This window comes from Takifugu flavidus, chromosome 7, assembly GCF_003711565.1.
Source record: "Takifugu flavidus isolate HTHZ2018 chromosome 7, ASM371156v2, whole genome shotgun sequence".
NCBI classification, from domain to species: Eukaryota; Metazoa; Chordata; class Actinopteri; order Tetraodontiformes; family Tetraodontidae; genus Takifugu; species Takifugu flavidus.
Genome location: NC_079526.1, coordinates 4,131,515 through 4,203,413, shown reverse-complemented (window position 1 = coordinate 4,203,413; position 71,899 = coordinate 4,131,515). Strand labels below are relative to the sequence as shown.

The following is a 71,899-nucleotide window of genomic DNA, read 5'->3' as shown; positions in this document are numbered from 1 at the left end:
CTGTGCCTGTATTTCTATACTACTATAAATAATAGAACATGTGCTATTTATCCCAGTTTATGTTGCAGCTCGGTATAAAAACTGAAGATTAGTAATTGACAGCAAACATTGATGCAACTAAAGGTGACTGGGAGTCTGTCAGTGCAGGTGCGGTGAATTTAAACGGCTCCCCCCACGTAAATATAGGCTTTGACTCTCAAACGACCAGGTGTTATTCTACAATCTAAAAAAAATGGGACTTAAAGAATTGTGGCGGACTAAAACACTAATTGCTTTTCTGCATAATAATGCTTTGGATCCGTTTGGTCACTTGCAGCAATTAAAGCATTATGAACTCACGTCGAGTCTGGGCTGCAGTTATTTGATGGCGATTAGGATTCAATTAGAAAGTGTTTATAATGGCCGGTCTGTGCGGGGGTAAACAGGCAGCTATTTCAGAAATGCGTTAATCCCTCATCTTGTGACGATAATTAGCGAGTTTGATCCGCAGGCGGGTCACCGGTAGGTTTAGCTTCCACTTTCATCTGCAAAGCAGCGCCTCGGACCTTCAGACAGAGGCGAGCTGTGAGCAGGTCCAGGCCCATTAACACAACAACGTGTTAGTTTGTCTACTGACCTCAGCCAGAAAAAAAAGAAGAAAAATACACCACCTGCATCGCAAAAACACACGAGTGGAAGGTTTATATCACGCATCTTTGAGTCTGAGTCAAGAGCAAAGTGGAGCGCACTTGGTAAACTGCGCGTAAAAATGCGAATTTGGCAAGAATTAGAAAGTCTTTATAATCCAACCGCGGCGACGATGGAAGTAAACATAAGATCAGTCGGGCAGACAGTGATTGCTATAACAAAGTGTTTGACAAGTACACTCTCGCACTTGTTATGGAGGAGGGAGAGAGGCAGAGAGGACGGATGGATGGATGGATGGACAGAGAGGAGAGAGAGAACAAACCAAGCGGAATGATGCGTGGCGCGCGCCCTCGTCACACCATGCGAGCTCTAATATTATTTTTCCATAATTCTGCACGATAAAATTTCATTGTCTATTAAGTAATCCCACAAATGAGATCCTTTATGAGGCTATAATGAGGCCTAATTGCCAGGACTAGTGGAGCCACGTGGAAGGGTTTAGGAGGCATTAAGTCGGCTGGGTACTGAGCACAGACTGTTACCTCGCCATTACTTTCATAATTCAAGGAGAAAATTAGTCCATTTAAGGGAAAAATCCTTTGATTCCCTTTATTCTGCTTGGGGTGACAGGGCTGCTGTGTTTTTTTTGTCTGCCTGGGTTAAGAAGCCATTCAACAAATGGGACTATAGCGCAACACTGCTGCACTGTTTACATGGATAGATTTAAAAAAAGAACAAGGAGAATTTTGGAAACCTGTGAAGCGCTCAGGGCCCCAACACTTCCTCGCCTCTCCTTTCTCCCCCTGTGTTGTGTGTGTGTGCCTCTCTACTTTATAGTTCAGCCTTACCCTCCACTATTCACCCCTTTTCAAATCACGCTGATGGGCAATTAATCACTGGTCTATTCAGAAACATGAAAATTCGGTTTAAACAGGACTTAAAACACAAGTCGAGTCTCTTCAAAGGTGGTTTAAGTTTCCTCCTCAGTGAAATACAACATTTGTGTTGGAGTGTGTGCAAGTCTACTGAAGTAGACGTGTGTGTGTGTGTGTGTGGGTGTCTGTGTGTGTCTCTGTGTGTGTGCGTGCATCCCACTCCTCCCAGTAGTAAAAAAACGCCACAAACTTGTTAAAGTGCAGTGCTGAAGCCCCCCCTTCACAGTGCATCCCATGCCATATTATACCGTGAAGAAGTCCATTAATGTTCTGTTGAACAAGCGTCATTAACTTGTATCAACGCCTTTTTACAAACCCCGCATTGTTGCGCAGGGCCAGTCTGCGGCCCATCTTGGCCAATACAGTGGATGATTTGGGCCTTTATTAGTTACCAGGCAACAGTTCCTGAATACCAAAACTCAAAGAAAACCCTCGGCTCCTCCATGTAGATCGCAGTGCCGATGGGGGGAGCGGGAACAATGATCCCGTGGACAACATAATGCCACGCAATGACTTTTCATTAACAATTATCTTCTCTATGTGAATAGCAGCTGCGGTGGCTTCCCTCCATCCCCAAGGCTCCCGGGAGCAAAGGAAGCGGGGCGGCGGAGAGGCTTGACAGGGCGTCCAACGATAGAATTGGGTTTGAAATTTGGTGAATAATACGATTTTTGTGTAAAGTTCATTGGAGATACGTGTATTTGGCTTAGCAAGCGATGCTGCTCGTGAGGCCAAATGCTTCTTGGATCACTCTTCCCAACTTTCAATCTAAATTTTTCAATATTTCTCTTTATTTGAGATGCACAAACAGGAACTCGTGCTGGCACATATATCCACTGTCGGCTAATGTATTGATTTGTCAGTTCAATTTGTGTGGACGCCTTTTATTCTTGTTGCTTTCCTCTCCGATTCCTTCCGTCCATCTCACTCGTCCCTGCTTCATTTGTTCAGAAACAAAACAACACTTCCTTTCCTCCTGCTTACCAACCTTTTCCCAGACCAACACAGTTTCTTTTAACCTTTTGGGAGGTTTTCCCAGATCAATAATCCGCCATTCTGCGGAGGAGCGCCGGGCTCTGGGCGCCACGGCTGTTGTGTTGTCCTCAGACTGTGATCGGGGGACAGACAGCTCAGTTAGGGAGCGCGGCCCTCGCTGCTATAGAAAAGTAAAGTGACAGGCTCGGGGTATGAAGAGGCTGCTGAACAAAGCCCGTGGATGGCCTATAGAGATGTCCTGCACCGGGCTCCCTCTAATTAGAGAATCGCTTCTCAGTCTCACAGAACCGCTCGGACCAGACACTCCAGACTGAAGTGTGGCCCCTGCGCCAACCAGAGCGTCTGTCTGTGTGTCCACACTCGGCCAGCATGCGTGTGTGCGCCGGCGTTCAATTAACGAGCCTCGGAAATGAGATAAACGCCGAGTGATAGCGACGCCGATCACGGTTAAGCTCCCAGAGAAAGGTCTTTATTAACGCTTATTGTCAGAGCTCGGATTCGTTCCAGTTCTTCCTCTGTTGTTTCCGAAAGACTAAGCAAATACCATTAGTGAGGCGGCACAGAGCACACCCTTATTTCAATCTTTTCCTGCTTGAGTTGTCAAATAGTCCTGAGATTTTATCCCCCTTTTATTTTTTTAATAGGAAGCCACTGTGGGCGTCTTCAACCCGAAGGAGTCATCCTCATTGTTCTCCTCCACGCCGGCGAAGAGTTCTGCTAATGACCAGCCTTTTAGCACCGCTGTTTGTGCGTTCTCTGTTGCAAAAACACACTCGTGCGGGCACAAAATGAAATGTTTGAGCAATAAAGCCTCATATTGGAAACAGCTGCCATCGAAGATGCAAGGCCGCGGGCTCCTCCCAGAACCTGACGGGCTTCCAGCCCTCGGCGGCCAACACGCTCGTCCTGACTTCCCATCAAAACCTAAATCAGGCAACGTTTGAAAGAGTCCCTCCAGCCGGGCGCCTCCCTCACTCCAAAGGAGGTGATATTGTAGCCCTTTTCCACCCTGTGAAAGGGGAAATCCCTGGGATTGAGCGTGTGTGCTGGAGCGGAAGCAGGCTGGAATGTCTGTCCGGGCCGCATCTTTTGTGAGTCAATTCGGGCTCCGATGGCTGTTTATCAGACGCAGACAGATCAAAATGTTTCCCGGGCATGGAAGCGGCACGTCGGAGCCGTCAGTCAGGGGGGATCTTTCTGCTGGACCAAAAGCTTCCGTGTACACCAGGAAGTAGCGGCACCGGAGACGCCAACTTCCAGACTGACTCTAGGCGGCTCCGGTTCTGTTCTACCAGAAATGGGCAACAAATATTCTTATCCAACCATATATAAAGCCTCTTTCAAGTAAAGCTTTTTTATTTTTAGCATTATAAAAAAATCTGGAAAGTTTAAAATTTTCTGTTTATAAGACATTATAAAAACTAAAAATAGATGAATAATTTACTTAAATATTTATTAAATATTTACTCAAATATTTTCTAACTAGAGTCTTTCTCATCATCCTGGCTGAATTTTCAAGTGTTTAAAGAATCTTCAGTCTCTTCAGTCTTTGCTGAAATTTGCAGGGAAATGTGCTTCAATCATATATTTATGCCAGAATTCAATAAGAAATAAGCACATTTCAAACTAATCCTTTCTGCTATGACAAGATTTTTCATCAGAGTGAATGAAACTGAATCCTGGTACGATTCATTCCTCCAGATTTTACAATCACAGCTTTTGCTTCAAATATTAGTTGGAAAAAGTATTTTTTAATTAGTAATCCTGAGATGTTCCTAACCCAGGACATGTGGTCAGTTTTTCAACACATCCAAATTTGCTCATTTCATTTCTTTTTATTGGAACATTTTATGAGCTATGAGCTCGTCTCAGCAGGGCGGGGTCTGACCTCTGACCTCTGACCTCTGACTCCCTACTACAGTGTTTTGAGTCAGACGAAGACGGTTATGGAAAAGTGAAGGATGACAGAGCCGTGTAGATGTGGCGCCATCAGGAAGGTGCCGTGTTGCCGTTTTACTCCTGCAAATTTCGACATATTTAAAATAAAATTACAGATCCGTTTAATATTAAATATATTTAGAGAGTTTTAAAAGTTTTATGGAGGTGAAAAGAACCCACTCACTTGTCGGCAATTATGTAACTATGCTAAAATGATTTGTCACAATATTGCAAAATATTCAATATTAAAACAGATGAATATTTCACTAAAGAAAGTGTGTCATAACAACACGCTCATCATCGTTTTATAACTTATTCTTCAGATGAATTTTGAAAGAAAAGCTCTGAGCTACAATTGTTCTGTCACTCCGCCCAGATTTATTATTGATTAGAAAAGAGTCAGACTGAACCCAGAGAGTCATTATGTTGATTTGCGCTGCTGCCTGTGAATTTCAGTCAGGCAGCTCTGTTGGCGCTCCGTCCTCATCCTCATTTCCCCGTGTCTCTGAGACCCATGAGCAGCTTTCCAACACACAGGACAGCTTGCCCGACACTTAATTGAGATGATGGGAACATTTTGCCATCTATTATTACGGCTGCAGTTTCCCTAACAGGAGCTAGAGAGAGCGAGCTGTCAGAACCCAGACTGGACATTCACACACACGCTCATTTGGACCATGAGGAGGTCCCCGGTCTGAGAGTCACCGTCTCTGTCCTCAATGGATGACAAGAGCAGAACAGAAGGAAAGCTTAGCAGAGAACACGAGTGTGTGATCAGACTGAGGGTGTTTTAAAGGTGGAAGGCGATAAGAAGAAGCCCGACACCTGTGGGGTCAGCAGCGCGGTCGGATCAAATTTCCACACTTTATTCCTTTCTTGCCTTTTTCTGTCCCGGTTCTGTGTTTGGACAAATTGTAGCGCGTTGACTCAGAGCAGAGCTCCTCTTTCTACACGCATCACTCACAGTAGACACTGTGAATCACACAACTGTGGCAGCTTTTGAGTGATGGAGAGAACAATCAGCAGATGAGTGTGATCAAAAACAGCCCCGTGGGTTCACTGAGTCATCTGCATTAGAAAAGGTGCTTTATTGTTGCCTGAGTTACAAAAATACATCATATGTAGGGTTACGAGTCGGAGCAGACAGGACGTGGAACGCCTCGTCATTCTGCAGCACACAGGATACTAGATCTGAATATTTATTCTTTTTTTGAAGAATAAATATGAATGAGAAGAATGAGAGTGAAATATGGTGCGACTGCACACCATCAAGAATATGGTAATATATATGGTAATATAGATCTATACTAAACCCCCCTCCCTGTCCTGCAGGTTCAAAATATCTATAAATGTATGAAGACCTTTTAATTTGGTTTATATGTGCATTTCTACTTCCTGCATACTATAAATGCATCTGTTGAGATGTGACTGATGTGATTTATTTGAATTTTTAGAACAAGTTAATTCAAACTCAGATTTATTGTAGAGCCTGGTGGAAAAATATGTGAAGATCTGCTTACTTAGACATGATTGAATAATAAATTATGAATAAATGGACCCTGCTGTTGTTTATATTGCTGTGAAATGTTCAATTTCATTAAAAATATGTATTAAATTACTGTTAAAAAAATGCTTTTGGGGACTTTTTCTGCAATTCTCCAAAAAGAGAAAAGAATTATACATTTATTTTATTCTTTAAGAAAACATTTGAACTTGAATTATTTTTAAATGGTTGTACCATGCATACTAGAGCTTCTGTTTGATGAATATTTGTACAACTGTGGCCATAATTTCTATAAAGTGTAGTTTTTGGATGGGGAACCTGCAACAGTGGATCCATAAATCGCTCCTAAATGTGCAGCACTCACATGACTGTCAGCCTTTCACTGCAGGATGGAACAGGTGTTTTGTTTCACACCGTTTGCACAAGTTAAGCTTCTTTTTCAGTGCATCCACAGACGGTGTGTGTTTGTGTGTGTGTGTGTGTGTGTGTGTTGGGAGGGTCCTCCTGTCTGCATCGTCCCAGCTCTGCACCGGTCACACAAACGGACGGTGCCGAGCTTTGTGTGTGCACGTGGAGTAACAACTTTTGTGTGGCGCTTTCGGGAGGGGGGACAAACCGGGGCAGTCGTGGAGATTTGTATGCAGACTACATCACACAGACGCCCCCCACACCCCCATCGCCGACCCCCGACCCCCCCGGGGTCCTCTCACCTGCCTGTTGCAGTGAATCACAGAGCCATCAAATGAAGCGTGTTGATGGGCCTGCACGTGCAAGAGCTCTGCTGCACCTGTCGGAGCTGTGCTCGCGCGCGCAAGCGTGTGTGTGGGTGGCTGTGTGTGTGTGTGTGTGTGTGTGTGTGTGTGTGTGTGTGGTGTGTGTGTGTGTGTGTGTGTGTGTGTGTGTGTGTGTGTGTAAAAAAGGCACTTTCTATGGTTGCTTACTCCATCTTTTCACAGTAGTAGGATTCTTCACACAAGCCTGGGGGTCAACGATAAGAGGTTTGGCGATCTGCCTGAGTCTGTGTGTGTGTGTGTGTGTGTGTGTGTGTGTGTGTGTGTGTGTGTGTGTGTGTGTGTGTGTGTAATACAGTTGGAAATGAAGGTAGCTGGGTGTCAAACAGGAGGCCTGCAGATGCCTGTCCGGCTGAGAGCTGTAAGGTCCCTCCCTTTGACAGAGTATCCATTCAGAGTCAATGAGCTGGGTCAAAGCCTGCACGTCAGGCTGCAGCTCTGCCGAGCACTGGGGCGGTCCAAGAGGTCAGTCGTATTCACATGGCGCTGTCATGCAAATGAACCCACCCACGCTTAAACAACTCTTGGAATTTTTATGTCTGCTCCCTGGCCTTTTCTCTCCCCTATGTTTTTCCCTCTTTTCCCTCAATCCCTCGCTCCCTCTGCTCCTCTCCAAATCTCTCTCCCCTGTATTCAAAAAAGTCATTGACGAGACATCCAAAGCCTTTTAAATTAGCCGGCCTCATTGTGCGAGGGGGATGGAGAGAGGAAGAGTGTAAAGAGGAGTGGGCCTAAATATACTCCGCTCTGAAAGTAGTTAGATCATGTTCTTTTCATGGTCCGATTAGAATCAAATCGATCCCCCCGCCCCTCCTGACACTCCAAGGTTTAAAGAGGAGTAGCCAAACAAAGATTTCTTGGCAAAGACGGAGAATGAATGACCAAACCTGAATCCTAAACACACTCTTAACAGGCTCATTCTGGAGCGTGACAATGCCAATAGGAGCAAATTTGTTTTAAGAGGGAGCGGGGGGGGGGGGGGATATTTGCGGTGATGGAGGGACGATATCGCTACAGTGGACGTACAGTAGGAGCATCTTTGAAGGAGGCCTGATCTGCATTTAAGTCAGAAAACACTCGGCGACCCCGAAGAAGAAGGTCTGCCCCAGAATCGCCTCATGACAGCAAAGGAAGCAGAGGAAAGTTGTCTCCCTATAGAGAGTTAAAGGCTGGTTAGCATCTCCTCTCAAGGACGGGGACGGCTTCCAGTCAGCATGGGGGGGGGGGGCACGAGCTGCAGCTGTAATAATTAGTTATAACAATAACTCCTCTATTACTGACTTTATTTTCGATGGCAGTAATGTCAGTTAGGTAAAAACAATCCGTTTAGTATGAAAACCTGCTATTTTCACCATTAAATTACGTAGGGAGGTGCCATGTGTGTGTGGGTGTGTGTGTGTGTGTGTGTGGACCAGTCCCCGAAAAATGGACGGCTCTTCATCAAACCCTCAGATCTAACTTACTTGCCTCTGTTTTCCTCGCAGTTCTTCACTTGACTGTATTAGTTTAGTGTGAGGTGAGGGAACTAACATCTTAAATCAGCACTTTAGGCCTGTCTGTCGCCGGGGGTGACGGTTTACGTGTAGGACAACGACTCTGCACCAGCGGCGCTGCAGAAAAGTCCACTCTGACTCCGCGCAGTTGTTTGTGTTGGGAATCCTGAGAGAAGGCAAACAACACTGTGGAGGTGGACCGACGGAGGGGTGGGACCACCCTGCAGCTGCCTCTTCTCCCTCTATCTCTCTCACTCCCACCTCATCCCTTCGTTCCCTCTCCTATTCATCCTGCAGCTGCAGTCTTGTGCCTCTCTCTCTCTCTCCCTCTCTCAGCCGTTCAGTCTCTCTCTCTCTTCTGTTTGTCCCTGAGACACAAAGATGGATGGAGACGCTCCTGGAATGGGCTGCACAAAAGGTTTGCAGCACAAGGTGAGCAGCCTCAGCTGCATACGGCCCAGCGCTGCCTTCCTCTTCGCCCGGCATCAGTATGCATGTGTGTTGGGGGGGGGTCTGAGCGGCACAGTATGGCAACAGATGCTTTTGTTCAGCCAAAAGTCTGAAAGGGGCCTTGGCTGGGGGGGGCTTAGCAGTGTCAGAGCACAGAGTCATTTTTCTCTCCTTTTTCTCTCACTCCGGCCCTCTTTCTCTCTGTCTCCAACTCCCCAGCTGTGCCTGCCGCGGCAGCTAAGCGAGAGGAAATGCGAGGGCAACGGCGTGATGGAATACGTAAGTGGGGCGCGCGGTTTTGGCCTGTTTTGTGGGCGACTTCATTAAAGGGTCGTTTATCTGGCCTGTGATCCCATTGTCCCGGGCCGTCTTTATCAGCCCCGGTGTGTCAGGGGGGCGTAATTGGCCGATTGGCCATGGTCTGCCCATGCTGAGGTGATTTATAAAGCTGTGAATGGAGCTGACTCCTCTCCGGGCAGCGCTCCCTCTCCCATATAGAGGACGCCGCGCTGCAGAATAACGCTGACTAAATGCAGAAGAAATGTGAAAAGGATGAAACGTCCCCAAAGCTCTTTGTGCCAGTGTGAAATCAGAGGCCTGAATAAAAGGGCTTTGGAGTGACTTTTTCTCATGTCATCTATTTTCTCTCACCTTTATACTCGATCTGACTTTGTTTTCCCTCGGCGGACTCGGCCGCGCTCTCGGCGGATCTCCCGCCTCTCAGGCTTTTTGTTTTTGTATTAAAATTAATTTCCTCTGCGTTTCATCACGAACCGTGCAGAGTTTAACTCGAGTGATGTGTTCACGCGCCTCACTAAGGCAAATAAATATATATATTTAATAAACAGATGTTTTGAAATTCCCAGTCTCGGAGTAAAATCGGAATATCGAAACGTACGCACATCACAAAGGTTTGAATTTCCAGGTGAAATCGAGTGGAGCCAACGGAGTTTGAACCGAAGGTTTTGTGACGGCAGGTGCGGTTCTGGGGCGGGTTTTTCGGTGTTCCCATGGTGTGTGGAGGCTGGCTCTTAATGACCTCCTAATTAAAGCAGGCCCTCCTCTCAGTGGGTTGATCATGTTGTGGGGGTCAGAGGTCAGTTACAGGGCTGCTGGTGGCCAGGGTTCCTGCTCCATGCTAATTGTCCCCTAATGTGCAACAAATGAACAGCCCAGCCGTCTGGCAGCTTCTCATGCGTGTAGGTATGATTCCGTTGTGTTATTTTCCTTTCCGCATCAGTTCAGTCGGAAGTCCCCGCCCGGCTTTGGTTTTCGCGTAGGAGAGTCGCAGCCACTTTTCGGGGGCCGTCTGCATTGTTCTGCCAGCAGACGTGGAGCCCGAGTTCATTAAGCCAGACTGAGTGTTTGTCTAAAGGCTAGACGAGACAACTTAAATCCCCAACAAGTGTTTGTGGACACGCAGATAAGGTCTGCAAACACACACACACACCTTCAGGATCCTCCAGAGAAAGATGTTCACTTCACGAGAGCGACACGGTTGTTTGATCAAGACCACTTTAGCTGGATGATGGGGACATTTAGAAATATAGGGTTTGTTTTTTGCCCTCGTCAACTGCTGCGGAGCGCCCGGTGTGTCCCGTGATTCTACCCGTAGCGTGGTCAGGGATCCAGCCACAGGCGAGGAGGCGGGGCCCAGCTCTGGTTTAATGTAGCCGATTGTGTCCCAGTGATAAAAAGGAACAGTTTCTTCTGTGTTAATTTTCAATTTTGTTTCTGTCTGTGTGTCCAGCCTTTGTGTCCAATTCTTCCTCCCTCCCTAAACAGCACCTCCACCCCACTCTTTTTCCTTTCACTCTCGTCAGGCCGTCTAGATTATGTTGCTAAGGGGATTTTTCTCTTTCTCTCTCTCCCTTTTTTTGCTTTTTTCACCGTTTCCCCATTGATTTGGTGTTAATGCGTTTTGAATGCCTCTTGGTGTGCGCCGAGCGCTGGGGGAGGAGGGCGCACGGGGTCTTGCCGAGTGGAGGAATTTCAATCTGAAGCGGTTAGGTGGGGGTCCGTGTGGGTTAAGGCCCAAAGAGAGGCACTCAAGTGAGAACTGAAGTGGTTTGCAGAGCCAAGGAACCTCTGAGACCGCCCCCCTCCCCTCTCTCCCCCATCTCTTTTTCAGGGTCACTCCTCCATTGGCAGCCCACAGGTGCACTGTCAATCTCTTCTTTTCATATCCTAAAACTAACCCATGAGTAAAACAAACATATTTTTCCCCCATGGTGAGAAAAAAGGGAGAAAATCCCGAGATCCTGCAGAATATTGCAGTTGCGCTTTGGGTCTCACGGATCTGTTCACTTTTGGCACAACGAGGCAACTCAGATTAGATCTTTTTTAGATAATAGATTTTAAAGCAAAATTCAGACGGTGGGTTGGGCATCCACGTTCTCTCCACAGTGCTCTTCATTAACTGGCAGCCAGTGAGACGGCAGCTCGAGCCTTCTGGAAGACGCCAGCCAACACTCCTGTTCCATTGTTTGGAAAAGCTTGTGCAACCAAACAGAACTTGCGCAATCTGTGAGGCTCATAGACGGGGCCGACTTCCCCACAGACGTACAAACATATGTATTGGGGTTTGGTTTGAACACTGAAAATACACATGGACCTGCAGCCATCACAGAGTTTCATGTTTGGAATTAAGATCGGGCCTCTATTAAATCTCAGAAATAAATGTATATTACTTTTAAATGTAGCATAACAGGCCTATGAATATTCTAATATAGTCCTGTTACGGCCCTTGTCACTGGCTCATACGCAGCACAAAAGTTGGTTGCTGGTTGTTTTTCTCTTGTCCCTCCTCACCTCCAGCCACTGCTGGTGCTGGTCGGCTGCTTTTTCCACCTTAGTTACTTCCTCCCAGGTTGTAGCAGTGGTAGCCTTCATAGAAAGACTCATCCTAGCCTAAAACCAGGGTCAGTTCATAAAAGTCCACAGCAGCGGAGCATCATTGGTGAGAAGATCGGAGTTCCAGGCAGCAGAAAAACGAGGCATTAGGTTTTCTGCATATATGAATCTGCTGTATGGCCACAGCTCATGTGTGAACATGAAGAAACAATGAAGAAAAAACACACAGCACAAACATTACCTTCATCACTTGTTGCATGAAAGGGATCAATAACCCATTATAATCCGTTGTAAAAGACTCCATATTGGCTATTATTAATATCAATGCATTTATTTGCTTATGATTTGTTAACTGATTGGATTAGGTAGACGTAGCTCTGTTAAGCAGCGCTGGTCAGTCCCGTAAGACCAGGCCCAAATGAAGATGGTTAGCTCTCAATTTAAGCTATTCGGCGCAAGCAGTGACCCCTGACCTGTGACCTCGACTGATCTAACAGTGTAGTAGAAGCTCTCAACAGACCTAAACCAAAGGGGAGGAGAGGTCACTTCAACTGTTGCCTCAGCAGTTTACAAGTGACAAATTGCTCTCGACATGATGCAACCAGAGCAAAACTCTTCCCCGACATATATTTTAATCCACGTGCGACGTCGGTGCGAAATAAAGGATTTACGTTTGTGTTGAAAGAATTTTAAAAAAGTTGATATTTGTTTGCGTTTGCGTCGTGTTTAACTTTCTGTGCTGGGAAACTGCGTTTGAATAACAGCTGCCCTGTTCTCTGCTGCGCGTCCAGAGAGGGAAAATAATAAATCCGCAGCCATTGTTGATGTGATTTGATTCAAATATCGATGGCGGCCGTGGCGAGCGGGCAGACTCGCATAAAGATCGCCGTGCAGCTCCGATCCCAGTTATGGTCGGCCCTGTTTGTAAAGTTGCTCCCCTCTTTGAGTGGATAATGATACGCTGAGCTGTAAGCAGAGGTACGGACGGACAAAGGAACATTTCCCTCTCCGTGTACACCAGCAATTATCTCTCCACACTTTGCGCCCGCTGATGACCTGGAACCCCTCCGCCGACCAAACGTGGCTCCAGGAGCGCCCTGCTGACAGCTCATGTCGGGTCGCAGCCACGCAACGAGCGCGGCCAGCGCCAGCGAGCTCACTGCGGTGCAATCTGACCACAAGATCAGGCCCCATAATCCCACATGAGGTTAGAATTGTGATCCTCATCGTGGTAGAAAAACGGCCTTGTTTTAATATTTGTCGCCGCCCTCGCACCCCCCGCTGGTGGAAGCGAGCTTGATAAAGCATTAAAAAGGCGATGGCATATTTCCACTCATTGCTGAGATCACAATTAACCCAATTAGAACACAGTTGTTATTGTTCTGAGCACAAAACACATCATAAGTGATGCATAAATTAGAAAGCAGGATAATTATATAACCATATATCCAGGGAAATGACTGCAAACAGAACAGACTATGATTAAAACCAGGATGCTCAAGTCAACACGGCGGGTTTTTACCCGTAATTATCTTTAGTTTTGTTTTTATTGCTGTGTCAAAAGACTTATCTCACCGCTGCAAGTCTGTAATATTTTCCTTTTACCCCCCGGATTGAACCACGTTTCTGGTGGACGGGCTCTATAAATGAGCGTTCTGAAGACAGGAAAGGTTCTAGTCATTTGTTTTTTGACAGTATTTCTTGGTTATACGCGTCCGGTTTTTCTGGGTGTTGCTGGATGTGTTGACGTCGTCGTTAGTGAGATTTGACAGACATTTCACTAAAGCATGCAGCGCCTGTCACACAGGCCCGAAGCTCTGAATGTTAAACATGTGTATGTGAACGCAGAGGCCACCTGTTTTCCTTGTTTCCTACCACTGACGCGCACACACACACACACACACACACACACACACACACACACGGATCCAGAGCAACAGTAGCTCCGGCAGCTGCGGCGGGGAGCCATCGCTGGTCATGTCTTCATACGTTTGATCCTTTTGGCTGTGGGCTTTACTGACGGAGGAGAAAAAAACAGCAAAACTGAGCTAATGTGAGTCTTTGTGCCCCATGGGAGGGGAGAGCCTTTCTTCTACCCCAAGTACAAATCGCAAGACTTTGGCGGCATTCTCCTGGGACAGAGGGAGGCAATGGCAGAGAGAAAGATCCCAATCAGACATTGATCTGAACCAAACTAATCCTCCATTGGTGCCAATGTGACCTTAAAAAATCGGCTTAGAGCAGCTCAGTTAAACTGGACACGGTTTTCTATTTAAGTGGCCCCAGCACAGCCCACCCTAATTTTGCCACCCACAGACATTAGTAGAAGAGAATTAAGACACATACATTCATAACACTTTTGGTTCCAGCGAGGGGGGGGGCTGTGGGTGGTGGATCCGCCAGCCGCCCTCACACAGCGAAGCAGCTTTACAGCCAGCTAAGCCCGCGGGCCTGATGACACGAGATGAGACGGCATCCCCAGTGTGGATGTGAACACCACCACCACATATCAGTGTTGGGGTCGACGCTGTTTTTCACTGTTTCTTTTGTTAAAAATATACGTGGATTGTTTTCTTGTAGTTCTTGTGAGAAAAGCTCAGATCCAGACTTTGAACCCACTGATGACCGATTGTCACAAACTCGTCGAAGTTAAAGGTATTTAAACTACGCACATATATATCTTGGAACTGAATGATTTCAGTACGTTTAAATGAGCTCCCTCCTTCATCTAGGAGTTTGCTAATCCTGTCCTCTTTTCTTCTGCCGTTCACCTGCAGCTGGTTCTTACGTGCTGTGTCAGGATTCCTAAAAGGGGGAAACAAGCATATTTCTTTTGCTGTTCTGAGGGAAAGATCCCACAAAATCAAAGTTTTACTTCCATTCCACCCTCAGAGAATGTTAAGTGTGGAGCCAAAAGTTGTCCTTTTCTAATTCCACTTACATTCTTTCTTGTTCAATATTTTTATAAGAAAATTCCACAAGGCAAAGCAAATGGTGCACAAACAAGGCCGCCTTGATGCGTTGGTCAGGAAGGGTTTAAAACCTGTCATGTTTGCATTTGTCCTCCAGGGTTATTTAAGCTTTAGTAGAAAACAACAAATAAGCCACTTAACGAAGACAAAACATCAGCTTGGCTCTGTGTTTCAGCCAGAATCACATAAGTGCTTTTTGGCTGCAGCCATCTTCTCTTCTGCTTGTGATCAGACAGCGAGGAAACTCCAGTAATCCCAGCTCGTCTGTGTCTGTGACTGCCTGCCTGTCTGTGTCTCTGTCTCAGAGGTCGCACCACAAAGATCACAGAGTGGACTACAAACCCTTCCAGAGACGATTAAAAATGTAAAACGTGTCCCACCATGATGCACCCAAATGATGGGATTCCTATGAGCACCAATGCAGCCGCAATCATGCAGCACCACTTCCAGGGATCGACGGCTAAACCAACAGCCAGTCGGAGGAGTTTGGGGTTGCTGGCAGTGGTCCAGGGCCCATAGAGAGGGCGCCAGATCCACGCCACAAAGACCACTGAGGCAAGAATTAATCAGATATGCTGAACACCATTACAGATGATGTTCACTCCCAGATTACATGGACATCCAACCAGTGTGCAGAGCTTTTGACCATTCCAGTGTTTTCATTCTGGGCTAATGCACTCACGCAGGTTTTAACCAGCATAAATGTACATTTCAGCTCAAGTCTGAAGGATGGCGAGCATGGAAAAAATGTCAGATTTGGGGGATTTTTGTTGTTTGGCTTTCAGGCCGTCCACATGGGGACGGTGTAAACTGTGAGTCTGCCCAGTGAGGTTTCTGTTTACTGTTTAGTCTGCACCATCCGACAACACCGGCCCAGGCCCCACTACTGTGCAGCTCCGCAGGAGAGCAGGAGGGTGACAACCCCCAGCTACAGTAGGAACACACACTCTCAAACTCACACACGCCTCCACATTGGTTTATAAAACCGGATTATTTCACTGGCTGTCATGGAAACTTACTCATACAATATTTTGCAGCGGCCTAACGGGGATATTCATTTGTTACTGTGCATTGTGTTGGCGCAAATCTGTCATTTTAATGTTTCGAAGCTGTATTTTGTGGTCTAAACCAAATGACAAACAAAAGATGCAGCGGATGTTGTTGGGTTGTTTTTTTGTTTTTTTTTCGAAGGAAAGTCCAACATAAATGTGAAACGTCCTTCACAAATCAAAGCCAGATCACATCCAGCTGCAGATCATAACATGGCAACAGTTATTAAATCTTTTCTAAACGCCCCCCCCCATCAGCAGCCAGATCAAAGCCTCACGTAGAGCATTGTTCTCTACAGGTTAAAGCCCAAGCTGAGAGGCTGCCGGAGACGCGCACTCTCAGAGTAAATGAGGCCCCTAACAAAAACCCTACCACTCTTAACTCCTCAAGAGAGACAGATGCACTTGAGACAATCCTTAAGACATCCTCAAGCGCATCTCCTCAAAGCAGGAACAAGTTTTGGAGCACCAATTATCCTTAAGTAATCATTCACAGGGTCAGCAAAGTGGAGATTCACACCACAATGAGATAATTGTGATGTTCCATCCAACACGGTTCCATGTAATAAAAAAAAAGGTTCAGGAAGAATAAAACTATAGTTGATGAAAAGGTGCTCATCAGTATCTATAACTTTTGCTATTTTAACGATCCCCGTTCATAAACGATCATCTAGGCAGCATCGTTTCAAAAGACAAACACTGCCCCCTATCCGTGCTATGCGGAACTGCATGTAGTGGCTGACCACTCAGTTGTAGTTTTCTGTAAACATGATGTGCACAAAGGGCCTTCAGCAAATAACAACTTAAATAGTCCTACACGAGATGGTATTATATTTCTGCTGTATTATCATTTTTACATGACGTTTCCCTTACTTCTTTGTAGCCGAGAGACATAATTTGTGGCGCGTTTGTTGACTCAGAGAGGAGTGCGGTGGGAGAATTGACAAATTGTTTCTAGGAGGGAACAAATAGAACTTTGCCAGTCCAATAACAAAGTGATGTTTTTGCTCTTTAACCCAGGGGCGTGCTCTCTCTGTGGCTCTTCATTGAGCAAGATTCACTGAGGAAACAGCCATTGTGGCGCTGTCAGCCTGATCTGCATGTCAGCACCGTGTTGCTTTCCCACATGCTCTGTTTTATTAAGTGAGGTTTTTATAAGCAAAGCAAACATTTTCAGTAAGTTCTTTTGGTAGCAAAACATTCAACATGTCTGGAAGGCAAGTAGATATAAGGTATTAGAGCCAGGATATAACCGGAAAGTTATATTATTGCCGTAAGTTGAATAAACAGTAAAAGAGGAGAAGTTAAAACTTTTTCCTCATTAAAGCTGCTATTATAGAAACTTCCGAGAAGCAGAATTAAACATGAATGGGTGCATGAATTAATCATAAACACTAAATTTGGCCTTAAATGCAGACTAAAATCTTCATTTGCATTCCTTATTTTTGGTCCGGAGCTGCAGGGTGTTCCAAATCTATCTGTGCAAAAATGTGCTCGGACAGTTTAGAAGATTCCAACTGTCCAACGGAGTCAAGGCAAAGAGGTTTTTTCCTCCAAACTGCAGCCTTTTAAGTACAAATCCCCGTCCCCTGTATTCCAGCAGGCAACATGCACACAGGGAAATAGTTTGGTTAAAAATGTAAACTTTGGGAGATTCGTTTCTGCTGGAACCTCACACACAGTTCCAGATGAACTCTTGCTCTGAATCAGGGTCATGACCCCCGATCATTTACAGCAAGCACGGATGTGATGTCTCAGCTTTTGAATTACTAACAATTAATCAAAATGTGCCCCATTTGCAAAGAAATTGGAGTGACTAAATCACTAAAAAAAGGCTCCAAGAGATGTAAATATATATATTAAATGGGGGACCTAGCTGTTTCCCATACACGTATTTTGCTGTTCCTTTTTAGATCCATAAATGCGCAATCAAGCCTCCATGGAGGGAACACTGCTAGTTCGATGCTCTGTAGTCCGTAAATATTAATGCTTTCGATGCGAGAATCCTTTCTAATCCCTGGAGACACACATTAAACACACGCACACACACACACACCCTCCTAATGAGAGTGTCTTGTCACCTGGACCCCTGACAACCATTTTCCCTTCACACTGACAGTCTTCTTCTTATAACTTCTATATTTACTTCAGAGATGACAGCTCCTGCTGTCTAACCCCCCCTGCTGCCATCTGGGTCCCGCAGTGAAAGCTCTGGCCTGTGTGTGTGTGTGTGTGTGTGTGTGTGTGTGTGTGTGTGTGTGTGTGTGTGTGTGTGTGTGTGAGAGAGACCTATTACAGTAGATGAGAGCAGCTACAAATGACAATGACCTCTGTGACACTGAGGAGACTCTCTGTCATTCCTTCAGTAAGCCTGAGCTGCCAGTGGGGAAGGGGCTGGATTAGGCCCCCCTCCCAAAGGCAACAAAGCTCATCTCCAGACCGACACGCTCTGTGGCTACAGATCATCAGATCATCAGATCATCGACGTCAGCTCCATGTGTTCCTGTTGCGTCCTTCAGCCCTGGGTGTGGATGTCCACACGTTTCCATGGTGTTGAAAGTGGTGAAGAGCGCCACCTCTGGCTTGGGCTGCCTCTGTGGCAGACGTGCGATTATTACCTAACTCCACCTCTGTAATGTGGGAGGAAGGAGGATCAGGGACTTTGATCAACGCGTGCAGGGAAAATGAACGCGTTTGGAGCCTCATCATCCTCTACTGTCTCTTAACAAACATCCTCTTTGACCTTTATGGAGATTTTTCTTTTTCTCCTTTATTTGTTATCTAGCTCATCTAAAGCTGTTCGCATCCAGCAGACATCTCACTTCTTATTTTTTCTGTCTGGTTTCTGTAAACTAACCCCTCCTTTAGCCTTTGTGGGTTAGGGGTCAAAGGTGAGAGCGACTGGTGTGTTGGTGTGACCTCCTGTAAACACTGTCAGCTCCACTGCTCTGTGAATCATTCAGCATCCTGAACCCCTCTGGATCTGGATGCAGCATGGATGTGGAGCCACTTCGTGCCCTCAGGTCTCTTCCATAGTAATTGACTGTAAACTTGTGTTAAACTGTAGCCAGAAAATTAAAAAAAATAAAAACCTTCAACCGCAATGTTTGCTGCCCTGTGTGTGATGTGTCTTGCAGGAGCCATGTTCTGCATTCCAAACATGCGGGGCTTTATAGCTGCTGGTGTCGGCAGTGGGGGGGGCAAAATCCAGCCTCATGTCTGTTGAAGTCATTAGGATTCTTAGACAGCCTATGAAATGTTTTTCTGCTAAAGGCCCAGTGCCCAGGAACCCCCTCCCTCTCCCATGTGGACCCCCACAGCGGAGACCTAGTTTGTACACACACACACACACACACACACACACACACACACACGCACACACACACACAAACATACACACACAGACCCGTATTTCTATCTTTATAGGACCGGTGTGGGTTTTTTACAGGCATAATTCTGTACAGAACACAGCTCCCTACCCTAACTCTAACCAGCTCGACTAACCCAAACCCTGAACTTAACCAACTTCAAACCGTGTGTTAACCTTCAAATAGTCCCTGGAAGTTGTGGAGACCAGCCAAAATGGCCCCACTTTGGAAAACTGTAATCATTTTTTCGGAACAATGAACATTTTGGTACGAAATATGTCGCAAATACAAGAACACACACACACACACACACACCACACACACACACACACACACACACACACACACACACATATTCTGCAAGCTGGAACTCTACACCAAAGAGCAACCGCAGCTCTGTACAACACATCTGAAGGCAAAATATAACATGCCAGCACACACGTGGCCCACATATGCGTCACATAAACTCAATAATACTTTTTACAGTTGTCAGCACCCCTCAGGCCCAAAGGCTACCCCCAAATGTGTGTGTGTTTTTGAGGACCACTGCCTTAAGCTGTTGACCAGGGCATCAGACATGGCCGTTTCCCATGAGCTGGCCATGCAGGACCCCAGAGGTCGGCTCGCTGACAACAGAGAATGAATGTGGGCTCATCTGCTGACAGACCAGCGTGGAAATCCATCACCGTGGCCCGGTGTCGACCACTTTCACAGAGGTGTTTGCTAACCTCTAATCCTTTTGCCGCGGGGTGCCGTGACAGATCCGCTGGACAAACACGCCGACTCGTGCAAACACATAAACTGGCTGCTGCTGATGTGAAAACCCAAAATAAAAAAGTGCCATTTAGAGTGATGACTGCGAGAAGAAGCTGCGGCGATTCAGCGTCGGTCCTGACTGCTTTTAAAGTCTCGGTTGGGATTTATTGCTTAAAAAGCCAATATCGAGGCCTTAATACATAAAGCTTGAATCTTTAGTTTATGAGGGGTTGAGCTTCAAAAATATGTTATTAATAGCAATGAAATAAAGAAAGGGGAACACACATGATGTAAACAGGAAACAAACTGTCAAAGTAAGCTGTTATAGACTCCCAGAAGACTATGGGAAAACACATATGGCTGTCAGAGTCAAAATAAAAGTGTCAGGGATTCCAATTTGGAGATCTGGTGTAAAGATGTGGATCTATGGGTCTAAATGTACCCCTGAAAAGCTGATTGAAAGAAAAAAAGTTCAACATAGGGCACAAAATAGTAACCAGATCCCAAGGTCAGAGGTCTTTTCTAAAAGTGTCACTTAGCTGCAAATAATAAACTACTGACTCAGTTTGAGCGTCACCTCGAGAGCATCTTTGCTGTATTTGGTTTGCGGTGATGTGCAGAACAAATGGAGCAAAACCACAGGAAGAGAACTTGTAGACGTGGAACAAAAACACACACACTCGCAAACATGCCCTCGCAGTAAACGCTGCTTCTCGTAAGCCCTGAAACAGGAAAAAAAAGGAAAACCCAAAAAACCTTCCTGATCCTCGGCATTTTTAAGAGCGGTGTCATTGCAGGGGCTCTGGTGCTGCTGATGCTAAACAGACTCCAGATGTTGAAGGAGAGCAGAGGACAGAGGAGCGCGAAGGCCTGACAGAGAGAGGGAAGACCAGGAGGGAAAGTAAGCACGAGACGGAACCCACGGGGGACGTGACTGTCCGCCGAGTCACATCCGTCTCCTTCTGTCAACATAAAAATCACTCCTCTCCCTCCAGGAGTTGGGGCTTTCCTAACCCCCCCCCAACCCTTCTCCCTCCTCTTATCAATACCATATCTCCTAAATGCGCTCGGCCTGTTGTCAATTCTGTCCCAGTCAACCCATTTGGTCTCTGTCTCATCCTTCTCCAGCACCCCTCTCGTCGCTCGTGGCCACTCTGGAACACTCTTCCCAACTCCGAACAGTCCCATCTCTGTGTGCGACACACTGGAATATATTTACTGGAAACACGGATGCAAATGAATGCACGGCTCTGGTTTATTTTTGCTCAAAGAGCTGGCTTGTTTTCCTTAAGGGCCGTGTAGCGGACGAAGAGGAATGTGCAGTTTCCATCAATCTAAACGCACACGCACACACGCACGCACACACACACACACACACACACACACACACACACACACACACACACACACACACACACAATTGCTACTGTATTTGTACCAAAGCTCTTAACCGGATACACCAGTTCAGTTTAGGAGGGCAGGAATGATTCAGATCAATTGATACAACTGTTTGGCTATTTTGTGTTAAAGTACAGTCAGTATGTTATGATAAAGTGCTGTTATTTTAGGAGTGTGAGTTCCTTTTGCTTATTTTGAACGAGCTGAAGGGCCGAGAGTCACTGAGACGTGCACAGGGACTGCAGAAAAACTGCACTACACTGCCATCTATAGAGCGCAGCAGCACACACGGAGCATCTTTGGAGCTGAGATTTGATCAATCTTCACATTTTCAGACTCTACAGACTCAAATTCACTCTTACTAGGAAGGAAAACATGATAGAGATATTGAACCAATGCATGTAGCACTGTTTAATGATGATTAATACAAAGATCTCATTAGGTTCTGGAGTTAATCATGTTTCCACACGCCTTCAACATATAATCACAACTACATTTTACCTCTATTAAACAAACATAATGCAGCTTCGTTATCTAATGAATGTGGTGGCTAATTTGAAAGCTCAAATGTCTCATTAGATGTACATTAAAATTTAAGTGACTGTGCTGTTACTGTATGTGTAACACACACACATGAACACACACACAACACACACACACACACACACACAGGAACACATGTTTGTACTTTCACTTTTGTGAGGACCCTGACATTATACATCCCCCACATCTATACCCTAACCCTCACATCACAACCAAACCCTAACCCTAACCTGAACTAAGTCCAAATCTATTCTTAAAACCTTAAATCCAAGTCTCCACCCTCGAGCACCCATAAAAGGTGTGAGGACCAGTCAAAATGTGTTCACTTCTCAGCAATGACCTCATTTTGCTTTAAAAACTCTGGTATCACTATGGGGCAAGAACACATGCACACACACCCTCCTAATGAGAGGAGCCCTGACACACACTCACACTTGCAGTGTAGAGAACACGATTGTTTCATTCCAGGTTTCTATATAAGAAACATTACATCGGAAATCCATCTGCTTCATGCAGCGATCCCGTGGGCTGACAGGAGCCGTCGTGCCTGGAACGGCTCATAAAATTCCGGGTCTCCTGACCTGCAGAGCGAAGCTGATTGACCACATCTACTCCCCCGAATCCCACTTGATTACCGAGCCGACTTGCGCTGACCCGACCTGGGTTGAATCGGCGCTGGCCCATTGTGACTGAAAGACTTCAATCAAAGCAGCCTGGAGCCGGAGCGCTCTCCATCACCCTGACAAAACTGGAGCGGAGCGGAGGGCTGGAAACAAAGAAGCCCAGATTGACAGTGGGAGCACGTCCACCCCATTCTGCTCTCCTCTTTTTTCATCTGTTATCAGCGCCCCAGCCGCGGAGGCAGCGGGATAAAAAAGATGCCGCGGATGGACGGGAGTGTAATTAATATTCGCAAATCTGATGGTTCGGGAAGGTCACGGGCGTATCAACCTCCTGCAGGCCGTCTGATCAGAATGGAGTGATGAAAAAGGTCAGGAGCATTTCAACCTTTGGCAGGGCTTAGCCAGGCGGCGGCGGCGGTTTCAATCCGTAAAAAATCCCGGCTGCGACACCGGGAATGACAGGAATCAGCAGTCGGCTGAGCAGACGTGTCAGTGGCCACAGGGGAGTGTTTACCGTCAGTGTAAACTACCGATGGACGCATACGCGCTCATCAAACGGAGCCACGGCTCGCCAAGGAAGTTTGTGTTCCTGCGGAGCTCCAGTCCAGATGTTCAGGCTGAGGGAGGAGGTGGAAAGACAAATATTAGTCTACTGGAAAGCTCCGAGGAGTGGGCCCTGGGTTCAACAACATCAACAGTAACGGACAGAGCAGAAGAATTTGGTGAGAAGATGAAGGGGAGCTGTTTCAAAAGCTCATCCTGGTCTCCTGGTGGATATTTCTGAATGTGAGCTATAAAAATAAAAAGTGAACGTGGGCGTTTGGAGAGGTTTCTACTCCACATGACTCTATTTATGCAAAGGAGGCAGGAGCGACGCAGCCTGTTCATGGAATATAATTTGTGGCGAGAGGGGAAAAAACACACAAAGGCAGCAGTCAGTGAAGGATAAGCTTTATTTTGATCAACCACAGGGGACTTGTGAGTGCAGGGCAGACTTCCTCCAGGATATCTTTGTCAAAAATTGTGCGACTGCAGAAAAAAATGTGCACTGATCTGAACATGTGAGGTTTAAAGGCCTGCTCAGCTAGCCGTGACGCCGCGAGTGCAGCGAGCATGTACTTCTGTCGCCGCGGCGGCGGCGGCGGCGGCGGCGGCTGTGGTTTCCTCCATGTCGGAGTCGCTGGAACCAGGTCTGCTCTGCTCCACCCTGAACACTGCAGCAGAAACAGCTCCAGCTCCATCTGGGGCCCCGTCTGAGGCAGGTCCCGGGGTGTTAAGTGATGCTAAATTGAATTAGCAAATAAAATGGACAGGCTTGCAGCAAGGTAATTTACCATGTCAGGGCAAATCAAATTATCCCTGAGGTGCAGATGGCAGTATATCCATTACCACCGCGGAACTGGTTACAACAGGCCGCCGTTATCTTTAGCAACGTTATCTTTAGACTCCCAATATCCTCTGCCTTGCCTCGCGGTGGAGGGAGCAAGCAAAATACCGATGATAAAATAATTAGGAGACAAGAAAATTATTGACTTTGATTCACTTTGACATTCAAAAGCTTTCGATTAACAGAAGATTCAGATGAGAACAATTATGGCCATGCGCGCGACCCTGAGCTGCCGTACATTCTTCTGGCAGACTTTCCGAATTTGTTGCTAAGTGCTAGCATGCTAAAAAAAACTACTTTGACCGAATGTTGCTTGAGCAAAGCTTTGGGCCATTTTTATTAACGCTAACTAAAGGGCACAGGTCAGTCCACAGGGCTCAGAGACCAGGAGACTTCTTCTGACAGTTTATATAATGATTACACCATATTGAAAATAAACCCAGGCAAATGTTATGCAACATAAGACTGGCTGTATCAAAAAGAATCCCTGACATGCGTCTGACAATCTCCCGGTGATGCTATTGAGGAGAACGCAGCGGCCTCTCTAAACTCAGGTCAATTATATATCATATTCCACGTAATAGCTGTCGATATGATGAAACATTTTTCGTTAGACAGAAAGCGGTGCAAGAACTTTTTGAGTGGCAGAGCTGAGCTGCTGAGCAGATGTTGTTACAGGTGTTTCAAATGGCTGCAGCCATCATCAAAGAAAGAGGAACAAAAATGTTGGTTAAATTAATATTATTACAGTGACACATCTGCCTCGCACCGACCCCCTTGCACAAATATTTGGGTCGTCCCGAGACGTCTCATAAAAGTGTTTAGAATGTTCCCCCAGCGTCCCACCTCAGAGGAAGGATGTAAACGACTTCACATCAAAAAAAAGGAGAGGAAACGGGGCGTAAAGAGAGATTGAATGTCTACGCGCACCTTAAGTAAATATTTGAGACGGCTGCAAGTTCTGGATAACCTTTTCTGTCTTGCCGGATTAACTGCTTCCTGAGGTCCATACTCTTCTTCACCTTTCCAATAAATAAACTCATTTGCTCTCGTTATCTCTGCGCAACGTTTCCCGTCCCGCCGAATCGTTTTTCAATCCCGAACTGTCTGACTTCTTTAAGGAAACCGCCATTAACTGCCTCCGAGCTGAAGATACACAGATGCCATCGAGGGCCCGGGCGCCCCCTGATTGTTCTGACTCTGACGTCTCAAACCAGAGGAGAATAAATAACGGCTCCTGTTAAAGTCCAACCTGCCGTCTCCTCGGGCCTACGTGCCTGCCTCCTTCCCACTGGCGATGGGAGTTACGTAAGCGGCAACTCTGGGATGAATATTTAAAGTTTGTTTTGGGGGCGGCCCTCCTTGTTTTTAACGCTGGTGAGGGTTACGTCATCACGACCAGGGCCACAGCTGTGCTCAGACTGCAGCAGGGTCCATGTGATCTACGTCTCACGGGTTGGTGGCTCATTAATATCAATGTTCCCTCAGATGTGTTTCCAATAGCAGACGAATCATTAAAGCCGCTGTAATTACGAAGGTTCTTCCTCTTCAGTCATCGTTTGCTGCGCCGTTGTCTCCCTGGTGGCTTTTTGAGGTTCGTCTTGGTTTGCAGGCGGTAAAGAAGAGCAGCGCCGAAGGGTCGGGCTCCCTGGGTAACCAACGACCCCCTGCTGGAGCTCTCGGGCAGCAGCTGGCGGAGACGTCCCCTCCCTCACTTATCAGACGCATCACAGAGACGCTGATGACTGCTGGCACGTGAGTGAAGGTGGAGCTGAGGGCTTCTGGACACACGCGCACACACACGTGCACACGCACACACACATGCACACACACGTGCACACACACACGCACACGCACACACACACGCACACGCACATACACACACACACACACACACACACGCACACACACACACACACACACACACACACACACGCACACACACACACACGCACACACACATGCACACATGCACACACACTACCTACACCTACCTACCTACCTACCTACCTACCTACCTCCCTCCCTCTCTCCCTACCTACCTCCTCCCTCCCTACCTACCTACCTACCTACCTACCTACCTACCTCCCTCCCTACCTCCCTCCCTACCTACCTACCTACCTACCTACCTACCTACCTACCTACCTACCTACCTACCTACCTCCATCCCTCCCTCCCTCCCTCCCTCCCTACCTACCTACCTACCTACCTACCCTACCTACCTACCTACCTACCTACCTACCTACCTCCCTACCTACCTACCTCCCTCCCTCTCTCCCTACCTCCCTACCTACCTACCTGTGCGATTGTGTGAAAGTGTGACTTTCAGTAAAATGAACAAGGGAGGAGGCAATCAGGAGGGAGCATTCCTCCATGAAATTGACTTGTTCCTATAAAGGAGCAGAAATGCCACTGCCCTGTGTTTGATGAATCAGGTTTTTGTTGAAATAATTAGGTTCCTGAATGAGGAAATGTCGAGAACTGAAGCTTTGGCACCGAGTCTCTCAGGAAATTGTGAAAGTGCACCTGACCTTTGCCTGTTTTCCCTCCAGTAACCGTTACTGGGACCGGACGTGGGAACGTTTTGGTCGTCGTGCACGTGCAGACAATAAAAGCGAGACGTCGTTATATTGGATTCACTGCACACCGGCTGCCTCCGTGTCATTTCCTGCCTTATTTTCAAAGCTTTGAAAGTTTCCACTGACAGATCAGGTTTGCCAGCATTTCCATTGTCAGACACTGGGAAAGGTACCAAAGCAACTGATTGATCCCACTTTTGGCTGCCAAGGCCCTTGGGTGGGATCTCAGATATGCTAGACAACGTGCACGTGCTTACTCTGGATCATTTTCTGCGGATTAAAAATAGACTGAGAGTTCCAAATTTCTTGTGATTCTATTTTTAGTGGTTTTCGCTGATACCTCTTTGCTGAGGTAACGCTGTGTAACAGATCACCGTCTCCTCAGCCTGCTGCGGCACCCGCTCACCTGAATTTCCCAGAACATGAGATCCTTGTGGTGCAGAGACGGACCTCAGGTTGTCATCCATGCAACAACATCACCAACATGTCCTAGAAGTGGGTGTGTGTGTGGAATTAGATCTAAAATACATAGCAAAATTGCAAAAGCCTTATCAGGATTAAGACTACACCGTTGTAATCTCGAAAGCGCAAAACCTCAGTTTGCAGATTTATTTTTACACTTAATCAAAAGGCTTAAAGCAATGTTGTGTTTACTTTACATGAGCGAACGTGCCCGAGATTTTCACACTTCATTACAGCGGTTAAAGTAAAGTTGTTCAAAAGCCCTTCAGCCTGAAGGCCTGATGGCAGCTGAAGATGGGACTGATGTTTATTATTTATTTGGGCTTTTTTCCCCCAGCAATATAACTCAAAAAGTTACGAACCGATTTGTAATGTTGATAATGGACCAAAGAAAAGCTGATTAAATATTGGTTATGTTCCAGATTCCTGGATTCCTTTGACCCTTGCTCTTCCAAACACCAAAGCCAAAGGGCTTTGATCATTCAGCAACCTTCTATCTTACCTTGTATTTCCAATCCCTGTATACCCTATATATTCTATACTATGGGTGTAATTTACGGTACATTTGGAAATGACCTTCTTGGCAGAGGTCTGCACTCTCCAAGTGCTTTTTTCCCCCTCAAATACATTTATGTGTGTGCACACGTGCGTGTGTGTGATTGATTTATCATAATAGACATCCTGCACAGTGTGGAATGTCTCTTCATAAATATGTAAATCATTCATGCAATTACGGTCCGGACCTTCTTACGCAACGACCGATCCCAAGATAAGGGGTCTATATTTAAGCCGCTGCGCATGAACAGGGGGAACCTGGGAGATGTGGCCAGATGGACTTTTACACTCTGCTATCTCAGCTTTGAGCTTGGCCAAACTTGAAAACAGTCCAAATTATTAATCATTAAATGGATCACCGACTCACCCCGGCCCACCTGAAAAGTGGAAGGTGCTGCGGGATCATGGAAATTACACAACCCGCCCTATTACGCCCGGTGACGGGTTGTCAATTTCATTTATGAGATCACCTCTAAGGTTAACAGTTGCAATTAGGGTCGACGTGGTGGCTGAACGCAATCAGCTCAAGGTGAGGCGGTGAATCCATAGCTGTGTGTATGTAATTAATGCTTCCAGCTGCGGCCCGGGGGCCCTGAAGAACAGAACAAGTACATTTCAAATGCTGTTTTATAGCCGGGGAAGTGCAGCTGCACTTTTTATTGTGTGTGCAGCTCCTCCCCTCCCTCCCTCCCCCTTTCACCAGGTTTGTGCGTCATTAACATGTAAAGAAAAGATGAACGCACGTCCTAATATGCTTATAGATCTCATCCTTGCCTTTATTCTTCTCGCAATGTAGCGTGTTGATCAAGAGCTGACAGCTATCAGAGGAGGGTGATGCACAGTGGGGGGGTGCTAGGAGGAAGGCTGGGTTTAAACAGCCGGTTTGATGCAGTTTGAAGTACACATCTGAGATTAAGGAGGGCAGAGGGAGAGCAGAAAGGGGCGAGTGATGGAGGAAGAAAAGAAACACCGAGGCACCGCATTTGCCTTCTTCAGGACATTAGGGAACAAAGGAAAGAGGACGGGGGAGTTCTGACGACAATGGAATGTCAGGATGGGCTCAGACTGAGGTGTACGAACGCGACACAGGCTGGGAAAAACCTGACGGGTCGAAAGTTGATGTGGAAATATGGATTTTGGAGTAACCTGCTCGACGCTGTGCAGGATTAGGGTCACGTCACTGAGACAGCATGAGAGGAGGAGCTGAGATTATTGACGTCCTTATCTGAGGACGCACCTGAGGTCCACGGTCATGTCTGTTCACATGGACGCAGGACGGCACCTGTGGGTGGTGTCTCCAGAAACAGTCCGCTAATTCAGAGCAAAGCCCCCGTTTAAACACATTCTGTTAACGTATTCCCAGGCAGAGTCTGAGTTATTAAACCCGTGGACGCCGCTCGACGCAGCCAGAATCCCTGATGAAAACAACAGCATGTCCAAAGTCTTCCATCACAAGAGGGAGATTTGTGTGAGTTTATAAGTTCAGCACAGGCTCGTCTTAGCAGCCATCTGTGTGTTTATGTGTTTCTTCGTGTGTGTGTGTGCGCGCCTGACACGGGCCGGTGATAAGTGATAAAGGTCGCGGCGAGTGACAGGGTGGACAGCCAGCGGGAGTGTGTCAGTGCGGGGTGAACTCCGGGTTATCTGACAGGGATTTCAGTTGGCACTCAGAGCACAGCTGTTCCTGGAAGCGCGGCAGCAGTATGAGCTGGCAAGACCACGACGAGCGCGGACGCCATGAGACTGTCGTGCTTAACGGCTCCCCACTCCTGGTTGTGGTATTCTCCCCTAATGAGTGGAACCCGACACCGTGTCCGGTGTAACAATCAGTCCTGAAGAGCCACGACGAGCATGAGCAAAAGCTGAGGCATCGCAGGAATGCAGGAATTATACGGTCGATCTCACAGACGCCCTTACTGACATTTATTTGAATGGATGTCACATGACGCAGGGGCTACACGTGTTATGAATGTTGCATTGGTCCCCAGGGAAACACGCGTGAGCAGAGCTCAAAAGCTAACGTTATATTGTCAGTGGAAAGGGAAATCAGGGGGCAGTGTTAGCTAGCAGCAGTCCTGCGTAAACTGGGTTTACAAACTGGGTTCCCTCCAAAGCCACAAGCTGTTGGTCAGTTCTGATCCCCATCAAACTGTAAACGATGGTCCAAAGAACAAACACAGCCTTGTGCGTCTGGTTCATGCAGGACCTGCACTTCTTTAACTGATTCACTTTTATTTGTTGTTAAACCTTCTACACACTCCATTTATAAAGTGTAAAAGATGTCTAATGGGTGGACTTCAATGCAACCATGGCAACAAAGCCCTGAATTAAAAAGAAAACGGGTCGTTATGTTGAAGAAAATTTGACGAAATTCGCATTTGTCAACTTTGTGTTTGTAATACATCTTTACCTTTTGTTGTGCGACATCGGAGGCCATTAAAAACACATAAAAACTCCAAGTAGTTGGTAGGAAATTTGACATTAGCTCGATATTATCACGTTGTGTTTAAGGGCCCCCACTGTGCTGGAGGAGGACCGGTCACACCTCACCTACATTGAAAGCCTTTACCCCCAAAAGCTGGTGAAGAGTCAGGCTGCTGGTTCATGGAGAGTGGAAGCTGAAGACGGGCTGCTCCCCGTAGAGGATTTGGTCCCTGTCAGCAGCTTGGGCCCATCAATGGAACCTTTCAACCGGTCTGTAGGTACCAGGTACAAAATGCTCACCTTTACTCCAAATATTCCCACATTACATCACTCATGCATGCAGCAGGATTTACTGACACTGAAGAAAATGCACCAATCACAAAAATGCTCTCATTTAGTCCGTTTTGCCCACATCTGTTGGCAAAAGCAGCTGGATGAAATGATCAGGAGCGTTCTGAAGGGCGGTAGTCAAAATCTGGATTAAAACCATTTTAGCGTCATGCTAATATCCTGTTTGCTTTGTTTTCATTGTAGTGAGCGCTGGGAGGTTTGTCTTGGTGATGGAAGCTAACATCTGTGTGGGCGTGCATTAATGAGAAAAGAGATGGAGAGAGACAGAAAAGGAGGCTACCGTCATCCTCCGCCAGGACCGGAGGGAAGAGTTTCATGGCTGTGCTTCGCGCTCGCTCCACCGTCCTTGTTAGCGGCGACTCAAGCTGCTTTCATCTGGATTACTCACACTTCTTTAAGTTTCAAAAGCAGCAGAGAGAGAGTGTGTGTGTCTCCAAGTCACCTTCCAGCCTTCACTCTCAGCGTGTTTAACCAGCAGACCAGAGCTGCCTTCACTGGGATCAAGAGAAAACGAGCGTCATCAGTTAGATCCTTCAAGTGGCGCCGCTGCTTATATAATGCGCGGCACCTGATGGGCTGTCGGGCTGCGGAGCGTAATTACAAGCCGCGCAGCTTTCTGACGATCAGATTATCATCCTGAGTCATTCCCCTGCAGGCTGAGAGCCTTTGGCATAACCTTGCCTCCTCCACCGATCGTCCACGTGTGAAGAATTCCCAGCCAACGGAGCAGTGTGGCCGCGAGGTAAAAGCTGATATTTCCTCCGGAACGTGGCGTTCCCTTTTTGTCAGGCCTGTTATCCTCCCCTTCCCGACCCCCCCTCCCCCGCCTCTGCGCCTCCACCTCTGTTCACGGCTCTGATAAGAAGACAAAAGATAAACAGCCCTCCAGCATCTGCCATCGATCGCGCCGAGGTAAAAGCTTCACGGTCTGGCTCGGGGTAATAACACCGCTGCCTTCGGCTGATGGTGGGCATAGATTCTCTGGCTGCGGCCCCCAACTGGTGCCCAGACAGACAGAAGAGGTGAATTGAGGGACACAGACATCGGTGGACATTTAACGTGCGCGTGGACAGGTGGGAAAACATTGTTCCCAACCCAGTTAGATGGATTCCACTCATCCGGACCCAGACTGACATAGTTACCCAAACCTCCGTTGTGTCATTCTGACGTCATTCTTGAGGCTGAGACGACGTCCGCTAACCGAGTTATGTCGTTACGAATCAAGCAAAGTGATCCACAATAGACTCTGCTCTCTCTTTCGAGGACAGGCCAGGACATTTTGACTTAAAGCAGCCCAATCTGGTTTGAGGGAACTCGATATCACGGCACTTTGCTTCGGATGACATCACTGCTGGGACAAGATAGCGAAACTGGCTGCGCTCACTTCACCTCGACTTCACTTTCATCTAAACAAAACCGCAATTATCAGCCGCGTCCTCTCACCCGGGCGGTGTAATTTATGACCCCTGACCTGTTCCGTCTGAACCGGGCTCAGAGTGAGGCAGCGGATGTCTACTGCTCCCATAATCCAATCAAACATTCTGCTATATTTCATTGTTAGACTCTTTCAAGGTTGACCCTGGAGCCTGAACCTCCAGACTCTGCTGCTCAGTTAACGGGCTCCATTCTCGAGAGAATGACCCTAAAACCTGTAGGTGGTCCACATTTACTGTAAACATGTGTCACATCCTCCTCAGTGTCGGTCCAGAGTTACAGCTGGGACGGGATACAGAGGGAAGACGTTCAGTTACAATTAGCAAAGCCTCGGTGAGACTCATTTAGACTATTGGAGGACTAATTAGCTTCTAAAGTCTCACTGTGGTGTATCGGATTCAGCGGCGTCACTGATCGAAGGAGCGTCAGGCTAAAAATAACATTTGCACTATTGGGAGACTACAGGAGATTCACAAGGGGATGCCACACAAGCCAGTGTGTCCAAAATTCCATCCAACTACTCCCGCGGCAACGTGCAGTAGAACACCAAACACGGAGAATTAGCGCTAGCATTCTGCAAGTCTACTATTTAATCTAGAGGGGAAAATATTGCTCGGGGCCTTAATCTGACCAGGTATGAGCCGGGTCATCGGTGTGTTGATGAGGTGACAGAGAACAGACACGAACCCTAGCTGCTACTGTGGGAACAGACGTGACCTCTGACCCCCCAGGCTGTGTCTGTGGCTCTGTGGATCACACACACTCACCTTGGTGGGGATGGACTGTGATTGATGGTGACCCGTCAGACAAGAGGTCACCCCCCCCCCACACACACACACACACACCCACACACACACATACTCACACTGGTGTACTCTTGCGGACGTGTGTCTAAACAATGCGAGCACTGATGCCTGCAAATGACCTGCTGTGTGTTTGGAACACAAAGTTCACTGTCGGAATTCATGCGGCATCCTAACGCTGAGGTTCTAAATGGAACGTGCCACTTTTCTTTTTTTAACATTTAAGAAAATATTAATAGAAAACAAACGTCTCTGGCTGTGCGCGAGCTCATTACTGCCGGCCTGGTGCCTCTGCAGCTGCAGTCTCCACTGATGGTATCTGTAATCTTCAAAGCGAGGCCTGACTCTCAGGAGGACGTTCCTCAGAGTGAGCCTTCCTCCCCACTCTGACGGGCACAGCGATGCCTATTTACATATGAGAGGTGGGGGCGTTGCGTAATTGTCCTGTGGAAGATGGGAACGCAGCCCGGCTAACACATCCCATCTCTGATATCAGCAGGAGATGTGCCGATAAGAAAAAGAGCCCAAAGAGGGAAGTTGAATCCTGAGTAATAACCAACGAAAATTAAATTGAGAAGGAGACCGGGTGGCGTAGTGCATCGAAGGCAGAAGAAAACACTCCATCCGCCTGCTTGGGTTTATCGGTGACATTCTTTTAGCATTTGGAAATGCACAGACACGAGACGACTCCTCTCCTCACATTTGCAGCCGTCTTTCTGATGTTGTGATGTTCTATGTTCCGTAATCCGGGAAAGAACTTCTATCTATATGCATTCCTGATGTCTGCATTTCCCAAAGCCTCCCGGAACATTCAGATAAAGGCAAAATGTTCCTGGATCATCAGGATGGAGCAGTATAGACGTAATATAAGCTGCTGTGAAATCGCACTTTTTTGACTACAGCTGCAACTGAAATGGAACTTAAATCCTTGAGGTGGTGCGTTCAGGGAACAGGTTGTAGGGTGTTCGGCGATGCTCTAATGGTGCAGATCACACGGAGCCATATAGATGATGATAAACGTAGATCCAGAATATACTTACTTATATACTTATATACTCTTAGCAGTTATATAAGGGGGCGGGGCCGTTGCTTAAGCGTATGCCACTATTACAATTCAGAAAAGCGAGAAAATAGATGAAAGATCTTGTTGCGAGAGCCGATTCTTTTCATGCGAGGTGCCCTGTGGAAAAGTGACGCGATCAGCGACGTGTGTGCGGGCGTGCGCGCACGTGCGTGCGTGAGACTGTCATCGACAGTCACAGGGGCTCAAATGATCTTTACCTCGTCTGATCTCAGTTTTGCTGCAGATAAGGGACACTCTCTTTGATTTCCAACGAACAAATGCCTCTCAGAGAATGTCCCGGCTGATAAAATCAAAGGCAGAAAGCCTCGATCCTCCTGCGGTAGCTGGCAGAGGGATGGCTCTGGATGGGAGAAAGTCACTGGAGTTAATTACAAGAAATATCTCGTCCCTGTTTGGAGGAGAGATAGCGGGCTAGCAAGATGATGCCGAGATAAAAGAGAGACAGAATGACAAGCAGGCGGGGGACGATGTGACTTCTCTTCAAACTGTAGTGTGTGATAAAAGACCAGACAGAGCTGCAGGATCACGCTGAGAGTGAGGCCAGGGCTAATATGAAATAACAGCAGGAAACAACAGAAAGTGCGTCTGTGTGTGTGTGTGTGTGTGTGTGTGTGTGTGTGTGGTGCTATCTTCATGTTGTGGTGGATTCTACACGTCAAAGGCGAGAGGTACACTATGGCCGACAGCCTGGCTGATGCTAGCTGCACACACTTCTGCAGGATCAGGCCTGGAACATTCATCTGTAAGTTGTTCCAGTCGCTCTGGGGGCAATCCAAATCCAGCGTGGGAATACTGGGAGCCACTGCTGCCAGCCTACAGACAGTACTGACATTGTGCCTTTATTAAAATTTTAAAAGAGACCGGAGTCGTCCTGAAGTCGAAAAATGAATAAGTAACGAGACGGTGGGAGAGCCACAGATTTCCACAACCCTGAGCTCCATCCTGCTAAAGCAAATTGCTGACAAGACCAAACCAAAACACTGGAACCACAAGACAAAACCGAACAGAGGGCAGATGATTCATGAGTGGAAAAGATGGCGCGAGCGGGGAGGGACGCACAACAGCGCACAACGGCTGATATTATATCCTGCTTTCAGAAAACAGCCCCTTTGGCAGATAAAGGTGTGATTCCAGAGGCTCATTTCCAGGTACACAAGTCCAGAAACAGACGTCACGTATTAGCAAACTCAGTCACACTGCTCAGAATGTGCGTCCGTCCTGGAGCGCCGAGGGAATAATCTGCAGTTCAAGGGTCCGACAGGGGTCAAAGGTCACATATTGAGCCTGTCCTCGCAGGGACGCTCAGCCCTGACGCCTTTGAACAGGGGTCGTACATCACGGTGGGGAGTCCCGCGTGTCAAATGAAGACCTTGTGCAACCAGAACCCTCCTCCCAGTCGGCGCGTGTTTGTTGAGCTGCGCAGAAAGTTCCAGCGTGGTTTCAACATTTTCAACAGACATTGTGTTCACACGTCTGAACACACACGCTAGTAGCTCATTAAGATGCTAGCATTAGCTGCATTTCTTGCCTCCTACCACACTTATTCCTTCTTATTTACGCCTCAGAAGCAGCCAGGTGAGGCGACTCAGTCCTGCCTCGTGTACCTGATACGGCGAGAAGACCAAATCACGTTGTTTGTCTGCGTCTTTGTCTCTGTGGACACGTTCGCCTGACCTGACTTGACCCTGCGCTAAACACTGTTTTTGTCACTCATCGTAAATAACGGACTCGTGCACCCAACCTCAAGAAATTGTGTCTGAAACTGAGGAGAGGTGGCTTTTCTTTTTTATGTCGGGGAGGGTTGAAATGGTGGGAGGATGATGTTTGTGGGGGGTCTTTGTTGATTTTATTTCCAGCTTACGTGGATCGTCGCACTAACGGGGCGGCTGGTTTTATGGTTGGGCGGCAGTTTCCATTGTCTTTCTGACACGGGTGTTGCACATTTTAAATGTTTAAAAAAACACATTTAGGATGCACCCGTGCAGCTCAGAGGAGTCGCTGAGTTGAGATAAAAAATGGCTAAAAATGGTTCCAGTGAAAAAACTTTAGAGAGATTTGCTATGATGAAATTACGGCGAGGAATGAGAGACTGGGAAAACGGCCGGAACGGTACCGGCGTTCATGTCAATCAATAACCAAATGTGTTTGTTCAATGAGAAAATGTGATTTAGGACAAATTCCAATGGAAAAAGAGCTGACAAAGGTCACAATGTTACTAGAGGAGGTTCTCTTTTGTTATGCTGGGAAGAACTGAAGACAACACGGACACACGAGGTCGGAAGGAAGACGCGAAGACACACCGTTAGCATGTTAGCATGCAGAGGAACGGCGCCAAAGAGAGGAAGGAGAGACTTGAGGGGCTTGGTTCTGACTTTACTGGCACAATAAAAGAATAGCAAAAAAAAATAAAATTGCAATTCAGTTGCAGCTTTCCCAACCAGGATCCTGGAACGCGTCTCCGTAGCCAGACAGCCAACCTCGGCTGTCTCGGCCGTGTTTTCCTCTCGTGTTCCGATTCTCTTGTGACAAACGGGTCTTTTATGCCTCTCTCTCTGCTCTACTTTGGCTTCTCACGTGTCGACAGCATCTGCGCTCCCGTGATTACAGGCATCATAACGAGGATTTCTCCATCAACACTTTCACTGGTGCAGGATTCCCATCCCTTCCGATGAGCGTGTCCCAGTTTCACATGTCGCTCATCTCTCATTTCCAGATCTCACACTTGTGGAACTTTGCTGCTTTTCCTCCATCTTGCATTCTCCTCTCTTTTTCTCCCCACCCTTCCCTTCCTCCCCGATGCCTCTCGTTATTCTCCCCGCCTGCCTCCCTGTGACTTTGTGGATTCTTGCATCTCACTTATGTAACAGCACTTTGTGGCGGGGTGTAATCGATAAGCTCAAACTGGACGCCCCCGGGGATCTGCTCCAAATGCCACGTAACGACATGACGGGATGACATTTGAAGATGGTCCGACCCCACAGTCCCGGCGTAGCGACCGTCAACAGCACCGCGGAGCCGCCCGGGAGCGGCTACGGCTGCTAGGCAGACGGGGAGCCCACGAGGGAGGCGGCAGGAGGAAATCTTGAGGAAAAAAAAGTACAAGGGATGAAAACACACGCGCTCGGGGACACGGGTCCCGGATGAATCATCTCCCAGAGATAAAAGCCGGATGAATAAATGAAAGAGTAGAATTATTCATGGCGTGGCATTAGAGGGCCAGCGCAAAGCATTTTAAAAGATAGCGTGTGGAAAACAAGAGCCTGGGAGTGTCCCAGCGTCCTGGCGGAGCGTCAGCAGACCTTTGTCCTGGCCTGGAGGAAGGTGAAGACTCCGGACTCTAGAAATCTCCCCTCGCTCATCCTATTTCGGGCCGAAATGGCCACAGAGAACTGCCTATAATTGAGTTGCATTCTCTTTGTATAAGTCTGGATTCTTTTTTTTGAGACAACCTCTCTATGAAGGGACAGCGTCCTCCACCGAGGCTTAATCAAGTGAATCAGCCTGAGTGTCTCTGCGCGGAGGACGATTAGGACGGAAATACACCCGGGCACTTTCATCCGTCCGAGGAGTTATTACTGTCGTGCATTTACCACTATTTATGGGACTAAGACGAGATATTCGCATTTACCACGAACGGTTCTGTAATTCCATAAGTACTTGCCGGCGGTACAGGAAGTGGGAGGAGAGGGTGCAGCGGAGCGACAGGAAGGGTGACTTTAGGCGTGAGGGGAGTTGCCCTCCATGTCCGCAGACCTGAGCTGAAGGTGAGGGGTCAGAGCCTTAGCGCAGCACGCTAACGTTCCTTAAGGTGGCTGCAGTGGCTTAAGAAGAGTGTGGAGAGAACATCAAAGCAGGTGTTTGATCTTTTTAAACACACTCCAGTCCAGACCATCAGATCTGATTATCTCAGATTTCTGCCTCTTCAAGGGTTGAAACGACTCAATGAGGGTTAAGACAGCTCTTATTTTGGTAACCTGTGCTCATACCGGAGCTGACCCGTCACCTATCAACACGTAGGCGCACGCGCGTGTACACGCAGACACACTGCCAGAGTCAAAGGCTGCATCCAAACTTTTAATTTTGAAAGACTTTGAGGCTTGAAATAGGAAAACATTTTTCCTTTGACTTTTATTTTGAAGTCTTTACTACCGATTATACCGATTATTACTAGCGATTATCATCCCGCCTTAATTCAGTTTCTCCTCCAAAAACCTTTTTCCAGACATCCCAGCATGATGTGAACATGAGCCTGTGCATCACAAACAGGTTCACCCCCCAGCGGCGGGGAGGGGGGGTGGAGGTATTAAAGCCTGTTCTATTAATAGGCTACGACACGTTGAGGAACAATCAGCACTATTGAAGCAGGCTCCGGCTCACAGGCGGATCACACTGTGATCTTCAGAGTCACAGACCGTTCAGAGCGACTTGAAAGCTTTTTCTTTTCTTTTTCCCCGGAACGTCGGCGCTAACGGCAGCAGGGCTGCCATTTCCAGAGCTGTTAGCCGAGCAATTTCCCGTCCACCTCTGCAGCGACACCACTGCGCTCAATCAGTGCGTCGGGAGTGTTTCAGGCCCCGATCAAAGGGGATGACAGGCGCTGATTATACTGGGTTTGGACCGCTGTCCCAGAAGAACTGCCTGGATCCGAGTGTCTTGGGTCCATACCTGCTCTAATCCAGATGTGTGTGGGCCTGTTTATGACCACAGTAATTAACACATCCATACTTGTTTTAGTATCAGTTTGAGCCTCTCTTGTGTTGAATGAATCACGACTTTATGGTGGAGGGAAATGGAGCGGACCAAGTCTCTTCCTTCAGACCGGACCGGGCCCACTTTGGGATTCTTTCAGGGATTACGCTGGCGGGACGACAACAGATGGCCAACAGCGCTGCCAGGGCTGTGTTCATTGTTGATCATGTTGGATTAAATGGTGCATTCGCTGTAAGTAGTTCCCCTACGCCAAAGGAGAAAGCCTTCGTCCGGGAATACGGCGGCCAGCCCTTCTTTACGTTATATTATGATGGGTTTAAGCCCGAGTCTGACAGCCCCACCGATTTGATTATTTTGATATACAGAAGGATAATGGGGAAGGACGAGAAAAATAGGGTTCCCTTCCAGGAAAACGGGATCAACTATGAATTCTGTGTGCTTGCATCCATTTTCTGATGTGTCCCAATAAGGATTGAGACAGCACCAGAGCAGACAAATTAGGGAATAGAAACAAATAAATCAGGAATGAGCCGGAAAACAACGCAACAGAAGAGAAAAACAGGAACAGAAAGAGAGCAAAGAGGGTCCCGCTAAAGCCGAATCGTCTGCAGCAGCTTCCTTCATCCTGAGATTTGACTCATTTAGTGGCTTCCTGACGTCTCCTTTTACCCAAAATAGGCTGAAAATTCTGCTTTTCTGTTACATAACACAGAAGCACAGAGGCGACTGTCCTTTCCGTCGCTCCGCCGATCGATCGGCGCCGTGTCGGCCGTCCATCCCGACCCACTTGCTACGGCCTCTTCAGTGCCGTCTGGCTGCGTGGGAGGCCGGGATGGATTCTTGGAATTCATTTCATTTGGACGGGCACCGTTAGTGTAATGATGATAAACACCGCTAATCCCCCATGCGCTCGTTCCGGGTATTAGCATCGCAGCGTTGATCCATTGATCGTTTCGCAGGGGATTTGGAGATATTGTGCAACAAAATGCTAAATTCATTCGGGGGGGGGGGGGGGGGGGGGGGAGTATCCGCAGCATAAACGGGCTGTTGTGCTGGATCATCTTTACTAATTGCTGCTGGTTCGTTGTCTCAAACGAGGCCTGTAAATGATCATGTTAAAGGGAGGGTTGTGGGGTCAATTCCCTTCTACAGAGTCACTTAAATAACTGAACTGGAGCCCACACGTATCAGACTCCTCGGGATATGACCTGTCCACGGCAGGACCCAGTCCTCTCTCTGCTTGGCGCTCTTTATCATGACGGAGGCGCCTGGTCGCCGGGTCTCGGCGTCAGAGGCTCATTAGCGTTAACTCTCGCGTGCAGGCTGAAGCTGCGTGTTGACGACCGCAGCTGCACAAACGGAGGCTCTGTTCTAAATCCATCACTGTCTGAGCGACGGGCAAAGGTTCGCCTCGAACAAATGAAAAAGAAGCTGTTTCCCTGCGCTATTGAGCGCTCTGTGTATTTATAACGCATTTCCACAAAAGGAACCACTACAGTTTCTCTTTCGGCCTTCGTTCCAGTGATGTTGAGCCGTAATTGCAGCTGCCATCCACGTTTTATATTCAGATCACATTTCGACAGCTCAGTCGCAGCTGTATCAGAATAATCCGAGCCCGATACAGCTGCGTGACTGTGCAAACATGCCCATTTATTAGCTCAAACATTAGGGAGCATTAGCTGCCACGCAGCGTAGAAACTGCGGCTATTCCAAATATGTTCCGAGCTGCCTTCGATACAACCGCTGCAGTTCCTGAACAGACTAAAATGCGTTCTAGACTCTTTGAACGGAGCCAAACAAGCACGTCTTCTGCCATGCAAATGTAAATAAATGTGAATAAATCAAAATCTGGAGTAATTAAAGGTGAATGCAGCGATGCGTCATTAGGCATTAGGGGTCCACAACAGCCCGTGCACCCCGGACCAACACAGTGACAGCTCTGATTCACGTGCGCTGGTGCTGTCCTCTTACGTAATCATTAGCATTTCTCAAGTTCGCTGGAATTACCCCGGGGCAACAGGGGCAGCTCGTCATTTTCATAATTCAGCATCTGACACAGCGTCAGAGTGGGTGTTTCAGCTCTTTAAGGACGTCCATAATGTCTATAAGGAGCAGCCTGCTCTTCTTCTCTCTCCATCTTGTTTATTGCTGCTGAGGCCACTTCGGTGAATAACCCAACCGATGCTACCGAGCATGTGTTGGTGCTCCATGCACATCAATAAGAAGCAGGAAGTGAGAGAGAAAGAGATACGGCTCCCTTGGCAGTTGTTAGCATGTTTGTGTGAACGGTGTCGCTGCTCCTCCCTCCCCTTCAGTCGACCTATCGATCCTCTTTTGATTATGTAACAATTTCAGAACAAAAATAGGCTGAAGTCGATGCTCTCCATTCTCCATCTCGTTAGCATCTAGCACGGCTCGTTCCACCTCCGCCACAAGACTAGGAGCCATAACAACTGTCCCATCACCCCTTTTATGACATCACTAAACCTCCATTTCAGAGCCACGCAAAAAACTGAGCAGAACACGAAACTCTTGTTTATTGCGAATCATTTGCCAGCGACCTTTGAAAGCCAAATATGTGAGTTATGTTCGCGTGGTTCCTCCTTTGTCTCGTGCTGTCGCTGTGCAGCCCGGATCAAACAGGAAGTGGCCACGGCGGGCAGGCAGACGGAGCGACGCCTAAATGAACTGCCACTTTTATTAATCCGCCTACAGAAACACGCGGGTGGCGTTTAACCTCTGCTGAATGTAACAAATGCTTGCATTTACATTAGCTAATATTGGGTGACTGCCCCCCCCCCCCCCCACACACACACACACACACACAAACACGCCTTCATGATAGGTCAGGTTCTATTTATGTCCAAGCCTGCCCCCTCCCACGCGTAGCCCCCTGTTATTCCTCCCCCTCCTCACAGTCAGTGATGCTAACGTCCACGTCTGCTCTACGTCACAGGACGGCCTCGGGGAAGGTGGGGGGGGGGGGCAGGGCTCAGAGTGTGATTTACTGCAGATTTACACCATTTCGCACTCTTCCCTCTTCATCTGATTCCCTCCATTCCTGCCCCAGAAGCTCTTTTAATGCCGCAGCATCGCAACTGTGACTCTGACCCTGTTTCTCATAAGCTGCCCGGCGCCGCTGGAGTATCTTCTGCCTCACGCACGCCGGAGGCCGCACCCGCGGGACGCACGGAGACACAAAGGCGGCGTGTTGCAGTCACTTTATGGATGTAGAATCCTCCAAAAACGGGCATCGTGGTGCACCTGCGCGTGGGAAGCTGACGTGTTTAAGCACAGCCTCCATTAGCTCCTCGCGGTCGTTACTGGTGAAGATATCATCTAAAATTAGCATTAGCTCGTGCTCAGACAACACTAAACCAGTGACAGTGGGCATGGATGTCTTCTCAGATTCTTGGCTCTTCAACCATCACATGAAGCTCAAACGTCGCCCTTTATGTTCGGGTTTAGTTGAGACCCGACGGTGCTGCATTGTCATAACAACCAAACGCAACCTGGTTTTAAGACTAACCAGGAACCCAGGAGCACCTGCCCAGGCCAGTCAGCCAAAAAAGAGCCTAAAATCCTTTTATATCCAATCAGTTGCTACTGCAGTGTTCCTCTACATCTGCCAAATATCAGGGTTGCATCATCTGCTCATCTACAAGAAAACACGACGTCAACATTTAATAACGCCGATTAATCCAGTTTGATTCGTCTTCGATGAGGATTTGTTGTGTAACTCTGAGCGTCGTTTAATTTGTCAGAAATGTACAACTTATGTAACGTGTAGCGGAGCGCCTGCTAACAGCAGCTGGATCAGTAACTGGACTTAGAGCAGCAGCACCAGTAACAGGGGCACAAACGCCACTGGTGGCTGCTCAGGACCGGGGCAGGACCGGGGCAGGACCGGGGCAGGACCAGGGCAGGACCGGGGCAGGACCGGGGCAGGACGGGCGGCGGCGGACGGACACGGCAACCAGCGCAGACAACGTGTGTACAGTGGGAGATCGATGCGACGCAGACGTGCTGCGGCGGTAACGAGAGGCCACACGCGCGGAAAAAGAGCCCTCGGTGAGAATGGAGGCGGAGGGACGACCACAGGCTCACGCTGATCCATCGCTGACCTCCGGTGCACCTGCCTGGTGTCATTAGCATCTGGTAAACGCCGGGCGTTCAGGGCATAAATGAGTCCTCAGCTTCCTCCTGGACGTGAGCTGTAGCGAAGATCTGAGGCGATGGCGGCGGGGATGGTGGGGGGGGGGGCGCTGTTGAATATTAAACGCCTCAATCCTCGCAGGAGGCCGTCGCTTATGATGTTTGCTTTAAAAAAACGCTCTGATGAGGAAACCGAGAAATGCTGACGCCACGTCGCTCGGAGCTCGTGCATGAGGACCCGGAGTCGGCGCGTAGCGATAAAAGGATGAGAGGATTACAGCTGTGGAATGACGGCGTCTGTTCGCATTCTTGGAAGTCCTGCTCATCTGGACTGTTGCATCATGAGCTCAATTATGATGAGGAGCAGAGCGACACGACCCATCTTTCACATGACCAAGGAACCTGCAAGGAACCAGCGAGGAACCTGTGAGGAACCTGCGAGGAACCAGCGAGGAACCTGCGAGGAACCAGCGAAAAACCAGCGAAAAACCAGCGAGGAACCAGCGAGGAACCAGTTAAATGGAGATGGGAGGAGACGAAAAGGCAGTTTTCCGGTTTTGGTTCCTGAAAAAGAAGGTACTATCAGGCAGCTTCATGCTGCCACGCCTCACGGATGCTCTCCCCGGGGGGGTTCACGGCTCTTCAGAGCAGCGGCGCAGGACACAAGGACGTCCAGCTGGGGCTTCTCTCCTTCAGGAGCCTGTGAAGTTTTGCCATTTAATCATCTCATGTCCTCATAACAATTCCCATCATGTGTGTTTGCCTTCGAATTTCACACACGAGAGGAGGTTTTTATCAACCCTCCCAGCCGACGTCACCGACGGCAAAGTTTCTGAGTGACACATGGGGTCAGCGGGGGTCGCTGGTCTCCTCTCACCCCCGACCAGCATAATGAGACTGTCCCGCTGTCGAGCATCTGCGGCCCTGCTCTCATTTTTCTCAGAGACACCCGGCAGCATACACACATGCACACACAGGCACATATTTCTATCTCTGTGAGGACTTTTGTACAGGTCTCCCCAGGTCCTACCTGAACCCACCCCACTAACCCCCCAACCTTAACCTCAAAGCCAGGAGGTGGTGGGGACCAGCCAAGATGGCCCCGCTTGAGGAAAACGTCCTCACACAGATAGTAGAATGAGTAATTTAGTACTCAATAAGTAGCAAACGCAAGCACACACACACACACACACACCACACACACAACACACACACACACGCGCGTTCAGGCTTTAGTGAGCAGTGACAAACGTTTGCTCCCTCACTGGCTGGAATGTTCACAGCAGCGTCAAACTTTGATGGATGGCGAGTGTTTCTGAGGGCCTTCAGGTACCGGTGGCGTCCAAGTGTGTCTCGGCCGTCTCGCCGTGGTTCTGGCAGCAGCCACATTAAGTGCATTCATCATCATTTGCAGGCCGTTACCCGCCAGAACACGGACGCTCTGGTTCTGCCCTGAGGATCAAAGCGCTTCAAAGCCGACCACTGGGTGGGACACGCGTCTCCCTTCTGTCCCCATCTGTCCTCGCACTTGTCCCTGTCCCCGTCTCCGCCTTGTGTCAGATTCAGTCTCCGTGTCTCTTTGACAAATCACACGGCAGAAAGCGGCTCTGAGCACTTCCGAGTCCAGCGCACGTGTCCCGCCGGCGCCTCGGGAGCGGCGCCTCATTGGAAACTAGACTAATGGTTTATTGAAGATCCGTATCTCCCGTATTATTTTGTCAGACTTGGGGAAATGAAAATCGACTGTCCTATTTCATCGGCCAGCTTTTTTTTGGCGCTAATGAGCCTCACAGTGGTGGACGCTGATTAAAAAGTGTCGCGTCTTTAGCTACCAGTTACCTGAAAATGGGATGTTCGAGGTGAGCTAGCTGTTCTCCACTGCCTGGGATGGAGGGGACTGATGACATCACCATCATCAGAGTATGGACGTCTATGGACGTGTGAAACTAGGACGACCATTTTCGCTGCTGTAATTATTCGATAGGCTGGGGTAATTACCTTTGTTTGGCTCTCTCAGGTCATTAATAAATATATATATATATATATATATATATATATATATATATATATATATATATAATATATATATATATATATATATATAATGTGCACATTTTAGCAGGTGCTCAGGAGAAGACATGTCTCATCCCAAGTTTTTAGCTCCAACATGTTGAAACGTTAAAGTGGTTAAAGTGCGAATTCTCAGGCTAATTTCTTCGACTTTGTTTCAACGTTTCTTCAGATAAAATTGGAATTCTTAAAGGCCTTGGAAGGTTTCTCCAAACCCGGAGGTCAGAGTGCTCTAAACTCACCGACAGGTATTTTTGGCTGAGGCTTGCTAAGGCCGGGTGTTTGGCACCGGTGCCCAGTTAGTGTGTTTGGGTCTCCACTGACCCGGACTGGTGAGACCAGGTGACGTCAGCAGACTATTTAAATGATTTAAAAGATTAGGCTCTGCCCCTAGCAACGCCCAGACACCTCCACCCGGGTATGTTCTCCATCAGCTGACGACAAAAGGACAGGATGAGGCCGTCTCCATAGCAACGGTTGCTTTTTACTTGACATTTTATCTGCTCTGTATGGGGAACAGTGGCACACAGAAAGAGAATGATGGAGCACTTTTGCATCAGCCATTTTTCACACGTTCTTATCGGGATTCTGGAAACGGAGGGTGAGAAACACAAATACTGGCCAGGGCGCGTCCTGCGGCGGGACGCGGGGGGTCGGTCTCACCTGAAGTCCAGCAGGTGGGGGCTGATGACTCAGCAGTATTCAGACAGGACGTCTCTTCAACTCAGCACTTCAAAGGAAACTCAGCGCTGGAAATCATTTATTCATTTGGCTTTTCCACCAGGCGGCACGTCCTGCTAGCGTATCCTGCTAGCAGGAGTCCAGGAAGAGAAACAAAGCGCTTCTCTTTCGGTTTTCTCTCAAGCTAAAGTCATTTTACTGGGGTTTTTTTTTTCAATAAATTGAGATGCGTCAGCAAAAAAAAAAAGAAGCCTGCGTGTATGTGTTGTGACAGTGTAATGGATGGATAAAAGGTTTCCTCCAGCCACCCCGTGAATGATGACACGGTCCTGACAGGAGTAGCTTGCCTCTGCCGGGCCTGTGTCCGGGGCAGCGTCGGGCCTTTGAGCAGAAACCACTGTTACTAATGTGTTAAATTAGATTTTAGGGAAGCCTGCGGCTATGCCAACAAGCCCGAGGCTGCGCTAACGTCAGCCTTAAATGCTAAAAAGCTCACGGCCTCAACGCTAACAATGTTTTCACGTTCTCACGTCGCCTGAACCAGCTCGCGAGGCTAAAAAACAAACGGGTACCAGCAGGTAGCGCGTGGAGGCTTCATGGTTTCATTAAGCTAAACGTCGCCGTCACGTTCCCCTAATAACTCCGCCTGCGTCACGGAGCAGATGCAGAGCAAAGGCGTGCGTGACGTGGACGCTAAAAGGAATCCAACTGTATTCCTGCGTGCTGCAAAGTGCTTTGTGAAGACTTCATGTTGCATAACTAATGATTCAGCCCCCGCTTGCGTCACGGCGAGTGAGTCACGGAGGACTGTGATTTTGTGTCTGCAGCAGTGTTGTTGTGGAGCACCTGTGGCGTTTCAAAGGCGGCGTGCGGGAAGAGCCGCTGAAAGGCAAACCGCAGCAGAAAAAGCCCCGGCTTAACGACCGTTTTTGAGCAAGGACGCAGTCGGACACGTCGTTTCACAGGAAAAACCAAACCGCAGCAGAGACGGTCGGCATTAAAGCGCCTGTACCGAACACGGGTTGGAAACACAGGACATGAGCGCCCGCTTTAACCCCGACACAGGCCTTCATTTAGTCAGATTAGGGCTTCCTGGAAAAAGACCAGAACTCCGCCTGTCTGTTGATGCAGGTGCTGCGCAGGAAATAATTCCTCTACTTTAAGAAAATATTCACTGGATAATGATGTTTTTATTGTATAATGGATCGTTTCCCGCCTGGCCTTGGAGCACAGGTGGCAGTTGTGACATGAAAAAAATGAACAACCCACAATTGTGTTGTCCTTTATAATGTTTAGAACTCCCGGTGTCCCCTTGGCTTTAGAGGGACACCCATTCCCAGGCCCTCATTCCCAGAGCAGGTTTGGGCACTCTCCTTGTTTACCTTGATCCTCTGACTCCGCCCCTCTGCCGCAACACTTCCTGCTCACCTTGCTGCGTCGGTAAAGTCCCTTCGGACGAAGAGGCCGGGTAAAATTTCTGGGTTTAGAGGAGCAGCAGCCAATGAGCCGAGCGTGTGACCGACTGGGACAAAGTCCTCTTTACTGGGTGGTTTAACGCTCCCCTGAGCTGCCGTGCACCTCCGCCCTCAGAGGTTTAGAGTTACGCCCTGTGCTGCTTTACCTGTCCAGGTGGACCACAGTATTCAGAGCCGTGTCTCTCAGGAAGTCATGTAAGTACAATTTCTCTGTTTGAAGTGACTTTTTTATTGTTACACAAAAGCCACTTTGGTTCTTGTACTAAGTCATGATTTTTGTGGTTCTGGTTTTTGGTTCTGGTTTTTCTGGTTTTTCTCACGCTTGCTTTCACTTCTGGTTCCTGTCACTGTATTTCAGCGGTATTGAATGCTAATCTTTTCCTTTCATGTTAGCGCTAGCGTGAGCACCTTAGCTGTTACCATTATGATACAAGAGAACCTTCACACAGATTCCCATCTGCCTTTAGCTGCTCTCCCAGACAGGGCTGTTGAGTCTGGCTCAGACCCATCCAGCGGAATTGCTCTGAACTTAGAGGACAGAAAACAAAACACACACACACACACACACACACACACACATGCTGAATGCAGAGGTTAGGAAAAGGCCGGGTATTTCATTTCTCCATGTGATGTGATAGAGTTTAAAAAGAGACGCCCAAAATAATAAATTAGCTTGCTAGCTAACACTGACTTCTTTCTGGTGTCACCAAATTACGCAGATACGACAGTTTGTACTTATTTTATTGTTTTTTGTTGTATGAGGGCTTAAATTAAATGTGTGGCTTCCTGCTGTAGTTGTCAAACTGAAAAGCTTACTGGAATTTTCACAGGCAAGTCAGAACACCACAAGCACGCGGGAATCTTTGTGTAACAAATTCGTACTAACTCACGGGAGCAAACAAACAGCCTTTATACGCATGCTAGCCTGGCGCTTATTGTGATTTAATGTAAAAGGGCCATCTGTAATCAACAGTTAGTTGAGTGATAAAGCTGTAGCCGTTCCAGTGAGAGCTCCCTCTGTTATCCAGTTTCAGCCCGACATGAATCAGACGGCTGTTGTTGCTCTTAACAACAGGAGGCCACAACTGTTACACACCTGCATAACAATAAATGGGCAAAACAATATGTCACAGGGATGGAAAATCCAGTTTACAAGGCTTTACAAACTGGTTATCTGAGGGTTTTCTGAGTGTCTTTCAAGACGCCCTTCACGGGTGTTTTGATGATGAAAACGATCTGCACTTCTCAAAGTTGTTGCCTGGGCAGACGAGGATGCTGGAGGGCACCAGGATCACACACTGTCAACAGGTCGTTTCGTGGATTCGGGTTGTTCGGAAAAGAAGCTGACTCAGCGTCACCATTATTACAGTGTCAAATGAGAGTGTGACAAAGAAAATGAAACCAACCGCCGTATCTGGGTAAACTCCCCAGAAGGAGGCACCGACTATCTTGAACAAACAGCACGTTGGAAATGAAAGACTCTTAAACACTTCAGCAAATCCTCAACGGCCTGTGTATCAATTACAAACACTGATTTCAGCTTATCCTCAAAAGGGAACTAAGTTAAATGCTCTCAAGGCAGCCGATTTGTTTGCATATCGGATTGCAGATTTATTGATAAAGCGGCGTTAAATCATCATGGCTGATACCACATCTGCTAGCGCTAGCAGCTAAAGCTCACACGGGCAAATTCTATTAACCGAAACGCTTTTAAAATCCTAAATACCACCATGTTATCATATTTACACAGTAATGACATAAATATCCTCAGATTTTCTAACATGGGTGTCAGATTTTTTTTCTTTACCGTGATTGAATCAGTATGAGATTGGACTTGTCTGTGAGTAAAGTATTAGGCTGGAGTGCATTAGCCTAAGGTGTGTCTCCTGTGGGAGTGGGTGTGTGGGGGCAGGCGCACGTCTCAGCCTGTCAGTGAACGTAGAAAAGTTACTTTTAACACACGACCTACGTTCTGAAGGATTTTAGTTCTGAAGGATTCAGATTTTATATGCAAATGCGCTACAGTGTTTGCGGTTATGATTTCAGCCCAGTCGGCTCGTTTCGACGTGTTCTAAAAGTTTCCCAGATGATGATATCCCGAATGGATCGGGAGCCCAAGGAAGCCTCAGAACACCTCTGTTCCTCATTATAATTCTGGCTCGCGTTCTTCTTCTCCTCTGCTGCTGCTGCTTCCTTGATAAAGCCGCCGGGCTCCGTCTATCAGACCGCTGCTCAGATGCAGCAGGTACCAGGCTGGGAAACTTTAAGACTGTTCAACTTCCTGTTGTCTTATCTTCCTCCTCCTCAGCCGTGAGCTGAGGCCTTATCACCGCTCGCCCGGCGCCATCTTCCGAGTCTTTGAAAGGAGTGAAGACCGTCTGTTTTAGCAAGTCTGCAGCGACTTGGCAGCGCTGGAGGTGCTGGTGCTTGGTATTTGTCCACATTAGCATACTGGGTTGCACATCAAAGTCCATTGTTGCGTTGCGTAATGTTCTGGGCCCGGGAGCGCCGGACGCCGTCCAGTTAAAACGGGCCCAGACGCATTTAGCAAACAGCCACGAGTATCGTTGCTGCTGCTGTTTGCGTTGCTTAGCGAGCGCGACTGTAGTGTCTCATTAAAAACCCAACGGTTGGTCCCGGAATAAAGCTAACGCCGTGCCAACGAGATTCTTGTTGCCAAGGTGACGTGTGTCTGGCTGAGACCATCTGTTGGTGCCCATGTGCTCGAGGAGCCCGCTGGTCCCGTGCATGACGTGTACGCTGGCAGGCTAACCCTCGCACGGTGCAGACGGCGTAGCCGTGGATCGGGGTGTTATTCTACCGCGACCACGTGCTGCACGCTTATCCTCCACCTGTCCCCTCGCACGCCGCTGAGAGGAGGGAACTTGAACTCGATCTCAGCGGCTGATCTCGCTTCTCTGCGGCAGCCGGAGAAATCAAGGCAGCTGTGAAAAAGACAGTTTGACGGACTGCTGGTGTGTCTGTGCGCGCGCACGTGCGTGTGTGCGTGCGTCTTCAGCTCAGGGTTACTTTCACCTGCCGCCAATCTGCCCTGTTTCCCTGAATCGGTGGTAAAAAGTGATGAAAAGCCTGAACTGTTCAACCCCAACAGTAATTCCGGAAACATCGTTACTCCGATCTTTTTAGCTCCCCCGATCCGAACGATGCCGATACTGTAGGAATAGAGGAAATAGGCTACTAACTTATTCATTAAGTTATTACAATAAGTAAATATTGTGGGCATGTGATAATAAACTGGAATGTCTACGACTAATAATTAGCTTTAAGTTGTTTGTTTTATTATTTACCTGTTTTATTATTTACCTGTTTTATTGGCTCCTTCCGCTGCAGCCGTCCTCACCATGTCCCCCTCCCCACAGGTCTCCTCTGCTATTGAGGTCCTGACTGGATCCTCCTGCCATCAGGGGCTTCCATCCCAATGAGCCTGCAGGAGGAGAATCTGCAGACCCACGTTGCCGAGGCGATGGCTGAAGCCTCCACCCCCCCTCTGTCCCCGGTGGATTTCGGATCACTGCCCCCGTCCCCCGACATGTGCGGCCTGTGCGGCCACAGCCACCAGCTGGAGGAGAACCACGAGTACGAGTACAAAGACGAGGTGGACGACGACCTGGTGTGTCACATCTGCCTGCAGCCCCTGATCCGTCCCCTGGACACGCCCTGTGGACACACCTACTGCCAGGAGTGTCTCACCAACTTCCTGCTGGAGAGCGACTTCTGCCCCGTGTGCCGCGCGCCGCTGATGCTGCAGAGCTGCAGGAAGTCCAGCGTGCTGGTGCACAAGCTGCTGGACAAGCTGCCCGTGGCCTGTCCCTTCACCGTCCACTGCAGCGAGGTGGTGCCCAGAGGGGAGCTGCAAGACCACATCAGAAGCAGGTAGGAAGAGAAACCCCCCGGGGTCAGCGCTGAGCCGCTGGTAAACAGCCACGCTTAAGTTTCCCTCCCTGCTCTGCCGGCCGCCATTAAAGGGAAGAGGCTTTGATCTCCACGCCGCTGCGTCTAGCTGCACCATTAAAGGACGGAGCTTTGGTCTCTCAGCATGGGTGTGTTTTCATTAATGCTCATTAGAACTTGTGCCGATCAGAGACCTCTGGGGTAATTAATGCGTTTCAGCACACCTCACACACACACACACACACGCACACACTCATCTGCACTTCATAGCCGTTTTGGTTACCCAACACCCAGTTCTCCCTTGAATCCCTTCATTACCTTCCATTTTTGGACCCTTTGCTCGCTGCTCCCGGGTGACGGGACGATGATGTGGAGGAAGTCAGGAAACGGAAGGTTTCAAACAGCGGCTCCATCGTTGAGACGCGTCGGCCGTGACCTGTCGCCGCTCAGCCTGTGTGTGACGTTCATCCGGCGGTGCCCTCGGGACCTCATGACGTCTCACTCCAAACGTCGTCAAAGCTAAAAGGTTGTTTTCCTTCCGTGCTCCTCGCCTTCGCTCCGTTTTAGCTGCATTCATTTCCTCCCGACTCCACTTGTGTGTTTTATTGATGACCACCCTCAAGCATTCTTTCTGTTCCTTTTTTTTTATTTTGGGGGGGGGGACTGATTTGCTTTCTGCGGCGCTCTGAGAGCTCACGCAGGAGTTTGTTAAAGACAAAAAGAGTTAGCTGTCAGCTATCGTCAGCCCGGCCTGGGAAGAGAAGCTGGAGGTAATGAAGACGCAGACGACAGGTATCAGGTGCCGCAGACGCTGTTTTCAGGGATTAGATGCTTTATTTTTCTGTAAGCAGCAGGGTTTTTTCTTTCGGTAACATCATTTCGCCTGTATTGAGTTAATGCTAATGAGCTCCGGGCTGATCAGGACACCAGAGGGAAAAGCAAAGCTTTCAGCCTCAAATCTGCAACGACTGTGACTCTTTACACAGCTCGGCTCTCTTTTGTTTGATATTCTGTCACTAACTTCTGGCCTTTTTGAGGAACGTCAATGGAATGGCGTAGTAACTGCGTAGGTCGGGAAACGCATCTGACATCGTCTCTGGTTCAACTTAAATCGCTTTGTTGCGTCAGTTTTCACCAGATTCCTCCGAATTTATGCTGCACACACTTAAAATAAAGCAACATTTTGCTTCTGAGTGGAGATTCATGCCCGCCTGCCCAGAAACCCGCAGACCTGACAGCAGAAAGGGGAAATGGGACATAATGACGATCGCGGGGGCGTGAGCGCGGGATGGCGCTCTGGTGAGAGCGAGGTCGCGCACCGATTCCTGGTGGCTGCTCGCAAACTGCATCCTGTCACAATCGAATTAGGCGTCCATTTCCTGCGCGCCCGCTGTTTACCGTCTACACACCACGAGGCCACTCGCGCCTCCTCACGCGTGTTTGCGCGCATGCATCAACGCGCCAGTTCAGCCTGCAGCCCGCACACTCCCCTAAAACTCCTAAAATATTCAGTCGAACGGGGCGTTTCGGACAAATGAGCGGCTCGGTAATTGGATAAAAGTGGGGGTGATGTTAGAAAACAAGGAAGGCGGCTGTCAAACTGCTGCTTTATTGATTCAAAAAGCAGGAAAAAAGGTGGGAATTTAGTGGAACTGTTGCCGCCTCCATCAGTCTGATGAAGCTGGCTCCTCTGGGCGTCCGTGCACACACGCACGCGCCTCTCCTCTGGGTGCACGCACGGCCTTGACAAGGTTCCGCCAGAGCAGGAATGAGTTCCTGGTGCCTTCGATCGTGCTCTCACATCAAGGCAGGTTCTTTGGTACCGATCAGACCGACCTGCCACGCGGGGAGTGGTTCATTGTCGGAGGAGAGGGGTGACGGAGACATCTTATCCCCCCCCCCCGCTGATATACGTAAGCACAGGCGGTGGGGGGATGACTGCAGAGGACTGCATGTGTGTGTGTGTGCGCGCGTTAGACCATGTGGGTGTGTGTACACGCATGAAGCCAATCAGAGCGGCGGCAGGTGCCTTCCACCCCTGCTGTCGTTATTTGGTCTGGCCCATTCCTTCCCCCCCCCCTCGGTGGTTTCTGCTGCAGTATAAGTCACAGGCTGCGCTGCTCGCTCTGACACACACGCGCGCGCACACACACGCACACACATCGGGGGAGGTAGACATGCACACAAACGAACACAAATCCTCTTACGCCTCGCCAGCGCCCGGAGCAGATTAAGGGGCCGCACATCTCCCATTGCATTCCAAATGTGCCACCTTTCTCTTCTTCCTGCACTTTTTCCTCTTCTTCTGCCACGACAGGACTTCCCCCCTGCACCTGCTCTCCCTGCCGCTTCTTCCTGCTCCTCGTCCTCCTTCTCCTCCCTCCCTGCTCCGCTCCGTCTCATCCTCTGGCGCCGGCCCGCTCGCCTCTGCAGCTGAGATGACCAGGCGACAACCTGCGACGCTCACGCTGACACACGCAGGTAGAGCGAGGAGGGCTGAGGGGAGAAGGTAGGACGCCAGGGAGCCCAGAGCATCTCTGGAGTTGAAGAAAGAGGAGAGGCGAAGAGGGGGGTGGGGGGCGGGGTGGGTGGGGGGGGTGGGCGCGGGTCAGCACTGCCAGGTTTCGGAGGAATTGGAGGCAGGGGAGGAGGGGAGGGGGGGTGACTAGAAGAGGACAGCTCTCCGGTGCAGAGAGAAGAGCAAAAGGAGCAGGAAAGGAAGAAGAGCAGAGAGGATGAAGGCTCTGCTGCTGCTGGTGCTGCCCTGGCTCAGCCCAGCCAACTACACAGACAATCTGGGCAACCTGCACATCCTCTATTCGGAGCTGTGAGTACGACAACCAGAGTCCTCCTGCATCCTCTCGCCACCCCCCCCCCTCACCTCTCCCCCCTCCATCAGCCGTCCACGCGCCCGCTCATGTGCTGCTGTGCTCCTCATCACTTTGCTCAGCCTGTTTACGCCTCGCTGTGTCTGTGTCGTGAAGTTGTGGCGCCACTCTGACCGACGCCGTCGGTGGTCTTCGGTTGGTCGCCGGTTGCCATGGCGCGGGGAGGCACCGGAGCCCGCGGGTCGAGCCGCGCGCTGGTCAGGACGCTTTGGATGTGGAGCACTGCAGCGGGCGCGCTCGCTCGCTCAGTGGGAGTTTGTCAGTGGCCGCTGTATCGATTTGAGCCAAATGTCACCGTGCATTTGTGCAGCACCGCGCTCAGAATATGGACCTCTGGATCAACAGCGTTTGTTGACATTTTTACCTCAGAAGGGTGAAAATTAATACCTGTTTTCTCACACACAGTGTGCACATGTTGTGTACTCATATTGTGTTCCTGACAAGAAAGCATCTGTAGTAATAAGACTGTAATAAGAGGTTAATGAGATGATTCTTGGGCTACTTCAAATTCCCCACCCACCTGTATTGTCACAGTGTAGAGTCTTCTTCTCTGAGCTCCAGTGTGGCTCTTTAATGGGACTTGTTGTCGACTACAGTCAGCTGCTCAGTGTGAAGCTGGAGCTCGCTGATCCCCAGGCTGGCCTTCATCTCCTCTCCTCTCTCTAGCCTGGAGGAAATGTCCCATTATGCTGCATGAATACACGGAACAATAGAGATTCTCGCAAATCCTCTCAATTCATTGTTTGCTCTCCGCACTCGGTGGAGCTTTAGCTGCTGTGGACGGCACAAAACAGGACGGGGCTCCGACGGATGCCAGAGGAGAGAGGAGTGTGATGGGCAGGCGCACGGGAGAGGCAATAATTAGTCTTAGACATGAAAAGATGGCAGAAAGGAAAAGAAGAGGACGTAAGATCACTTCCTGCGTCTGCTCTCTCCGACCATCCAAACAGAGGGGGGGTAGGACTGGAGGAGGGTCATTTCAGATGTATGCAGCTATACGAGGATTACCACATATACATTTGAGAGAGCAGGAGAGGTGGTTCTCAGCTGTTAGTGGCTTCACATACAGTGAATCAGTCAACATGGAATTAGGACTCTTCCATCGTAGAGTTCAGGCTCTTCAAAGATCCAGACCCCACTCACTGATCGCTGGCAAAACGGAATCATTTTAGCCCCGTGGTATTTGTTATAGCAACAGCCCCGTCCAGGAGGAGACTTTGAAACTAATACCTATTACTGACAGTGAAATAATGAGATGCATGATGTAAGCAATGATTTAGAACATTTAGAGATGCCTTGTTGGCATTTGCCACACTTGCTTCGGGGATAAAAATAGATAACCATAATAGAGTATTAATAAAGGTCAAAAACACATAGTTACCGATGTCATTCAACTTGTAGTTACCAGTCTAACCCAACCGACATTTCATATGGATTATAGCTTGATATGATGTCAATGTATGTACATTTGTAAACTTTTAACTTACTTCTACAAGTCCCCCCCCCTTCCTCTGTCAACAGTCAGAGGTATAATAACTGGAAGTGCGTGCGTGTGTTGGTGGGGGGGGTGTAGGTGTTTCGGATGATGATGGCGCGTCAGGGAGAAAAGGCAAGAGGAGACAAGCAGGACGTGGTGTTTTTCCACCTGGTTGGAGAGCAGCAGCACATCATTTGTCTTTATCCATACTGTTGACAGGAGCAGCCTCCATGGTCGCCGTCTTCCCTGATCCCTCTCTGCTCCCCGTGTTCTGCCCTGATTTCTTCCCATTTAGGCGACGCGCCTAACGCGGTGTTGTGAGGTGGTGGTGGGCGTTCAATCAGCCTCACACCTAATCACAGATAACAAGCTCTGCTGGGGCTCCGGGCAGGAGGGTATGGATGGAGCGAACCTTGCAGATGGTGAGAGATCCTTGATAAAGTGCTTAATATGATTACTGCCGTTCAGCTCGGAAGGCTCCAGCCTTGCTTTTGAAACCAAATGCAGTTTTTTGCACACAGAGGAGAACACCTGGGTTGTGGTCACAGCGGGACGCCGGGTGTCCCTTGGCAGTCCCGGTGTAGTGCTGTGGAGCACTAACGATTCATTTAGGTGGGCCTGTGCTGGGATGCACTATGATTAGCTTAGCTTCCATCCTTTCAGCCCTCATCGAGGTGCTGTTTGTTCACACACTCCCAGCAAGGATGCACCCAAACAGGATTAACCGCTTGTCCGTGACACATTCCCTAAATCTGACCATTGTCCACCCTGTTGAAGGCAGACCACCGATCGTATTAATTAGATCTAATTACAGAATTGTTTAGATTAATCCGTGTCCACGATCTCTACTGGTACGACTGTCCTTGTCTCATTGTATCAACAACAAGCAGCTTTGTAGGGAAGTCTAGTGGGACGGTAGCAAAGGGATCAACATAAATCATGCTAACCGCCTCGTCCCTGCACTCCAGAACTACTAGCACAGCTCTGCAAAAGATGAGATTAGGGTAATTATTTATTTGCATTCGTTTTGCAACGTGAAGCACATCTGGCGACAGGAAGCGGGAAAGGGACACAGTCGGATTTTCACAAACAATGACAGACAAATGTCATATTACATAGGTTAAAAGTCACGCGGCGAAAAACATTTGCCGTAAAACCATGCATAATTGAAGGGTGCACACGCGGGCATGTGTAAATTTGCTGTAGCGACAGAGCGAATGAATTATGCATGTCGTCATTTACTCATGAAGGGGGGTAACAGGTCGACCTGTTTACTGGAGTAGACGCAAACAGACGGAGGTGAAGTCATGTTACGGTTAGCTCGATGTCGGTTCACTGAGGCGTTGAAAAAAATCAGAAACTTCAGACACAATTGTTTCCCTCTACAATGGAGCCCCCCTCCCCTTGCATAGCCATATTGCTGAAGACTGTGTGTGTTGTGGCAACAGTCTGTTAACCTCAAATGTCTGGCTGGTGTTTAGGGTGTTAGCGTCAGGAGATTGCATAAATTGGAAGAAAGGAGCGAAATGACGGCAGCGAGGAGAGCAGCGTGGAGTTAATCCTCACGTGAATGGTGCCCCACTGAGTGCCGGGGCTCTGGGCTGGGCTGATCAGTGCTGGCTAGGATTCAAACAGTCATGCGATGGCACGTGGAGGTTGACAAAACAGGACAGCACCAAGAGTAGGCGTGGCATAGAGGGAGAAATATAGGCTAAAGAGAGCGATGTGGGACAGAAGCCTGGTGGGGATTAGCTGTGATGATGTATGACAGGGACTTACAGGCAGACCTGTCCAAACAAGAGAAATATTATTACAACTGGAACAACATTTCCTCTTCCTTGGTACGCACTAAAGGTTGGCACGACCATTCGGTTGAAACCAGACACGGCCGCAATAGAGGCTGCATAATCATCTTTGTGATCCCATCAGGAGGTCATGACATTGATTATCATACATATCGATTGGCTCGGGGGGGCACGCGGCTCGAGAGCTCGACCCGAATAGGATGACAGCGTTGGCGGGCGAAGCCTGCACGTACGTAAACACGCAAACGCTTTGAACCTGACCGGCTGCGGCAAAATAGAAACTGTGCACAGGAAGATTAGCCGTGCACTTTCCCTCGATGCATTCAGGAGCGACAAAAAGCCAGACGCATCTTTCCAGATAAGTTTGACCAACACTTTCCTGGCCGGCGCCGACTGTCCCTTTGCTCCCCGCGCACTCCTCACAGCAGGCCGCTCCAATCAACGCACCAAAGCTCCCTCCGATCAACACCTTTCCTCGGATCATTAAGTGGATTACACTGACTTATGTCTCCTTCCTCCTCCTTCTGTGCCCGGCTGTGACCCTGTCTATACCTGTGTCATCAGAGGCAGTTGGTGACCGCCAGCCTTATTCTTAGTACGCTGATATCGCTTCTTGGCGGAGCTGTTTGTGTGATTCAAAGATTGGGTTTTCCTGGGGCTCTGTTTATTGGTTCTTATGTAAAACAAGCTTCAGCCATCATCAATTAATGGACGGTTTACTCCAGAGGTTTCCGTGCCTGCTCCAGTTGAGGGGATAACTTTGAGATGTTTGATTGTACGAAAAAAAACAACCTTTTTCTTTTGTGAGGCATTCATTTGAGAACAGGACAAAGTGTTTTGCTCTTTTTTGTTGCTCTACAGTAAAGACAAGGATGTTGTGTATGTTCTTCACGATTGTGTAGTTTCTAATGCTCATTAACATCCTGGGTTGTTCTCGGAATTCACGCATTGAACAAGAAAAGCCTTGCATGCATTACACCTTGTGCTGCTTATGTTCCACTTTTCCTTCACACATAACTACCTGTAGTTTACCTCCAGGCACGAGACGCAAATAGATATTTATCCCCAGAGTCGTTGTTGCTGCTGCAGCAAGGTGTTCAAGCGGACTCAAGAATCCTGCTGCGTTCGGAATAATAACACAAAAAGGTGGACTCGGTGAACTGGTGGGTTACATTCGGGTGAGCTGCTGTATTTCAGGTTGATAACGATCAACGACTTTCATTAGGACATGCCAGTCAGGTCCCGGTTTCCGAATTCGACTCCCTGACCCGGAATCTCCACCTCACTGGAGGTAATTTGCATGCAGAGTTAGGCCCAATGCGTCTGTCCGCGTCAGCTGGGGAGCGGAGAGAGTATTTGGGTTAGGAAGGATAATCCACTCACCCATAAAGAGGATTGGGGAATCTCGCAGGCTTTGATGAGTCCTGAGCTGGTGTTTATTTCACATCACAAGAAGAGGGCTGTTTGTGTCATGGCCAGGGCACGTCAGTATGACCATCGGGTCAGCGAAAGCACCGAAACAAGGCAGGAGGATTGGGATGAGGGAGGCAAGGAGGGATGATTGCTGAGGATGTCTCGGTGTCCTTATCTCTGGGCCGATCCTGGGGTTTAAAGAGATGATGTGATAACTGAAGCCGGGATGACTGAGACGGATGCTGCAGCACTGATGAGTGTCCGTAAGACTCAGCAGTCGGTCCGTGTAAATGAGGGTAGAGTCCCAATTAAAGGCTTCTCTCTGTTCAGTTTTTTTTACCTCACTTATGTTAAAAAAATACAAAAAAATGTAGGAACGGTACGTACAGTAGACGGTTGAGACGCACACCGACCTCTCCCGCCTACAGTCGCTTACTTTGGCTCTGAAAACTCCGAGACCACCCTGGCGGCGGCTACAAGGGGTCTCTGTCACGCTTTGCTGCCTTTAACCTCAGCCCAGGCCACGGCCTACACACGAGGACATAAGACTCTAAGCAGCTGAGCTAGGGCTGAGTTTTAAGGCGTCTCTTATACCCTGCAGGACGGGGATTTGAATTAGCAGGAGAAAAAGCCTTTAATGAAGCCGGGGCTGTCACAACAATGGCTGCCGCTGCCGCTGTCTCGTGGTGGCATCTCCCATCTCTGGATCTCCTGAGACTCTGGGATTTGTTGTTTTTCAGGAGTAAATATCAAAGTAAATTACAATGAACCATGTTCTACGCTCCCCAAGGAAATCGTGTCTGTACTGGCCATTCATAAGTACTGTCAGAGAAGTTCTTTAAGCATTTTTGGGTGGGCTGTTTGATTATGTTATGTAACTTGTCTTCTATGCTGTTTTTGCCACTGACTGACTCTGGCTGTAAACATTCCCCAAACCAGGCTGACATTGGAATGTCGTCTGAGGCCTCAATTCTATACATTTTCCTTTAGCAGCTTTTTCTTTAGCATATAGACATGCCACGGAGATTTATTTTCCCTCACAATGTTAGCAAGTGCAAAACTCATATATAATACAAATAAATCAGCAGCGGTGCCTCTGTGGGCTCATGCCTGCATATTTCTTACTTCCAGTTATAGAGCAGCGTTGCCATTTTTCTAACAAGTGACAGAAAGACTCTGCCCCTTGACTACAGCGCTGCCCTCTCTTCTTCTATTGATTGAAATATTGCCCCATTCAACCACTTCACTCAGTTAAGTGCTACATTGAAGCATAGACATGCTTGATAGCGTTCAATTTCCTAACTGAATGAGCAAGAATAACTCACGCTGGAAGTGCCCACAGGTGCACAAATATGGACGCACGTGTCCCGACACCTGCCTCCGACCGCACATAACAGAGGAGATCAATAGGCACTTTGGCCTCGTGCGACGCCGCATCACGCTGTGAATCTCTGAGGCATGAAGCCAGTTCAGGTTCAAACGTTTTTCTCTGTGAAGCACTGAGTGCACGACGCGCTCTGAGACACTGACGTGATGACTTTTACTGATCCAGACATGAAGGGGATCCCTGCTCATTAATAACCAGTGCTGGCTGCACCCTGGTGAGCATCAGAGCATCTGCGGATTATTGATGGCAGAATAACACCACATCCATAATATAATGACATTTCATTCACATAATCATGCCAGAATGGTTTTTCGCAGCACAGAGAAGTGCGCTTTCTTGCATACATGGGTGTGTGTGTGTGTGTGTGAGAGAGCTATGATATGAGAGACTGTGGTGTTGGTGCTTGGTGCTCTTATTTTGTTAGCATTTGAGCCTTTGCTCACTCAGACACCTCATCACCTGGATTTGTCTTGATTCTCAGTATTAAGATTGTGAGATTAATGGTTGTATTTCTGGCTCAATGTGCCTTCATGGTTAATATCCTGTGCTGCAACATTTGTGGAGCCCTGCAGATGTGCTGTTTAAGGTCAGATAAGCAGTCTTTGTCTGAAGGTTTGCCAGAGTGGCAGACAGAGGTCGGTGTGAAGGCCCAAGGCTAAAGAAGATGCTAAAATTTGCTCAGATTAGCCTCGAAAATGTGCCCTTTTTGGATAAATGTCAACATGAATTTGGTGGCTTTGACTCCGCCATAGAGATGAACTCTGGAAAGCAGCCCCCAGGCACCCATTGTCATCATTTCACTAACATGTCCGATATTAACTCTACATGTTGAGAATGACCTTCTGGATCCTCCCTGCAGATGTAAAGGGGCCTCCCACTATGGGCTCTCGGCAGACAGAAAGCGGCGCTCGCAGGAGGGCGAGTGCACCGACAGCACGTCGGAGCTCACCATCGCCACGCTGCCCAATGACAGCCCCAACTCTGCCACCGTGGCTCTCCTGTCCGACGATCCCGGGCTGGTCAACCCCGCCTTCGACCCCAGCATGGAGGACCACAACAGCCAGTCGGGCAGCACCACCAGCCTGGCCGCTCGCAGCAGCAGCAAGAAGAGTGAGTGTGAGTGTGCAGATGGATGTTTGTGTGTGCTGACGTCCTACGTGTTGGGACGGACTGAATCTGCAAAGCACTTATTTATTCTTAAGTACAACCTTTCGTTCCCTGATGGTCTTTGATAGAAATCCGTTTGACTACTTAGCGCCACTGCAGTGTTTTCACACTAATCCATACAATTAGAATGAGAAAAACAAAGGTTGCGTCTACGGGAGGGAGAGCAAGAGTATTCCCAGTCTCAAGTCTTCCTCTCACCCTTCCCCCTGCGTGAGCGCATGCAGGCGGCGAGGACAACGGATGACGCTGCAGCAGCACTTTAGGGCCGGCCGGGCGTCCTCCACCACCGCAAAGGCCACTACTGCTGAACAAGCTGTCAGCTCCAGAAGCGGCTCGCGCTTTTAAAGAATAATGCGGCTGTCAGGAGGCTTCACTTCTCCCAGAGACCACATGGGAGGGGGAGGGAGTGCGGGGGTATAAAGGCTAGATGCCCTTTGCTTGGCGGTCTCTACGGCCCCCTCCGACCTGTGTTTTTTTTTTTTAAAGAAAAGTAAAGCGGAGAGTGGACTCTGAGACAGTCCCTCCTGGATGTGGTCGCTAAAGTCCAGCATTACATCACAACTCCAGTTACGCAACCGCACTATACTCAGAGGGTGGTTATTAATTAAAGAGCTGCTGGTTTAGAGATGCTTCTCTATTCAAAAAAAAAGGGACGGTTAGAAAGCAAAAGTTTAACCAGCACAGCTCAGCAGAAAAAGAGGAGCTGAAATCAACAGTTGTGCCTCAGTGCTGCTTCAACCACGTCTGGTGAGTCTGGCCAAAACGACCAGTTCAGATGGAACCTCCACAATCTACAAGTAACTGAATATTCATCCCTTATGATTATGAAGCCACTTCTTTATCTGTGGATATTTTCCTGTTGCTTTGCCAAAGGGCCTCAGCTTTATGAGGTGTGAATCTGCACCACACACGCACAGGTGCGTCACAGTGCCGGAGAAAATAATATCAGGCAACACAGAAGCCTCAGGGAACGTGGGGAGTATTTGGTTTCTCCTCTGTTCTCTGAATAAAACAAAGTACAATAGGGCTGACATCCTTAATTCAATATCATAAAGAATGGGACCCCCTTCAGCAGCACGCTATAAATCATTTACAGGCTTCTACATATGTAATATGCTGGTGTCCAACAGCGGAATGGGACATTACCACAACAAACATGTCCAAATGCCTCGGGCTGCGTCTGTGTTCACACCAAAAGAATGCGGGAAGAGGAATCTGAAGGAATGACGAGCAGGTTAACGTCCTTGTTTGGACCACCCCAGATATATTAGGACAATAGTGAGTTATCCAGTTCTGGTACAAACTGGACCATCTGGTTGATCCAGACATTCACTGGGAGAAGAGAAGCCATTTGATTGGCTTGGAGGAGCCACACTGAGGCAAGTCCAGGCATGTTCAGCATGAGCTAATCTATAAAGTGCCTCTTCTCTTTCCTGTCTTCTCCACAGTCAGAAACTTTGACCGTTCTTCAGTGAGGAGCCGCTCCTTCAAGAGGCTGAACCGAGCCTTCAGCGTCCTGCGGAGGACCAAGAGCGGCAACGCAGTCAGTAATGAAACATCTGAGGAGAGGGACAACACCAGGAATTCCAGCGTGCCGCCAGAAGGTACTGATCACAGCCCCTCTTGCTGCTCTGGCCGCGTGATTTTAGTGCCGCATGTGCAATTTTAGAATTCCCGGGCGACGGTTCCAGAAGGAGATCACAGAGTGCACCGACGTGCGTACTTGTGGTGTACTTTCAGGGTGACACAGCTGGGAGCCCGCGGTGTAACAGCAGCATATGTTTCTTTAATAATTCAGCTGCGTTCATTGCATAAGACTGCTGGTGCATCACTAGAGAAGCATCAGGAGGGCGAACGGTGGCCCGAGGCACTTTAGACGAGGGGAGGTCACGGGAGACGAGGCTGCTGACACCGTCCATCATGTCCTCCCCTCCTCCTCGGCTCCTCGGCCCTCCGCCCCTCCCTCCGATATCGCTGGGTCGCCAGATTTGCACCAGTTTGATGGAGTGTCTGAGAGAAAGCGACATCCCCAGAACGGCTGCTCCTCCGCGTGTTGTGTAGTCAAAATGCGCCGTAGAGATGTTTAAAGTAATATCTGCAAAGAAGGGAATAGAGTCCCACCTAAGAGACCATAATCTTAGAGTAGAACTGCGGCGAGATGGGGAAAAGAGAATGACGCGGCATTGCGTAAGAAGGACGGATGACGAATGATCAGAGACTAGATTATTCTCTAAGGCCATCACAAAGAAGGCTGAGAGAAGAGATTAAATATTCATAGCCTGCCTCTGGATAGACGGAGACAGACAGAGAGGGTGGAAGGGAATAGTAGAAGCATGCAGAGCAGTAGAGAGACTGCAGGGATACAAAGAAACAAATAAAGGCAAAGGAATTCCCCCATGGATGGAGGGATAGACAATCAAAAGAAGGAGGGGGGGACAAGGTGTGTGTGTTAATGTGGTCCCCTTCCTGGAAGCAATCGGCTGCGATAATGACCAAATATTGACTTTGGAATGGAGAAAGTGCAGCGTGAGTGGAACAAATGGCTGAGGCCAACGACACTGAGGGAGACAGCTCACTTAGGGACACAGAGAGAATGAGACATTTTTCGCATATTTAGTCAAGGCTGTTGGCCAGAAGACGCACAACATCTCCACCCTTCTGAGTCCTGCGATGATGAATCCTGTTCAATGCAAATCCCCACTCGCACAGATGAATGATGCAAAGAAGACAAATCGGTGTTTCTCCGCATTCCTGATGCTGGCGCATAAACAATTTTAGACCACGCGAAAATAAAACTCTAAGATTGAAATGAATGAGACTGTGAGAGCCAAATGCCTCAAAAAAAAAAAAAAATCCCATTTCCTGTGCACTGCTTGAGATACGCGGGCCTTTCAGTTCAGCGTATTTGCATCTCCGCCCATGGAATAACTTTGTGGAAATTTGAAATGAAGGATTTTCCCAAGCATACTTGCTGCAGATGCATGTGAGTAATGATGCAAACATCAAGCGGGACCATCAGCCAAGTCAATTTTCCCTCTTGGCTTGTACAAGTTTGTTTTAGTAACCTGGGGGAGTAGAGACATCTGGTTCCACCGCTGAGGCTCTGCGCTCTCTCCCTCTTTCTCCTTCAATCTGTCTCTTTCTTCATTTCCTCTTCTGATTTATTTTTTTGCCTGGTTTGCTGAACAGTGAAGTTTCTGAGCTCTCTTTCTGGGCATCTTCCTCTTTAGTGCTGGCTCTTCCTCAGCTGCATCACCTGATCCCCGATGGTGAACTGACCAGTATTAAGATCACACGGGTAGAATCCTCGGAACCGCTGGCCATCAGCATTGTCGGAGGCAATGAGACCCCCTTGGTTCGCATCCTCATCCAGGACATCTACAGGGAAGGCGTCATCGCGCGAGATGGACGCCTGCTCCCGGGGGACATGATCCTGAAGGTGTGGCGCCGTTTTTGCAAATGGAGGCGGCCGTCAAACGGCTTTTAAAAGCGCATCCCCGCTGTTCTCTCAGGTAAACGGCATCGACATCAGCAACGTGCCGCACTGCTTCGCCGTGGCGACGCTCAAACAGCCCTGCCAGCTCCTCCGGCTGACCGTGCTCAGAGAGCAGCGCCATCGCTACCGCTCGCACTCCCACAGCCACTCGTACGGCCACGGCCAGGACGTCGCCGGGGGCCACCCGTCCCACGGCGTGCACCACCACCCACTGAGGGACGACAGCATCCACGTGGTGCTGAATAAAAGCACCCCGGACGAGCAGCTGGGCATTAAGCTGGTGAGGCGTCAAGAGGAGCACGGGGTGTACATCTCTCACCTGCTGGAGGGGGGCATGGCGGCGCGTGACGGACAGCTGTGTGTGGGCGACCGCGTGCTGGCCATCAACGGGCACGACCTACGCTACGGAGCCCCGGAACACGCCGCCCTGCTCATCCAGGTCAGTCGGGGAGCCTTTCGTCAGACACTGATCCCATTAAGGCCGTGTTTGTTGTAGATTTGGGGTTATTTTCTGTTGAAATGAGTCCTGTTTGAGGGGGGAGAGCGTAAACAACCGTGGTCTGGTCTCACTCCCGGTCCCCGCAGTATTAAAGATAATTGTGGTGATTCGGACTAATTGTGCTGTGTTGTTGTGTCTACAGTTAATAATATTTAATTGTGGTGGTTCCCTGATGGAGCAGGCCATGCGGTCGCCTGTGGTTCCTGCTCGATGGCTGCCAACGGCGGTGTGCTTGTGGCTAATTGCGGCGGGTTTGCTACTGACTGCACGAGGTCTGTGGGTCCAGAGTTCCTGTCTGAGCAGCCGGCTGGCTGCTCCGGGTCTCTGTGGGCCCAACATGGCCTCTCAAAGCAGGCACTTGATGTCATTAAGAACTGGCAGGGAAGAAATGAAATTAGCCCAATTAAAGCAATAATGGGAAGGAGCGGCTAATTCAGGAGTCAGAGACCAGGGCGAGTCTCAGAGGGGGGACAGAGGGAAGCTGCCAGGGAGTCCTGGGCTTTATTTAAATACATCTGAATATTTGAGCAGGTGGGGGCGAAGCAAGAGGAGGTATGGCGTTCAGGAGCAGGGAGGTTAGGGGCTTCAGGTGAAACACAGCTGAATTTTCACAAAACCGATGTGAATTAGGAAGCTGTTGAGGCAGATAAATGACAGGAGCGTGAAGGGAAACAACCAAAAAGAGGAGAGGACGGGATTAATGAGGCAGCTGGTGTTTGTTCTATTAAGCAGAGATTCAGATGAAAAGCTGCGCTAACGATGCTCAGGCGAAAAGCTGCCACATGACTGCACCACGAGAACTTTTCTGACGTGTTTACATCTATTGTTTTGCACATCAACTCCTTTTCTGCAAGAAAAAAACCCTCATTGAGCACAAAATGTCATCTGAGAGGATTTTTTCCTTTCTTGTCAGTGTTTTCATCGCTCTTCAGATGTTCGCAGTAACAAACCTGCCTTCTGAGGCCGATTTCCCCTCAAATGTTTGTCCAAGTCTAAGGAAAAAACCACCCTGATTATGATGGGGTGCACACTAAGTATCATCTTACTATCCTTATTCAGCAGGACCAGCGACGCGTGAACACATGATTACTTTTATGTGACTTTCTTCCAGCTCTATGTTTCATAGAAGTCCTGCACAAAAATAATGTTTGATTGGATTTTTCTTAATTATAGAGTGTATAGTATCTGTCTCATTCTTATAGAGTGTAAAAAAGGGGGGTTTAAAATGAAAACTCTTTAATATAAATTCATGAAAAAATAAAACCACGTGGGAGGAGGAAATAATGATGTAAAAGCCCGAGTCTCAAAGCGCCTTCATCATCATCATCATGAGTGTTTATTTTCCTCTCCTATCCTCTGGCCACACATTTGTAGCGGTGGCGCTCACGCTTGCTGAGTGGCTATTAGGATTTTTCTCTGTAATTAATTTAAAAAACAGTTCTCTTAACAGTACAAACAGCTTTGCTGACAGCTGGGAGAAGGCAGAAGCGCCTGACATCGACTGACTCGTTATTGGAGCGGAGTTAACGCGCAAAGCAGCGTGGAGCTTGTTGTGTCTCAGGTGATGGAAAATGTAATCCTGAGCATCGTGGAGACCAAATTGCGACCGTGATCAAAACAGCAGTGGATTAGCTAAGCTTAGCAGTAAAGCTCAGAGAGGAAGCAGCTCGGTCGCTCAGGTGTGACCTGGCGTGTTTGTGCTTCGTCAACAGGCCAGCGAAGAATGCGTCCACTTCATAGTGTCCCGTCAGATCTGCCTACCTTCCCCAGACATCTTACAGGAAGCCCCGTGGGGCATGGACGGACCCCCGCCATATTCCCCGGTGGACCTGGAACAAACACTGCTGGTGAGCAACACACACGCACGCGCTTACACAACAGTATCGATGTTCAGAGGAGCTCCGTTCCTCCGTTTCCTTTCAGGTGCAAATGATCCGCGGAGGTATTGTTCTCCTATCAAAGACGAGCCTGTCATTTCCAGCTCGCTGCGTCCACCTCCACCATCAGCCAGCCATTTTCCCTGTCTCGCAGAAAACACAAGCGTTAGACAGTCGCAGATTATTGCTATTATTTTGTCTTTTGCGCATGGTTGGAATAAGAAGAAGCAAACGCTTCAGCTGAGGTCCGTGGACGGAGGAGAAACAGGGAAGCAGCAAAGTCGCTGACTGTAATCGAACATTGGATAACATGGTAATTACACGTCAGCAGTGCCAGCCAGCAAACAGCCCGGAGAGCAACAGTTAGGCCTTTGGATGTCCTACTAAACGCTTAAATGAGATAATGTGGATGATTGAGAACACCGGTAGTTACCGCGATGACTGCATCAGCAGTGTTATTCTGCTAGCAGCTGCACGGATGGGAGCGCTTCTGGAGGGACTGTTTGGCCTTATTTATGCCAGTGGTGGAGATGATTGTTTAATTGTGCATTAGCTGGATGCAGGACGCGGCGTACGACCTCCCCGGCTGTGAGGAGACAAGGCCGCGGCCGTTACAGATGCTTTCACGCCGGTTTTCCTGTGGCGGTGAGCTAGCGCCGCGCTCTGAAGTCGGCCACGTGACCGCAGGTCATCTCCTCCCGTGAGCGCCGCAGAAAAGTGTGAAAGCTCCGTTCTGTCATTTTCACCGTTGAGCACGTGCGTGACGCACCACTGCCATCCTCCTCGCTCCCTCCCACAGACGGGCAAACACACGTGGCTCAAATTACACCTGCCACTGCTTCTCCCCTCACGCGGCTTTGTTTGCCAAAAAGCAGAACACGTCTCGTAATAAATCCGTTTTTCCATATCGGAGACCAAAAGTTGACGCTTCTATCTTATAACCATCGTACACACAGGTCAGACCACCATCAGATCATTCTGTCTTCACGCGCCATCACTCCACATCTGAAATAAAGCAGAAATTACAGCTATTTAATGCAGACCATTACCATTCTGTGCCCATGAGGTCATTTGTTCATTAGCGCTCCTGTCTGTCGCTGGTCCCACAGCTCGGTATAGGAGGCATTCATACGTGTCCTACTGTTAGGCGCTACTCAACGTCCCCTGGAAAATATTGCATATTATCATGCAAATGTAGAGCTCAGCATGTCATTTGTAGAAGGTGCCCTTGGTGTAACGACCCATGTTGATACAAAGTTTGGAATCGAAAAACAGGTTTGTTTGCGTTTGAGGTTGGTTTTTTCATAACTTCCCCCTCAGCTGTAAGTTCTCTCTGTGCTCTGTCTCCCACGAAGGACTCTTGCCAGAAGCCCGCGTGCTACGAGAAGACAGTGACTCTGTCTAAAGAGCCGTACGACTCTCTGGGAATGACGGTGGCCGGGGGCATGTCCAGCCGAGGGTGGGACCTTCCCGTTTATGTCACAAACGTGGATCCTGACGGCGTGGTCGGAAAGGAGGGCTCCATCCGTAAAGGTAATGGTCTGCTCGTGGACCCCTTTCCTTACCCACCGGAAGTCATGATCTTACAATTGCAAGGTTATTGCTCCTGCCTTGTATACTGTACGAGGAATATCGTGTCTTGCTAGCATAATTAGTCATTTTGATGATGAAGTTTTGGTTCGGGAGGTCTATGGCGGCGGGATATTTGCTGGCTGATGAAAACGTTGCACGCGGAATGACCGATGAACATTTAAAGAGTCGTTTTTCATTATGAAGCTCATTCATCCGGCGGGAAAACGCGGCGCTGCTGACGCGGTTCAGCGCTCGGCAAATTGTCTCGGGCTCACTCCAACAAAAACGCTATCAGATATTAGTGTAGCTCATTAGCATAAACTGGCTAAGGACTTGTTGTGTTGCACGGGGGAATTAATGGAGTCTGTAATTATTTCGTTATATGAAGCCAGTCAGCTCTGAAAATGGAGCAAAAACACGTAGCCGCGAGCAGACGGATGCAACAGTGAGCACGAGTGAAACGGAGTCAGCTGTGATCGACTGGCTGGCGCTGGCTGAAAGATCGCACATCTCATCTTTTATGGTTTCAGACTCAACATTAAGCGTCTTTATAGGCTTGAAGTCAATGAATGTGGTGTTTTACTCCATCCTGCTTGTCTGAAAACAGAAAATGGAGGCCTATTAAAAACACATACCATTGTTTCAATGAAAAATGAGTTAACCGGGGTCAGTTTTGCTCAATGCTGAGCAAAAACCAATTTGCTCTGTTTTCTTTTCATTTTTGTCAGTGCTTTTCTTTTCAACCTCCTCAAAAAGGAAAGGACAAGGAAAACTGGTTTCCAAGCTTCCTGTGCTGATGCTGTTGAACAATACCTAATCTGATTGTTTCCCCCGTGTGCACACACTCATATTTAATACAGCCGCTCGGCTTGTGCTCTCACGAAGCTTGTTTGTGTAGCGTAATAGATCCACAGCTGTTGCGTAGGGAGGCAGATAATGAGCGCCCGTCCTCTGCATTCTCAAGAACCTGGGTTTTTTTTGGCAACACCAGAGTCGTGATGTCCACTAACCTCCTCCCTACAGGCGACATCCTGTTAAACGTGAACGGGATGGAACTGACGGGGGTGACGCGGAGCGAGGCCGTGGCCAACCTGAAGAACACCTCCTCCCCCGTGGTGCTCAAGGTCCTGGAGATGTGTCGTCCGGAGGAGGGCCTCCAGGAGTGCACGCTGCCGCCCTGCCTCACGGCCTCGCCCACAGACAGCACCAAGAGCCCGCTGCCAAACGACGACTACTCCCCGCTGTGGGTGTCGTGGCTGCAGCTCCCCAGGTGAGCTCCACACAGCTGGCGCCACCTGGGAGGGGGGTTCATCGTGCGTTCAAACTCATCTTCCATCTTAGACACTCACTACACCTTTTATCAGTCGGACCTTCAAGATTAACAGGAAGCTTCCCTGAGGTTTGGAACACATGAATTTATCGGCCCTGCAGAGTAAAAGGGTGTTGTTCTCCAAACAATAAACTGATTACGGGTCAAAGAACCGAATTAAGATTATTACCTCCACTGATGAGAAGTATTTCAGTATCATTTTTAATCAGCGGCGTGCAATTATTGAACAACAACTGAGAGGGGAAATTCATTATTCACTGTGTTGAGCTAATTGCTCGTTAAATGAGAACCTGCTCAGGCCTTTTCTCTGCGTCTCTTCTCTGTGGTTTTAGAATACGTTGAGTAAAGTCAACTTTATACCAAGAGGCGGTCCAGTGATTAGTGTGGGCTAATTGTCTTGCTCGGCTCCTGCAGGCACCTCTACTGCTGCAAAGACATCGTCCTGCGGCGGAGCACCTCGGGCAGCCTGGGCTTCAGCATCGTGGGAGGTCGGGAGGAGGTCAACTGCAATCAGTCCTTTTTTATCCGCTCCATCGTCGAGGGGACGCCTGCGTACAATGATGGCAGGATAAGGTATTTAGCCCTTCTTGGTCGTCTTTTTCCCTTTTTTTCAGGGTCTTCGGGGGTTTGCAATCACACCCCGGGGTCACAAAGGTCACGGTGTTGGGATGAGTTCTCGGTTCTGAGCCGACCTCCACTTTGTGCTTCGTAGGTGTGGAGACATCTTGCTGGAGGTGAACGGGAAAAGCACGTGGGGGATGACCCACACGGCGCTGGTGCGGTTCCTAAAGGAGCTGCGGGGCAGAATCACACTGACCATCGTCTCCTGGCCCGGCAGCCTGCTGTAGCAGCGCTCCGAGCAGACCATCGAATGTCCGAGGGCAGAGCTTTAGAACTTCCTGAGCTTGCTGCATGACGGGAACTTTGAATCATGCTGTAGCCGTATGAACACTTTGGACAAGGACAGACTTGGCGGCGTCGCCATGCGTGGTTTGACTCAGCCCTCCCGGTTGCGCTGAACCGAGAGGAACCGGGACCGAGCTGCTTGGAGCTGCGACACGAGGCCGCCTTTCTCTGGAACCTCTCCCAGCGCGTGAGGTGTGTGTTAGAAGAGGAGAACCAACACGTTGCCAATTCCAGTAGTTATACTGTATGTTAGGGTATGAGATAAGATAAGACTCACATTTCTTTACTGTAAATGTTGGGTGTCAAAGTAAAAGTACTGATCCGAGCACTTGTAATACATTTCTTTTGTTTGTTTGTGGTATGGCCTTTAAATATTGGCTAGATTTTGGTTGTACTGACAGTGCTTGTCTTGTCTCAGAACACGTTGCCAAGTAGTCGTCTGTATTCAAGTTCTTGTTTTCGTTTCCAACGTTTTGGCTAAAAAGAATCCACTGGCAATAAAAAACAAATTAAAAAAAAATAAAACCCAATACAAGGATCAGTGTGTGCATAAGCTGTAAAATGATGTGTAAAAAAAAAAAAAAAAGGTGACATTGTGGAGGCCTTACTCGTTTTCTTATTTTGAAGAGAAAAAAAACTGACTTGGTTTCTGTGTCTGGAGAATCTGGGGCCCATCTGTTGTGGTTCTGTCTGTCAAACTTCAGCCTGTGTAGTTTATCTGATGGTGCATTTTGTTAAATGATCAATAAAGTCGTTTAAAAAAGACGACTCTGTCCTGGTCAGAAGAGAAGATCTGACCTGCTGTGTTTCTGTGCCTCTTCACCTCCGCCCTTCCCTCCGCTGCTCCTCCCTTCAGGACAGAGACAACAATCACATTATGAATCTTTCTTGCTTGACTTTTGCTCATTATATACAACAAACCACTTCCCCGGGGTCTTGCTGCATACCTGGGCTTCTGTCCTGTTCTTCTCCTGAAACAAATATCACACACAGACATCGACGATTGTTTTCCTACTCGTCGCGGTTGTAAATTTACGCTTGTGGCTCTCAAGGAGAAACTTTTCCTCTCTTCTTCTGGGCCTTCCTCTGTGTTCCAGTCCTTGAGCAACAGCTTCTTTAGCCGTTAGGAATTGGAATTACTGTACTTTCTACTTACCTGAACCATTTGATTTCTGTGTTCTAATAAGCTCTTTTCTTTGATGAAATATAGGTACGTTCACATGGAAGATTTATCAGTGTTGTCAGAACTGAGAGGGAGCAGAACAAAAGACCCCTGCCTTCTGTTTGTAATTATTATCTCTGAGCCTCCTGCTGTTCTGTTCAGCTGCACTGATGCAGCAAATGGTGGCTGCCACACTTCCAGCAATCTCCAGGATGAAAGGATCTTTATCCAGTGCATGCGTCCGCCTCGTATGCGTGGTGCATATTTGTGTGTGGTGTCAGTTCCAGCATAGTTTCCTACTTTTATTTTGCTATCATTGGGCCATCACAGAGAATCAAAGCTCTCATACGACGTCTCGTCTCACCCTCACCTACAGTTATAAGTTCATGTCGGGAGCTGAACAGCGCAATCAGAGCACCTGAAATCAGTTTCCTCCTCTGAATGAGCCGCCTGAGGTGGTTAAGATTGCGTTCGAATTCCTCTGGGCATTCACTGCCTAAATGAGATCCCACGGCAAGATGCACACCTGTCTGGAGGGATTC

General features: G+C 48.5%; 1 protein-coding gene across 4 annotated transcripts; it reads left to right on the top strand.

The window, feature by feature from the left end:
- Window positions 1-46,399: 46,399 nt before the first annotated feature.
- On the top strand, window positions 46,400-70,960 carry lnx1 (ligand of numb-protein X 1). 4 transcript variants are annotated; one of them, XM_057038598.1, is made up of 11 exons: window positions 46,400-46,661; window positions 49,847-50,360; window positions 60,208-60,458; window positions 61,964-62,119; window positions 63,746-63,954; window positions 64,028-64,450; window positions 66,223-66,357; window positions 67,743-67,920; window positions 68,983-69,229; window positions 69,704-69,862; window positions 70,002-70,960. In XM_057038598.1, the coding sequence occupies exons 2-11, from the start codon at window positions 49,906-49,908 to the stop codon at window positions 70,135-70,137; spliced, it is 2,349 nt and encodes a 782-aa protein (XP_056894578.1). In that variant the 5' UTR covers window positions 46,400-46,661; window positions 49,847-49,905; the 3' UTR covers window positions 70,138-70,960. The 4 variants fall into 4 exon arrangements, with proteins under 4 accessions (XP_056894578.1, XP_056894577.1, XP_056894580.1 ...); XM_057038597.1 differs by having other exon boundaries at window positions 60,208-60,464; XM_057038600.1 differs by lacking the exons at window positions 46,400-46,661; window positions 49,847-50,360 and adding an exon at window positions 52,988-53,205.
- Window positions 70,961-71,899: the final 939 nt, after the last annotated feature.

Excerpts from the sequence above, each read along its gene's own strand:
- lnx1 (XM_057038597.1), top strand. The coding sequence starts at position 49,906 with ATGAGCCTGCAGGAGGAGAATCTGCAGACCCACGTTGCCGAGGCGATG. Across the intron at positions 63,955-64,027 it reads CGGGGGACATGATCCTGAAG|GTAAACGGCATCGACATCAG; the intron begins GTGTGGCGCCGT and ends CTGTTCTCTCAG. Across the intron at positions 64,451-66,222 it reads ACGCCGCCCTGCTCATCCAG|GCCAGCGAAGAATGCGTCCA; the intron begins GTCAGTCGGGGA and ends CTTCGTCAACAG.